Here is a 72,089-nt window from a genome sequence, read left to right as displayed (position 1 = left end):
GAGTCTTGAACAGGTGTTCCTGATCTACCTTGGAGTTTGCCAGACCCCTACCTCAGATGACACAGTACCAAGCGGGTCATCTTGTGCACAAAACTTTTGAGGAAAAACTCAGAAACTGCACTCAACTGTGTACTTGGTGTCTTTTACAACTCGTCTGCTACACACGCTACACTCACCATCACTGTCAACGGCTCGCAAACACCATCTCAACTGCCCTGGGATACAGCTCTGCCCGTGCACAGCTACATCATCTTGGCTGCTTTAACACCATCCCAGAGGATCTGCATTGCAGCATCGGCTACCCTATCCGAGTACCACGGGTGGCGTCATGATCCCTCTTTTCCAAATTAATTATCATACCTTCTTCCCCGTCATCTGAACTGTCTTCTTCTTTATTGGACACCCAGGGCCACGGGCCGGGTCCCAATCACCACTGTGACAGACTTCCCCCTTAAAAGAGCCTGAAAGGCCCGGTACTGAGTAACCCCCGGCCCTGAGTGGCGTTTCATTTTAACACCAAATAACAGGGATATATAGTATAGTTTCAACATTCTAAATCTACGTATACATTTCAGGAGGCAGACACAGACGCTGTCATGGCCAGTATGGATTCGACAACAATCTAAAAAGTAGAAAAAGGGAACAGTATCACCAGATACAAGGTATATATAGTATAGTTTCAACATTCAAAATCTCCGTATTTATTTCAGGAAGCAGACACAGACACTCTGAGGTCCAGTATGGATTACACAACAATATAAAAAACAGTAAAAGGGAATGGATCTCAAGCGTACTGCTGTATACAGTGTTGGGGTCATTTTGCGATCTACATATATATTTCAAGAGTAACACACAGCCTCTCACAGGCTCAGTATTGATCACACCATAATATAAAAAGAATATCCACGAGAAATAATCACACATGTGGGCCAATGTTCCAGGTGTCAATGATGCACTTTGAGTGGTGGGTTGAGGATGATTTTCGGGCACAAAGGGTACTGGATCAACAGATACAAGGTATATATAGCATATTTAAAATAGAAAATATCTCCGTATGTACTTCAGGAGGCAGACACAGATGCTCACCAGCTCAGTATGGGTTAGACAATAATCTAAAAAGTTGAAAAAGGGTACAGTATCACAAGATACAAGGTATATATAGTAGAGTTTAAACATTCTAAATCTCCATAGACATTTCAGGAGGCAGACACAGACGCTCTCAGTCACAGTATGCATTAGCTAAGAATAAAAAAAGTAGAAAAAGGTTACTGTATAACCAGATACAAGGTAGATATAGTATTGTTTAAACATTATAAATCTCATTATTTATTTCAGGAGGCAGACACAGACGCTCTCAGGGTCAGTATGGATTACACAATATAAAAAGCAGTAAAAGGGTAATGGATCAGAAGCATACAGCTGTATACAATGCAGGGATCATTGTAAATCTCAGTATATATTTCCAGAGTCAGAAACAGACTCTCACTGGCTCAGTATGGATTAGACCACTATATAAAAAGCAGTAAATGGGTAAGGTATCACAAGCATACAGCTGTATACAGTGTTGAGGTAATCTTAAATCTACAAATATATTTCTGGAGTTACAGACAGACATTCACAGGCTCAGTATGGATTACACCAGAATCTAAATAGCAAAAAAGGGTACTGTATCATTAGCGTTCAGCTTTTTCCAGTGTTGGGCAAATTTTACATCTTGGGATGTATTTCCGGAATCACCCTCACACGCTCACTCAGTCTGGATTTGAGCATAATGCAAAATGTTGAAAAAAGGTACAGGATAATCAGATAGCAAGTGTATATATATATTATAGGGTACAATTTAAATCTGCGCATATATTTCCATATTCACCCTCAGATGCTCACTCAGTATGGATTTGACGGTAATACAAAATGTCGATCAAAGGTACTGTATCACAAGATAGGAGGTGTATATAGTATAGGGTAAACTTTTTATCTATGTATATATTGAAGGACTAAACCACACATGCTCACTCACTATGGATTATACCGTAGTAAAAAATTTAGAACAAAGGTACTGTATCAGTAGATACCAGGTGGATATAGTATAAGTGAAAATGTAAATCTCCTTATATATTTCCGGAGTCACATACAGATAGTCAGCATGCATTTCTCCATGATACAGCCGGGACACGGTACTGTGTGAGGAGTGTACAGCTCTATACGGTGTGGGAAATAATGAACGTTCGTTCACTGTGCAGAAAAAAAGAATAAAAGTATTAGTGCTGTGTAAAAAGCAGTCTGCACAACAGTGTACACACAGCAATACTGCTATAAGGCAGGCTAATAATCGGCACTGCTGCACACATGAAAATCCTCCCCTGTCACTGCACACTAATTGTACCCAACAAATGCATTCAGCACAAGCACATAAGAACTTCTGTTTACAGGCCTAAGTGTCTCCCTAAAGACAGAGGCCAGAGCGAGCCAAACCCCACCTCCCCAGAGGCGTAAGTGGAGGCCCACATGGGTTGGAGGGAGGGGGTTAACTGTCCCTGGGGGGTGCAGTATGGTAATAAGGGGGGTATTTGAAGTGGGCTTATGGGGCTGTTACCTCAGTTCCCGCTAGGGAGCTGCAGAGACTGTCCCACGCCCAGATGGCATGGAGTCCATATCAGCTGGATTGGAGAGGCTGCGCGCTGCAGCAGAGTTGCAGCCTGCCGGGTGGATCAAGAAGCAGGTTGCGGGGATCATTGGTGGAAGAAGCGGGTCGGCCTCTGGTGTCTCTTCCCGTGCGAGGTGTCGGTCAAGGGCTACGGAGCGTTTATCCACTGATGCAGATCCCAGGACCCAGCGCTGGTGACAGAGCCCCTTCCAGGGACCCTCCGGGTCGGGTGTCTGCTGGTAAGCATGCGGGCAAGCCCCGGGCTGGGAGGAATCCACGAGCCGGGCTGGGTCCAGTGGCGGTTGCAAGTCCTTCTCTCGAGCAGAGCGGGAGGAAGGGCCTGCACTCGCTGGGTCGGCGATGAACAATGATGTCACGGCAGGCCGTCATGTAGCTGGCCAGTCTGCATCCTCTTCTTGGGGCAGCGGTGGGTGTTACCCGGAGGGGGGTCATCGGGCAGCAGCCCCTGTCGCCTGATGCTGTCAGCTATGCCCAGTACCTCGGGCACCCTGACCAGAACAAAGGCGGTGGATCACCATGGATGGTGCATCAGGCAGTCGGTGGGGGTTGCGGGGGGTGGGTGTCCGCAGGCGGAAGCCCCAGTGGCTGTGCAGCCTGTTTGCCTCAGCAGGGGCCGGAGAAACAAAGAGCCCAGAACGGAGTTCCCCTTGAGGGCGTCGTCGTCGAGAAAGCCTGTTTCACAAGGTGGTGGACCTCTAGGGACAGAGGGTCTGAGGGGAAGCTCCGGAGTCGATGCACTGCAGGATACGGGATTGGCAGCTGGAGGCGTCACAGCATCATCGCAGCCCGGTGAGTATGGCTCCATGTCTTGATTGTCCTCATCTCTAGTGAGGTCCCCTGAGGTCGGGAGTGGTTTGGGGGGCCGGCCGGTGGCGTTAGGTCAGGGAGTTGTGGACCAAGTTCCTTCATGGATTGTGGGGCTGGGGGAGATGTTGACTTCCATGCGGGATTTGTTGTCGCGGATGGAGGGATTTGGAGCACCCCGGCGCATTTAACCGCTTGGGTGGGGTCGCAGGAGCGAGGGACCAGTTTGTCGGGGGCGGTTACCGGGGTCTCAGTTGGACGAGCTGACCCTGTGTCTGTTTCGGTTCAGACTGAGAAGGAAAAGGAATGTTGGATCCATGTAGATGACAGGGCGCATGGGGAGGTATATGTATGCTTTGAGGGCCCACTGGGCACTCATTGTAAGAACGAGGTGTGGGAAAAGATATATACCGGGTGAGTCATAAAGGACGGATGTATTTGAAGTGGCTATAACTCACCACCAGGTGGAAGTAGAGATGTGCGGGAGGCAGGGTTATGTTTGTGAGGTGAAAGCATTGTTTTTATTTTAGTTTCAGTTTAAGCTATGGTGCCGTGGACGATAGAACATCGCGTTTTTGCGTACGACAGTTTTGTCAAGAATAATGAGTGTATCACAGCCGTTCAGCGTGAGTTTCGGCGTCATTTCAATATTCACAGAAATCAAGCTGTTCCCGCTCGTAACACTATCCTACGTTGGGTTGAAGCACTCCGTACACGAGGTACACTAATGAACAAACGACCACCGGGGGCTCCACGAACGGCACGTACCCCTGAAAATGTGGAACGCGTCAGGCAAGCCATGCTGCGTAGTCCGAGTCGATCTGCTCGGAAACATTCTTTAGAACTTGCCCTCAGTAATCGTACAGTAAGGCGTATTTTGCATTTAGACCTGCATTTCCACCCCTATAAATTGGCCATTGTGCAACAGTTGGAGCGCGGGGATTACGCAGCGCGACTGAAGTTCGCACATGAGATGGAAGCAATTATTGAGCAAAACGACAACCTTATTTTATTCATGAGTGATGAAGCTCATTTCCATGTCAATGGCATGGTTAATCAGCAGAACTGCCGTTATTGGGCCTATGAAAATCCGAAAGAATGACATGAACGACCGCTGCACAGCCCTAAGGTAATGGTGTGGTGCGCTATGGGCAAATATGGCGTGATTGGTCCGTACTTTTTCGAAGGCGATAATGGCAATACTGTTACCGTGAACTCACAACGTTATATCGCCATGATAAATAACTTCTTTGTTCCTGAGTTACGACGGCAACATATCCCCATCTCTAGTGTGTGGTTTCAACAAGATGGGGCAACGGCCCACACAGCCGGAGCAACAATGAACGTTCTTCGCCCTCTCTTCCCTGGTCGCATCATTTCCAGGTTTGGCGATATTAATTGGCCTCCTAGGTCCCCAGACCTGTCCATGTGCGATTATTACTTATGGGGTCACCTCAAATCACGTGTATACAAGCTTAAGCCTCGATCATTACAAGAACTGAAGGAAGCTATTCGAGTGGAAGTTGCCCAAATCGACAGAGTTGTGTTGGAACGTGTTGATGCCAACTTCCAAGAACGCCTTTGGAAATGCATCACTGATAATGGCCACCACATGGCAGATGTTGTTTTCCACACTTGAATTTGTCAAATATTTGTCAGTATACGTAGCCAAATCTGTGAATACATTTATATTTAATAAATATTTAACGATTTTATGATTAGTTTAAAAACGTCCGTCCTTTATGACTCACCCGGTATAAGGACGGATATGTCGCGATTTTTTTCACTGCTTCCTTTGGAAAAGTTGAACTTGGACAAAGGGAGGAAGGATGATAGCCAAAAAGAAAAGGAGGAAAAATGGAGATGGCGATTCATTCCACACAGATTAGCTAATTGGCTACAGGCATTTGATATTTTGGCTAGCATGGTTGGAGAGAAGGCGCATGAGAATTGTTCTCTTTTTGTTATTTGGATTCGATTGGGGAGGCTTATAGGGTGTAGGGGGTTCAGGCTTGGCTCCATTACAACAAACAGTTTAGGCATAGGAAGGCGGTTCATCCAGCAATTCGGTGGGACAAGAAAGACATACGTCTGTGGCTGAAGCTTATGACGCCGACTAAGTTCGGCCATTCCTTTCCTGGGGGTGCCGGGGAGCCGGTTCGTCAAATGCACAAAGCAGTGGACAAGGGGCAAGGGGGTCAATTGGGGCAATCGGTCAGCCAGAAGCAGGGTCTCTGATGGTAATTGAATGATGGCCAGTGTAAATTTGGGTTAGATTGCTGCAAATCCAAGCACCTTTGATCCCATTGCAAAGGAACCTTGCATGGTGCTTCCTGATGCTTTAGGAAGCAGAAAGGAGAAGCAGAGAGAGAGTGCTAATTCAAAAGGGGTAGACGTCATTGAAACTGGCCGCGATGGTCCCTTATGTAAGTAGGTTTCCGGATGGGGTTAAGTCAGAACTGCTGTTGTCCGTTTTCAGTGATGGGTTTAAAATTCCCGCCCCTCCTTTTGAGATACCACGGGTGATTAACAATCTGAGGTCAGCTGACCAATATGCTGAGGTGGTGTCGTAACAGTTGAGGAAGGAGGTTAAGTTGGGAAGGATGTCTGTGCCGCTTAGGGATCCTCCGTTTGAGGATTTGGTAGTCTCACCCCTGGGTGTAGTGCCTAAGAAACATTAGAATAAGTTCAGGCTCATTCATCATCTGTCTTACCCTCGTGGTAGGTCGGTGACTGATGGATTTGACCCGTAGCTGTGCTCTTTGTTTTATAAGTCATTTGATGAGGCGGCAAAGTTTGTCCAGAAATGTTGGAAGGAGGCACTTTTGCCTAAAATGGATATTGAGTCGGCATTTATGTTGATCCCTGTTAATACGGGTAGTGTTAAGTTGTTGGTGGGTTACTGGGGTGGTGTTTTTTGGGTTGATAGGTGTTTGACAATTGGTTGATCGGCGTCTTGTGCGTTTTTTGAGGCATTCAGTTCTTTTCTCGAATGGGTTGTCCGTGAAGTATCGGCTTTTGATTCCTTGATTCATTACCTGGATGATTGTTTGTGTATCGGTCGGGCAAATTCTAGTTGTTGGGAGAGGTTACTTTGAGCAGTGGAATGGGTGGCAGAGTATTTTGTTGTGCCGCTTGCTCCCGGTAAAACAGAGGGGCCTTGTATGTGCCAATCGTTTTTGTGAATCGTGATTAGTGTTGAGCGATACCATCCGATACCCTAAAATATCGGATCGGATGATATCGGTCCAATACGAAAAAAGTATCGGGTATCGCCGATTCCGATACCGGAAGTCCCATTCAAGTCTATGGGACTTCCGATATCGGAATTATTAAAAACCCTTTTCTGTCCTTGTACAGCCTCTCGTGGGTGTGTACGGACTTTCCGGGGGTCTGTGCCGGCCTGCCGGGGGACTGTACCGGCCTGCCCGGGTGTCTGTGCTGGCCTGCCGGGGGTCTGTGCTGACTGCCCGGGGGTCTGTGCAGGCATCGTCCGATGGGACTACAAGTCCCATCGGGCGATGCCTGCTGCCATGACGGTGATTGACACATTAGCCAATGATGGGACAGTAGTAGTCCCATCATCCGGCTAATGTGCTCAATGTAAAAAAAAAAAAAAATACATACTACATACATACTACATGCTACATACATACTACATACATGCTACATACATGCAACATACATACTACATACATACTACATACATGCTACCTGAGATGGCCGGTGGACACCGCATCTGGAGGCACGTTTGCCCCTCTCCTATATACTGACAAGCTCATTACCTTAGAGAGATCATTCTCCTCAATGCCTGAAGCACCATCGTCCTTTCTGATAGATGCCTATTAGCTCTACACAATCTATATACCACACGCAACTGAAGAAGGTCACATTGACCGAAACGTCTTTTTTCGTGTACTACAATAAACCGCCTTACAAATACCTTTAAGTTGAGTGCTAGGTTCATATTTGTTGCTTTAACGGTTTGGGAACCTAACCTTAGCACCATCTTGAGTTGTGCTCACGGTGTTCTTTCTATAAGTGTTTTTTTGGGTCATAATTTAGGGGCCTGTGGTGTGCAGCTGCGTGGCCTGAGGAGTGGTTTCAGCTGGGCATTGTTAGGAATATTGCTTTGTTGGATATTTTGCCTATACTGGTGGCTGTGAACCTATTGAAGGAGGAGTTTTGGGGCAGAAGGATCTGTTTTAATTGTGACAACATGGGAGTTGTGTGTTCCATTAACAGCTTGACAGCGTCCTCTCCTCCAGTGCTTCGAGTCCTGTGGCAGTTAATTTTGATTTGTTTATCGCTTAATGCTCAAGTGACGGCTTCTCAGGTGGCAGGTATTAGGAATTCCATTGCTGATTCTTTATCTCGTTCACAGTGGTAGCGTTTTCGGTAATTGTCCCCGGATGCGGAAGAAGCAGGTTTCTTTGAGTCCAGCAGGGCTTTGGAAGGTGGTCTCAGGGCTGCAGAACCTTTCATACGGGCATCTCTGTCTTCTATTACTTGGTCGATCGATCAATCAGGATGGATTTAACCGTAATACAAAATGTTAGAAAAAGGTACTGTATCAGCAGATCCCAGGTGTTTCCAGTCTAGGGGTAATTGTAAATCTCCATCTATATTTCAGGATTCAGACAAAGACAATCACAGGCTCAGTATGGATTAGACAAGAATATAAAAATTTGAAAAAGGGTAATGTTTTACAAGCGTTCAGCTGCATACAGTGTTGGTGTCATTTTAAATCTCCTTATATATTACCAGAGTAAGACACAAACTCTCATAGGCTCAGTATGGATTACACCAGAATATAAAAATGAGAAAAAGGGAAATGTATTCGAAGCATACACCAGTATACAGTGTTGGGGTACTTTGAAATCTTGATATTTATTTCAGTCTCAGTAAACCAGTCCAGACTCTCCGCTACAGGAAGCTAGATGGATAAAAGTACAGACAGAAAGTCGAGTGATTTCAGAAATGTTGGAATTACTAATCACGGGAAAACCTCCCAGGAGAATTCACAGAGGCGATGCTGACCCTCAAAAACTTTTACTGTGGATACAGCAAAAACGCAAATTAGTGAAGAAAGCGTTGCTGTATCGCAGTAGTGTCTATCCTATCACCGTTACTCGTCTCCATAAAATTGTGATCACAGGGAGAGCTGTAGACATGGTCCTCACTGCCTATCATGATTTGTCTGGTCACTTTGGAGTGCAAAACACAGAAGCCACATGCCTAGGGGATTCTCTTGGATTGCCATGAGAGTAGACATTGAAAAATGGTGGCAGGAATGTCACACATCTGTGATTTTGAAAACTATGAAAGGTGATCTGTTATGAATGGGTCATCGAGGAGGAAAACAAGACCAAGCTAAGCTACAGAAAACCAGAGAGGTTAGTAACTAAGTGGATTGCAGACCCCTGATCCTATCCACACAACTACCAGTAGCAGTGGAGCGTGCCTACATTGATTCTAGACACCTTGACACAGCTGGAGAACTAAATAAGCCTAAAGCAAGAAAAGGGGAAATCCAAACTGCCCCAGAGCAGACCCCAAAGGAATAGACAGCCAGCAAACATATATTGTCAGTGAGACAAGATGAAAACACAAACACAGGTAGGAAAATAGGCTGAGCAAACGATGGGGCCCACACTAACTAGAAAGGACAGGTAAGGAAAAACACTGTCTGCAATCACGCAAAAAAAACTGCAAAAATGTGCAACACTTCTGATAGCAAAAACTCTGAAGTCACTAGACTTCTCCCACTATATCAGCACTCTGGCATATTCTGAAAGCAGAGCAAAAAGAGGCCAATCCAATAAGGGACTAAAAACAAACTGACACAAACAGTAACATAAGGATGGAAATTCAGCACAGCCCCAGCCGGGGCTGACTGACCACACAAAACTGAATAGACAAAACCAAAACAAATGTGAACAATAGCAAAGAACACTTAGCTTGAGCATGCAGGGACTGAACTGGAAACTAAGACCTCAGGGGGCAGGAAAAATCACCAGGAGGGATATAGGGAGTTGGCTGTCTTAAATCCAGTCAGAGACTCCAGATGTCCAATCGTCGTCCTCATTATCAGGTGGCAGGCCTATGTCAATTAGATCAGCTCCATTACTTCCTGTAACCACCAGAGGGAGCCCGGAAAGAGAACTCGCGACTCCTCTGTCAATACAACCAGCTCCACTACCTTCACTAGCAACCAGAGGCAGGCCAGAAAGTGAATTCACAACAATACCCCCCTTGAGGAGGGGTCACCTAACCCTCATCCATGCCCCCAGGCCGATCAGGATGGGTCCGGTGAAAAGCACGAACCAATCTATCGGCATGAATGTCAGAAGCAGAGACCCAAGAATTATCCTCCTGGCCATAACTCTTCCATTTGACCAAGTACTGGAGTCTCCGTCTAGCCAAACGAGAATCCAATATTTTCTCTACCTCATATTCCACATTGCCTTTAACAATACAGGGTCAGGAGGTGCCGCCATAGGAGCTACTGGCTCAACAAACCTCTTCAACAGAAATTTATGAAACATGTTATGGATCTTAAACGTAGCTGGAAGAGCCAATCAAAAAGAAACAGGATTAAGAATCTCCAAAATCTTATAAGGTCCAATGAATCTTGGCTTGAACTTTGGAGACGCAACCATCATAGAAATATTCTTTGACGACAACCAAACCATATCACCCACTTTAAACCGGGTACCAATGGTCCTATGTCGGTTGGAAAACCGTTGGGCTTTTTCCTGAGAGTGGGACAACTTTTCCACCACTTGGCCCCAAATCTGCTGCATTCTCTCTACCACAGTGTCCACACTTGGGCAGGTCAAAGATTCCACGTGCCCTGAAGAAAATCGAGGATGAAGCCCAAAGTTACAGAAAAAGGGCGACATCAAAGTGGCAGAACTAGCTCTATTGTTTAGCGTGAATTCAGCCAAGGGCAGAAATGAGATCCAGTCATCCTGATCAGCAGATATAAACATCTCAAATAGGACTCCAAAGTCTGGTTTGTTCTCTCAGTCTGCCCATTGGTCTGAGGATGAAACACAGAGGAGAAAGATAACTGAATTCCCAGACTGGAACAAAAAGCTTTAAAAAATCTGGAAAAAACTGGACTCCTCTGTCCGACACAATGTTCTCAGGAATCCCATGCAACTGAACCACCTGTTGTAAAAATAAGGGCACCACTACAGGAGAAGATGGCAACTTTGGGAGTGGTACAAGATGGACCATCTTAGAAAATCTATCACAGATCACCCAGATAACAGTCATTCTCTGAGATACAGGAAGATCAGAAATAAAATCCATTGAGATATGGGTCCATGGCCTCTTGGGCACCGGCAGGGGCATCAACAACCCAATAGAATGAGAACAGGGTTTAGACCGAGAACAAGTCCCACAGAACTGCACAAAATTCCTGACATCACGACATAAGACAGGCCACCAAAAAGACCGACTCACCAAATCTCTGGTACCAAAAATACCTGGATGACCAGCCAATGCGGAGCAATGAACTTCAGACATCACTCTCTTCCTCCACTGGTCAGGAACATGCAATTTTCCCATAGGACAATGCTCAGGTTTGTCCTCCTGAAATTCCTCCAGGGCACGTCTCAAATCGGGCGAGATGGCGGAAACAATTACCCCCTCACCTAGGATGGCAGTTGGCTCGGTCACAATAAGATAATCCGCAAAGAAACTCCTAGAAAGGGCATCCGCCTTAACATTCTTAGTGCCCAGAAAAGAGGCCACAAAATTAAAACGCATGAAAAACAAGGCCCACCTAGCCTGTCTAGGATTCAAGCGCTTGGCAGATTGAAGATAAATCAAATTCTTGTGGTTGGTGAGGACCACAAATTGATGTCTAACTCCCTCCAACCAATGTCTCTACTCTTCAAATGCCCATTTCATGGCCAACAATTCCGGATTCCCCACGTTATAGTTACGTTCAGATGGGGAGAATTTTCGAGAAAAGAAGGCACAGGGATTCATTTTAGAAGTCACCGGATCTTTTTGGGACAAAACAGCTCCTGCACCAATCTCAGAAGCATCTACCTCCACCTGAAATGGAAGTGAGACATCAGGTTGCCGTAGAACCGGAGCAGAAGTGAATCTCCGCTTAAGCTCCTGAAATGCCGAGACAGCCTCTGGAGACCAATTCAGCACATCAGCGCCCTTCTTGGTCAGATCAGTCAGTGGTTTGACAATACCAGAAAAATTACCCATAAATTTACGATAGAAATTAGCAAAACCCAAAAACTTCTGGAGAGCCTTCAAAGAAGTGGACTGTACCTCGGCCGGATCCATTTCAATAGCCGACGGAAACAAAATAAATCCCCAAAATGAAATCCTCTGTACACCAAAGAGGTATTTCGATCCCTTAACATACAGGGAATTTTCCCTCAAAATCAGGAACACAATTCGGACATGTTCCACATGAGAATCCCAATCACTGCAAAATATCAAAATATCATCCAGATAGATGATCAAAAACTTATCCACAAAGTCCCGGAAAATATTGTTCATAAAAGATTGGAAGACAGAAGGGGCATTAGTGGGCCCAAAAGGCATCACCGGTACTCAAAATGTCCCTCCGGAGTATTAAACGCCATTTTCCATTCATCCCCGTGCTTGATGCAAATAAGATTATACGCCCCATGAGGTCAAGCTTGGTAAAGCAGCAGGCACTTTTAACTCTGGAAAATAAATCAGAAATCAGGGGTAATGGGTACTGATATTTAACCGTGATTTTGTTAAGGGAAGGATAGTCAATACAAGGCCTTAATGAACCATCTTTCTTGGTCACAAAAAAACCCAGCACCTAAGGGTGAACAGGTTGTTCTAATATGACTAGAGTTGAGCGATACCATCCGATACTTCAAAGTATCGTATCGGATGGTATCGGCCGATCTTTAAAAAAAGTATCGGTATCGCCGATTCCGATACCGGAAGTCCCATTCAAGTCTATGGGACTTCCGGTATCGGAATAAGAAAAACCCTTTCCTGCCCTTGTACAGCCTCTCTGGGGTCTGTACGGGCCTTTCGGGGGGCTGTGCCGGCCTGCCAGGGGGTCTGTGCAGGCTCCGGTGGTCTGTGCCGGCCTGCCGGTGGTCTGTGCAGGCTCCGGGGGGCTGTGCCGGCCTGCCGGGGGGCTGTGCCGGCCTGCCGGGGGGCTGTGCCGGCCTGCCAGGGGGTCTGTGCAGGCTCCGGTGGTCTGTGCCGGCCTGCCGGTGGTCTGTGCAGGCTCCGGGGGGCTGTGCCGGCCTGCCGGGGGGCTGTGCCGGCCTGCCGGGGGGCTGTGCCGGCCTGCCGGTGGTCTGTGCAGGCTCCGGGGGTCTGTGCAGGCATCGTCCGATGGGACTACAAGTCCCATCTGGCGATGCCTGCTACCATGACAGTGATTGACACATTAGCCAATGATGGGACAGTAGTAGTCCCATCATCCGGCTAATGTGTTAAATGTAAAAAAAAAAAAAAAAAAAAAAAATTACATTCTACATTCATACTACATACTACATACATGCTACATTCATACTACATACTACATACATGCTACATTCATACTACATGCAACATACATACTACATATATACTACATGCATGCTACATATATACTACATGCATGCTACATACATACTACATGATACATACTACATATATACTACATGCATGCTACATACATACTACATATATACTACATGCATGCTACATGCATGCTACATACATACTACATACATACTACATGCTACATACATACCACATATATACTACATACATACAATACATTCATACAATACATACATAGACATACAGTACATATAACATAGAGTAACATACTTACCAATACTTGTCACATTGTTCCCCGAAGCCATTGTCGTCTACGGAATAAATATTAACATAACAAACCACAAAAATACTCACCCACGATCCGAAGCAGTCCACGAGTGTGTCCCACGACGATCTTGGGTAGAGAACTGCAGCATCAGCTGATGCTGCCGTTCTCTACGGGCTGCAGGAATCCAATGACGGAAGGTAGGTATCCTTCCGCACTGTATTCCTCCGCCACTTAAAAAAAAAAAAAAGTCCCTAGTCTCACTTTATGCCATTGCTGTGTGGGAATTTCCCACACAGCAATGGCATAAAGTGAGACTAGGGACTTTTTTTTTTTTTAAGTGGCGGAGGAATACAGTGCGGAAGGATACCTACCTTCCGTCATTGGATTCCTGCAGCCCGTAGAGAACGGCAGCATCATCTGATGCTGCAGTTCTCTACCCAAGATCGTCGTGGGACACACTCGTGGACTGCTTCGGATCGTGGGTGAGTATTTTTGTGGTTTGTTATGTTAATATTTATTCCGGAAAGACAATGGCTTCGGGGAACAATGTGACAAGTATTGGTAAGTATGTTACTCTATGTTATATGTACTGTATGTCTATGTATGTATTGTATGAATGTATTGTATGTATGTAGTATATATGTGGTATGTATGTAGCATGTAGTATGTATGTAGTATGTATGTAGCATGCATGTAGCATGTAGTATGTATGTAGCATGCATGTAGTATATATGTAGTATGTATGTAGCATGCATGTAGTATATATGTAGCATGTATGTAGTATGTATGTGGTATGTATGTAGCATGTAGTATATATGTAGCATGCATGTAGTATATATGTAGTATGTATGTAGTATGTATGTAGCATGTATGTAGTATATATGTAGTATGTATGTAGTATATATGTAGCATGTATGTAGTATATATGTAGTATGTATGTAGTATATATGTAGCATGCATGTAGTATATATGTAGTATGTATGTAGTATATATGTAGCATGTATGTAGTATGTATGTAGCATGCATGTAGCATGTAGTATGTATGTAGCATGCATGTAGTATATATGTAGTATGTATGTAGCATGCATGTAGTATATATGTAGCATGTATGTAGTATGTATGTGGTATGTATGTAGCATGTAGTATATATGTAGCATGCATGTAGTATATATGTAGTATGTATGTAGTATGTATGTAGCATGTATGTAGTATATATGTAGTATGTATGTAGTATATATGTAGCATGTATGTAGTATATATGTAGTATGTATGTAGTATATATGTAGCATGCATGTAGTATATATGTAGTATGTATGTAGTATATATGTAGCATGTATGTAGTATGTATGTAGCATGCATGTAGCATGTAGTATGTATGTAGCATGCATGTAGTATATATGTAGTATGTATGTAGCATGCATGTAGTATATATGTAGCATGCATGTAGTATGTATGTGGTATGTATGTAGCATGTAGTATATATGTAGCATGCATGTAGTATGTATGTAGTATGTATGTAGTATGTATGTAGTATGTATGTAGCATGCATGTAGTATATATGTAGTATATATGTAGCATGCATGTAGTATATATGTAGCATGTATGTAGTATGTATGTGGTATGTATGTAGCATGTAGTATATATGTAGCATGCATGTAGTATATATGTAGTATGTATGTAGTATGTATGTAGCATGTATGTAGTATATATGTAGTATGTATGTAGCATGCATGTAGTATGTATGTAGTATATATGTAGTATGTATGTAGCATGTAGTATGAATGTAGTATGTATGTAGTATGTATGTAGTATATATGTAGTATGTATGTAGCATGTAGTATGTATGTAGCATGTAGTATGTATGTAGTATTTTTTTTTTTTTTTTTTTAACATTTAACACATTAGCCGGATGATGGGACTACTACTGTCCCATCATTGGCTAATGTGTCAATCACTGTCATGGTAGCAGGCATCGCCCGATGGGACTTGTAGTCCCATCGGACGATGCTTGCACAGACCCCCGGACATCAGCACAGCCCCCCGGCAGGCCGGCACAGCCCCCCGGCAGGCCGGCACAGACCCCCACAGGGTGCACAGACCACCGGCAGGCCGGCACAGCCCCCCGGCAGGCCGGTACAGACCCCGGGCAGTCCACACAGCCCCCCGGCAGGCCGGCACAGCCCCCCGGCAGGCCGGCAGAGACCCCCGGAAGGCCCGAAATGACGGCGCATCATGATGCGCACACACCGCGCATCATGATGACGTCAGGCCGTCAATCAACTGAACTTCCGATTCCGATGCCGAATTCCGATATTGAAAAAATATCGGAAGTCGGTATCGGAATTCCGATACAGCAAGTATCGGCCGATACCCGATACTTGCGGTATCGGAATGCTCAACACTAAATATGACGCTTCTCCAATGACTTCTTGATTTAAGATCGCATAGCATCATGTTCATGTACCGAGAAGTTGAAAAGCCGACCCTTGGGAAATTTACACCCGGGCATGAACTCAATTGCATAGTCATAACTCCTATGAGGAGGCAAAGACGCAGACTTACTCTCATCAGAAAAAAAATCAGCTAAATAATCAGGAATATCATGAGACTGGGGAAAGGTAGAGAAAACAGGAGTGTCACTAAGAACACTCTGACAACCCCAAATCACCACAGACACAGATTTCCAATCCAAAACAGGATTATGAGTTTTCAACCAGGGAAATTCCAGAACAGTAGTATCATGCAAATTGTGCAGCACCAAACATTTACAATTTTCTTAGTGGTCCGGGGAGACCCACATTATCACCTGGGTCCAAAACTGGGGTTTATTCTCCGCCAAAGGAGTAGAATCAATACCCCTCAAAGGAATAGGCATCCGCAGGGGTATCATGGGAAAACCACAACGTTTAGCAAAGTCTAAATCCATCAGATTCAAAGCTGCTTCTGAATCCACAAAAGCCTTAGTGGAAAATGTGGATAAGGAGCAGATCAGAGTAATTGCCAAAAGGAACTTAGGTTGTACACTGCCCACAGCAAATGTGTGTGCAAAACGTTTTTCTCATTTAGGGCAGACAGAAATAGTATGAGAGGCGTCTCCATAGAAAAAACACAGCTTATTACGCCTTCTAAACTCCTGACGTTGCGCCCTAGACAAAACCCTATCACATTGCATGGGTTCAGAAGTTTGTTCAACGGGCGGCAACGCCTCTCATGTAGTTTTACGCTCACGTAAATGCCGATCAACTTGAATGGCTAATGACATAGAATCATCAAGACCAGAGGGAACAGGAAATCCCACCATAACATCTTTTACGGTTTCTGATAAACCCTTCCGAAAGAGAGCTGCTAAGGCACCATCATTCCTTGTAGTAAGGACTGCCCACTTTCAGAATTTTTGACAGTATAGCTCTGCAGAATCCTGACCCTGGTTTAATGCCAATAGGGTTTTCTCAGCTTGATCCATAGCATTAGGTTCATCATACAACAACCCCAAAGCTTGAAAAAATGCATCCACATTAGTCAGAATAGGATTTCCAAGTGTCAGAGAAAAAGCCCAATTCTGGGGATCGCCGCGCAGCAAGGAGATGACAATTTAAACCTGCTGCACAGAGTTCCCTGAAGAGTTAGGCTTCAAGGCAAGAAATAGTTTACAATTATTCTTAAAATTCAAAAATTTAGACCGATCCCCAGAAAACACATCAGGAGTAGGGATTTTTGGTTCAACAGCAGGTGATTGAGCGAGATAGGTGGAAATTCCCCGCACTTCAGCAGCAAGCTGCTCAACATGATCAGACAATTGCTTAATCTCCATTAAAGAAAAATTCCTCCTACAGCCCCAGAGAAAAAGAGGAAAAAATACATATAAAAAAACATTCTGACACTTTTTTTTCTTTCAATTTTCTCCTGCTTCTGAGTACCCTAGAATCTGCTGTTTAGGCTGGTGATTCTGTTATGAATGGATCACCAAGGAGGAAAACAAGACCAAGCTAAGCTACAGAAAACCAGAGAGGTTGGTAACTAAGCAGATTGCAGACCCCTGATCCTATCCACACAACTAGCAGTAGCCGTGGAGCATGCCTACGATGATTCTAGACGCCTCGACACAGCTGGAGAACTAAATAAGCCTAAAGCAAGAAAAGGGGAAATCCAAACTGCCCCAGAGCAGACCCCAAAGGAATAGACAGCCCCCAAACATATATTGTCGGTGAGACAAAATGAAAACACAAACACAGGTAGGAAAATAGGCTGAGCAAACGATGGGGCCCACACTAACTAGAAAGGACAGGAAAGGAAAGACACTGTCTGCAATCACGCAAAAAACCCTGCAAAAATATCCAACACTTCTGATAGCAAAAACTCTGAAGTCACTAGACTTCTCCCACTATATCAGCACTCTGGCAGAGGCCAATCTAATAAGGGACAAAAAACAAACTGACACAAACAGTAACATAAGGATGGAAATTCAGCACAGCCCCAGCCACTACCAGAAGATGCACCACCACCATCAGCACCAGCTGGCCTCCCCAAGCCCACGTCCATGGCCTCTTCCACCATACTTCAAAATTTTGGAGAAAATGTACCCAAAATAACATCAGATATATGGTACTGTATCAGAAGTGTAGAGCTCTATACAGTGAAAGGATAATTGTCAATCTCCCTATATATTTCATCAGTCACACAGAGGCTCAGTATGGATTAGACAAGAATATAAAAAGTAGAAAAAGTGTACAGTATCATCAGATAGCTGGTATATATAGTATAGTTTAAACATTCAAAATCTCCGTAGATATTTCAGGAGGCAGACACAGACGCTCTCAGGCTCAGTATGGATTACAACACAATATAAAAAGCTGTAAAACGGTAATGGATCTGAAGAGTACAGCTGTACACAGTGTAGGGGTCATTGTTGTCAATCTCAGTATTTATTTCCACAGTCAGAAAATAACTCTCACTTGGTCAGTTTGGATTAGACCAGAATATAAAAAGCAGGAAATGGGTAATGTACCACAAGCGTAGAGCTGTATACACTAGTGTTGGGGTAATTTTTAAATGTACATCTAAATTGCAGGACTAACCCACAGACAGTCACACGCTCAGGATGGATCACACCACAATATAACAAGAAGATCGGAAGAAATAATCACACATGTGGGACAATGTTCCAGGTGTCAATGATACACTTAGAGTGGTGGGTGGAGGAGGACTTCCTGGCAGAAAGGGTACAGTATCACCAGATACCAGGTATATATAGTATAGTTTAAACATTAAAAATGTACGTCTATATATCATACGTAGTGTTGATCCACCCCGCTAGTGTTCGAGTTCGTTTTGGTTCGTCAAACAGGAGGCAAGTTCGTTGAATGTTCGTCGAACGTTCGACGAACACGTCGAACACCATTGAAAACAATGGCAGGAAAACACAAACACATACTAACACATAGAAAACAATTACAAAACACCTTAAAAGGTGTCCCAAAGCAGACAAAATGCTCAGAATACAAAAATAACATATGGAAAAGTGCAACTACATATAGAAAAGAGGTGGAGGAGTAAAAGGAGGAGGAGGAGACACTGATATAGGAATGTCATGCCCTTAAGAAGTCAAGAAAGGCTGGAATAAAAATGTGAAATACAAAAAAAAAATAAAAATCTGAAATCAAAGACGATCATATACCGTTAGACTTCCCACCATAAATTATGCCAAATGCCGATCATGCGGCATTATTCCCACGAACCTCTGAACAGCATCCATGAAGGCAAAGTGTTTGGTTTCCGGGGCAGGATGGTTGCAAAGCTGAACCTTAAAGGAATGTCCAGAAGGGCACCACCAGGAGTGGAGCCTGTGGCTTAATTCGACTCCACCCGGGAAACCTCAACCATGCCAGCTACAGAAAAGATGAACAGATTGCAAGCTTTGTCGATTCAGTGGGTGGTGGTGGATGTTCGTTTTTAGTTGTGCTAGCGATCTGTCAGCTTAATTCTGTTAATGAACGAGACTCCGGCATGCCCCCGCGGTACGCGTCAAGCTTACTAGAGGGACACGTGAGGCTCTGGCACACGAGATCGAGCAATAACAGGTCTGTCATGCCCTTACATGTCCGGGGCTGCATGCACGCTACACTGAAAGGACCAGCGTGTGTCGCTTACAGGTGCAGATAACTCGCTGAACACCGTTAGTGATGGGGATCTGGGATTCCAATTCTTCCCTGCAAACGAGGATTTCCCAGCAAGTGCAGGTCAACCGGAATTCCGGAATTGGGCCTAACCGGCATTCCAGAAAGAATGGAAAAATTAAGTGTCCAAACCACAGGTGCTGTAGCTTGCTTAACAGCTGGGCTCCTATGCTGAGTAGCATGCAGTTCTTACATAAACAGGTGGCATAGCTTGGTTCACGGGTGGGCAACTCTGCTGAGTAGCAGACAGTGCTTACATAAACAGGTGGCATAGCTAGGTTCACAGGTGGGCTAGCCCCAAAGTATTCACTGGACTAAATGGAGTTAAAAAATGGTTCTTACATAAACAGGCGGCACAGCTTGGTTCACGGGTGGGCTCCTCTGATGAGTAGCAGACACAGTTACTAGGCCCAAAGTATTAACTGTGCTAAATGCAGTCAAAAACTTGTTCTTTCATAAACAGGCGGCATAGCTTGGTTCACTGGTGGGCTCCTCTGCTGAGTAGCAGACAGTGCTACAAGGCCCTAAAGGATTTTCTGGATAAGATGCGGTAAACAATTATTAGAAACACACACGGTGTAGCTCCTTGAGAGGTGTACTACACCGCTTGCTACCACACACCACTACTATGCCATGAAACAGTCTATTAACATTGAAAACCATAATTGATGTGAAAATGAAGTTACGCTTTTGGTGAACAAACCGTTCTCAAACGGAACCTCGAACAGCCGAATTTTAAGCAAAGTGTTCGAGCTCGACGAACGGCTCGAACATTGCCCAAAACAGCTGGAATTTTAACTTGGCAAACAGGTCGACTCGAACACCGCTCATCTCTAATCATGAGGCAGACTCAGACGTTCTCAGGCCCAGTATGGATTCGACAAGATTGTAGAAATTTGAGAAAGAGTACAGTATCACCCGATAACAGGTATATAGCATAGTTTACACATTAAAAATCTATGTCTATATATCAGGAGGCAGTCTCAGATGGTCTCAAGCCCAGTATGGATTCAACGTGATTGTAGAAAGTTGAGAAAGGGTACAGTATCACTGGATAGCAGGTATATATAGCATAGTTTAAACATTAAAAATCTGCTTGAATATTTCCGGAGTCCGACAAAGACACTCACAGCCTCAGTATGGATTAGACAAGAATCTAAAAAGTAGAAAAAGGGTTATGTATTCGAAGCGTACACCAGTGTACACTGTTGGGGTATTTTTCAATTTTCATATAAATTTCAGTCTCAGTAAGACAGTCCAGACTCTCCACAAGAGGAAACGAGATGGATACAAGTACAGACGGAAAGTCGAGTGATTGCAGAAATTTTGGAATTACTAATCGCGGGAAAAACTCCTGGGAGAATTCTCAGAGGCGATGCTGACCCTCAATTACTTTGTCTGTGGAGACAGCGAAAACAGTTCTTGTGAAGAACTGTTTGCTGCATCGCAGTACCGTGGAACCCATCACCGTTACTCATCTCCATCAAATTGTGATCACAGGGAGAGATGTAGACATTGTCCTCACTGCCTATCATGATCTGTCAGGTAACTTTGGAGTGCAAAAGACACAAGCCACAGGCCGTAGGCGTTTCTATTGGATTGGCATGAGAGGACACATTTAAAAATGTGTGCAGGAATGTCAAACGTCTGTGAGTCGGAAAACCGTGAAAGTTGATGATAAACCACCACTGCATCTCATTGTGAGTCGATGTCCATAACAAATGGAAGCCATTGATCATTTGAAGATAGAGCCCAGCAGGACAGGGCATAGCTACGTCTTAAACATCATCTATCATTTCACCAAATTTGTATTGGCAGTCCCAATGAAGTATTTAACAGGCCAGACTACACAGTGGTGGAGCAGGAGAGGAAAGTATTGCAAGTGCTAGTGCCCTGAGCAAGCAGGGGGGCCCACTCGTGGCCGGCGGTACTGACACAGGGCCCCTCATAGTACGCCGGAGTGTCTGATGGCAGGTGTGCACCCCCACCGTCAGAGACACTTGATTATGCTATGAGGGACCCCGTGCCAGTGCCGTTTCCCAAGAGTGGGCCCACCCACCTGTCCAGGGCAACGGCACTCACACGGGTGCATGCGCCAGGTGGTGACCCCGGCCTTGTGGGGGGAGGTAGCCGAGTTAGGGAGGTGGAAAAAATGGCATATGTTGATGTTGGACATTCAGCAGCTGCAAATGGAGTAATTGGAGAAGTCCGCGGAAGAGGAGGACAAAAGCGAGCCATTTTTCTGGCAACCTACGCGTCAGCAGGGGAGGATGGGACAAAATCCTTTGAAACCCCTGCATGGTTCATTTTAATGAAGGTTAGATCATCAACATTTTGGGTCGACAGACGGGACCTTTTTTTCTGTCAGGATTGATCCAGCAGCACTGAAGACTCTTTCAGATAACACACCAGCAGCAGGGCAAGCAAGCTCCTGTAAGGCATATTGTGCCAATTCAGGCCAGGTGTCAAGTTTACTGGCCCAATAGTCAAAGGGGAATGACCGGTGAGAGAGAACATCAATATGGGAGGAGAAGTAGTTTGTAACCATAGTTGATAACTGCTGTCTCCTGTAACTTTCAATCGATGCAGTATTACCGGTTGTGTGAAAAATCAGTCCACAACATGGTCATGAAACCCCTGTGTCCATCGCCACTTCGGCTGTGTGCACCACGAACACCTCTTCCATGTTGCCCCCTACGGCTCGTGGGAGAAACATCACCGCTGTGTGCTGGGAATGCCTCAAACAAACGGTTTACCAGAGTTGCTTGTTTTTTTAGCCAATATTAGCTCTAGGTTCTCCTGTGGCATGATGTTTTGGATTTTGCCTTTATAGCGTGGATGCAAGATGCTGAGCAACCAGTAGTCGTCATCGTTCATCATTTTGGCAATGCGGGGGTCCGTTTTTAAGATCTGCAAGGCATAATCAGACATGTGGGCCAATGTTCCAGGTGTCAAAGATGCACTGCGAGTGCTGGGTGGAGGAGCACTTTCTGGCAAATCAACATCCCTACAGTCACGCACAAACCCTGCACCTGACTTTGCCATGCCAACATTTTCTCTTTCCCCTGAGAAGCATCCTCCTCCCCTAAATAATCATCCCCATCATCCTCCTCCTCCTCCTCTTCCTCTTCTTCCTCCACCTCTTTCACGAGACTTCCCTGAGCAGATAATGGCTGACTGTCATCAAGGCTTCCCTCCTCCTCTTCCTCCTCAGCTGCAGACACCTGCTCCTTAATGTGCGTCAAAGTTTGCATGAGCAGACACATAAGTGGGATGCTCATGCTTATGATGGCGTCGTCTGCGCTTACCAGCCGTGTGCATTCCTCAAAACACTGAAGGGCTTTACAGAGGTCTTTCAGCTTCGACCACTGCACACCTGACTACTCCATGTCTGCCCGCAAACCGCCTGACCGTGTATCCTCCCACAAATGAATTACAGCCTGCCTCTGTTCACACAGCCTCTGAACCATGTGCAGACTGGAGTTTCACCTTGTTGCAACGTCGACAATTAGGCGGTGCTTGGGAAGGTGGAGCAATCGCTGCAGCTTCTGCATACGACTGGAGTGTACGGGCGACCGGCGGATGTGCGAGCACAGTCTTCACACCTTATGAAGCAGGGCTGTTAACTCCGGATAATTATTGAGGAAACACTGCACCACCAGGTTCAAGTTGTGAGCCAGGCAAGGTATGTGTCTGAGTTTTGAAAGGGCTATGACTGCTACAAAATTCCAGCCGTTATCACTATCTACCTTGCCTGCCTCAAGATGTAGACTGCCCAGCCATGACTCAGTTTGTCGCTGCAAGTAGTCGGCCAGTACCTCCGCGGTGTGTCTGTTGTCGCCCAAACACATCATCTTCAACACAGCCTGCTAACGCTTACCACTAACTGTTCGATAGTGGGACACATCGTGTGCAACACTGGCAGCTGCGGATGGAGTGCGCATGCGACTGCACTTTGTGGACAAGCTTTCGCTTCTGGAGGAGGAGGAGGGTCGAGCACCTACAGCCAACTGTTTCCTATACCGTAGGCTAGGCAGCACTGTCCCACCGCCGCTGTCCCCTGTGGAGCCTGCATCCACCACATTAACCCAGTGCACAGTGATGGACACATAACGGCCATGTCCATGCCTACTGGACCATGCATCTGTTGTGAGGTGCACCTTTCCACTCACTGATTGCTTGAGTGCATGGACAATGCGGTCTTTCACATGCACATGGAGGGCTGGGATGGCTTTTCGCGAAAAGAAGTGCCGACTAGGTAGGTCATAGCGTGGTACTGCGTAGGCTATGAGCTCGTGGAAAGCTTTGCTTTCAACCAACCGGTAGGGCATCATCTCTAGCAAGATTAGTTTGGCAATGTGGGTGTTCAAAGCCAGTGTACGCGGATGAGAGATTGAGTACTTTCTTGTTCTTCTCAGAGTCTCTGGTAGGGTGAGCTGGACTTGAGAGCTGCATATGGTGGAACTAGCGGTGGACATGGCGGATTGAGAGAGGGTTGGTGATGGTGATGGTGTTGGTGGTGTTGCTGATGGCCTAGATTCAGGCTTTCGTAGCAATAACATTGTGATTCCATGACTGATTTGCCCTTGCGACGACACCTCGACATTTGCTGCTGGTGGTGTGCTAACCGGTGGGCTTACAGTGGGGGAAGCGATGTAGCGTTGCTGACTACCTTCATTCGGAGCAGGTGCACATGTGGTACATGAGGTTTGGTAGTCTGTCCACACTTGCAAGTGCATGGTGGTTAAATGTCTAAGCATGCAACTGATATTCAAATTTCTCAGATTTTTCCCTCGGCTAAAGGTCTTTGCACACTTCTTACAGATAACGTTTTCCTGATCATTAGGATTTTGTTCAAAAAAGTGCCACACTGCACTCTTCCTACTATGGAAGACATTCAAAAAAGTGCCACACTGCACTCTTCCTACTATGGAAGACATTTTGAGGCCTTGCACGCTGTGCTAATTTGACCGTCTGGCCAAGCTGTCCTGCAACTCTTTTGGTTTTTGTAACCCGTTTTTGGACTGCTAATGTCCTGCCAGATAACAGCTGTTGCGATGTCGTTGCCTGCTGCGGATCCTCCTCCTCCTCTTCTGAGCTATTGGCAGCAGCACCCTCTTCCCCCAATGGATGCCAATCTGGGTCAACAACTGGGTCATCCATCACCTCCTCTTCAATTTCATGTGCACCTTCCTCTGTGTCACCGTGTAAGGAGGTATAGTATGCGTGAAGGGGTACCTGAGTTTCATCAGGGTCTGATTCTGCCTCAGTACACTGCGAGGACAATGTAGTGCTCTGAGTGAATGTACCAGCAGAAAAATCTACCAGAGGCTGTGCATCAGTGCACTCCATGTCAGATTCATCTTAGACTGGGGAATTCAGGATTTGACTTGATAACCCAGGAATGGTATGTGAAAAGAGCTCCATGGAGTAATCTGAAGTGTGTGCTGCGGCATCCTTCATTTTTGGTGTGGGTGAAGGACACAAGGAAAGGTGTTGTTCCTGACCTGAAGCCTGCACTGGCGACTATGTGCTTGCAGTTTTTGTAACTTCAGAAGAGGAGGCAATAGATCTGGAAGCTGTTTCAGCAATGTAAGCCAAAACCTCTGTGTATTTTTTTATGGAGTCACACACATATAGCATGTATTTGTCCGTGATACCAGCCGGTACATGGTAGTGTGTGAGGAGCGTACACCTCTATACGGTGTGTGCAAAAATTTACGCTCACTAACTTCTGTGCAGAAAAAAAGGAATAAAAGTATTTTTGCTTTGAAAAAAGCAGTCTGCACAGCAGTGTGCACACAGCAGTGCAGCTGTCAGGTAGCCTTATAAGGCAGCCTAATAACCATCAGCGCTGCTGCACACAAAAGTGTGAAAAAATGAACGCTTGGTAACTGTGCAGAGAAAAGGAATAAAAGTTTTATTGCTTTTAAAAAAAAACACTCTGTACAGCAGTGTGCAAACAGCAATGCAGCTATCAGGGAGCCTTATAAGGCAGCCTAATCACCAACAGAGCTGCTGCACACAAATATAGCCTCCCCTGTCACTGCACACTGTACTGTTGTGTTGTACAGTGAAAATCACTATCAGCAGAAGCACTTTTTTTTTCCTGCCTAAACACTCTCCCTACTGAGAACCAGCAGCACCAACCTCTCTCTATGCTAAGATTGACAGAAGTAAGATGGCGGTCGGCGGTCACGGCCTTTTATAGCCACTGTGACGCCACACTAAGCCAGCCAATCACTTGGATGCCCTTCTCTAAGATGGTGGGGGCCGCTGCCTATGTAATCGCGTTGCCCACAGTGTGCGTCCTTGATGATTGGCTGAGAAAAGGCGCAGGAAGCATTGTCGGAAACGCGACTTTGGCGCTCAAGTCAGCGACCTCACGGCCGACCTCACGCAATGGTCGGGTTTCGATAGGCGAAACCCGACTTTAGCCAAAGTCGGCGACTTCTGAATTTGGACGACCTGTTTCGCTCAACTCTATTCATGACATCACGAGATAAGGCAGGCCACCAAAAAGACCGGCTCACCAAAGATACCTAGATGACCAGCCAGCGTGGAGCAATGAATTTCAGACATTACTCTTCTCCTCCACTGGTCAGGGACATACAATTTTCCCATAGGGCATCGTTCAGGTTTATCCTCCTGAAACTCCACTAGGGCACGTCTCAAATCGGGAGAGATGGCGGAAAGAACTACACCCTCATTTAGAATGGTAGAAGGCTCGGTCACATCAAGAGAATCCGCAAAGAAACTCCTAGAAAGGGTGTCCGCCTTAACATTCTTAACATTCTTAGTGTCCGGAAGAAAGGAGACCACAAAATTAAAACGCATGAAAAGCAAGGCCCACCTAGCCTGTCTAGGATTCAAGCGCTTGGCTGATTCAAGATAAATCAAATTCTTGTGATCGGTGAGGACTACAACTTGATGTCTAGCTCCCTCCAACCAATGTCTCCACTCTTCAAATGCCCACTTCATGGCCAACAATTCCCGATTCCTCATGTCATAGTTACGTTCAGATGGAGAACATTTTCGAAAAAAGAAGGCACAGGGATTCACCTTAGAGGTTACCGGATGTCTTTAAGACAAAACGGCTCCCGCATCAATCTCAGAAGCATCTATCTCCATCTAAAATGGGAGTGAAACATCAGGTTTGCAGTAGAACCAGAGCAGAAGTGAATCTCTGCTTAAGCTCCTGAAATGCCGAGACTGCCTCTGGAGACCAATTCACCACATCAGCGTCCTTTTTGGTCAAATCTGTCAGAGGTTTAACAATACCAGAAAAATTACTTTTAAATTTACGGTAGAAATTAGCAAAACCCAAAAGCCTTTAGAGAAATGGGCTGAACCCAATCATAAATGGCCTGTACCTTGGTCGGGTCCATTCCAATAGCAGACGGGGACAAAATGAATCCCAAAAACGAAATCCTTTGTACGCCAAAAAGTCATTTCGATCCCTTAACATACAGAACTTTTTCTCTAAAAATTCAGAACACAGTCCGGACATGTTCCACATGAGAATCCCAATCACTGTAAAAAAAATCCAAGCATCATCCAGATAAATGATCAAAAACTTATCTACAAGGTCCCGTAAAATATCTTTCATAAAAGATTGGAAGGCGGAAGGGGCATTAGTGAGTCCAAAAGGCATCACCAGGTACTCAAAATGTCGCTCCGGAGTATTCAACGCCGTCTTCAATTAATCCCTATACTTGATGCAAATAAGATTATACGCCCCCTGAGGTCAAGTTTGGTAAACAAACAAGCACTTTTAACTCTGGAAAATAAATCAGAAATCAGGGGTAATGGGTACTGATATTTAACAGTGATTTTGTTTAGGGAACGATAGTCAATACATGGCCTTAATGAGCCATCTTTTTTGGCCCCCATAAAACCAGCACTCAAAGGCGAAGAGGATGGTCTGATATGACCCTTCTCCAATGATTCCTTGATATAAGATTGCACAGCATCACGTTCAGGTACCGATAAGTTGAAAAGCCGACCCTTGGGAAATTTACAACCGGGCATTAGCTCACTTGCGCAGTCATAACTCCTATGATGAGGCAAAGACACGGACTTACTCTCACTAAATACATCAGAATAATCAGCCAAATAGTCAGGAACATCTTGAGACTGGGGAGAGGTGGAGAAAACAGGAGTGTCACTAAGAACACATTGACAACCCCAACTCACCACAGACACAGATTTCTAATCCAAAACAGGATTATGGGTTTGCAACCAAGGAAAACACAGTACAATAATATCACGTAAATTGTGCAACACCAAAAATTTACAATTCCCTTGATGGTCTCTGGTGACCCGCATAATCTCCTGGGTCCAAAACAGGTAGCATCAATCCCACTCAAGGGAATAGGGGTCCGCAGGGGCACCATGGGGAAATCACAACATTTGGCAAAGTCAAGATTCATCAGATTCAAAGCTGCTCCTGAATCAACAAAGGCCTTAGCAGAAAATGTAGACAAGGAGCAGATCAAGGTAACCGCCAACAGCAACTTAGGCTGTACACTGCCCACAGCAAATGAGTGAGCAAAATGTTTTTCTCGTTTAGGGCAGACAGAAATAACATGAGAGGCGTCCCCACAAAAGAAGCATAACTTATTACGCCTTCTAAACTCTTGACATTGCACCCTAGACAAAACCCTATCACATTGCATGGGTTCAGAAATTTGTTCAAAAGGCAGCACCGCCTCTCTCGTACTTTTATGTTCACGTAAACGTCAATCAGTTTGAATGGCTAATGACATGAAGTCGTTAAGACCAGAGGGGACAGGAAATCCCACCATAACATCTTTTACAGTTTCTGCCAGACCTTTCCGAAAGAGGGCTGCTAGGGCATCATCATTCCATTTAGTAAGGACCGCCCACTTTCGGAACTTCTGGCAATATAACTCCGCAGCATCCTGACGCTGGTTCAATTCCAATAAGGTTTTCTTAGCTTGATCAATAGCATTAGGTTCATCATGCATCAACCCTAGGGCCTGAAAAAAAGCATCTACATTAGCCAGAATAAGATCTCCAGGTGTCAGAGAAAAAACCCAATCCTGGGAATCGGCACGCAGCAGGGAGATGACAATTTTATCCTGCTGCACCTTTCTCCCCGATTAACTAGGTTTCAAAGCAAGAAATTGTTTACAGTTATTCTTAAAATTCAAAAATTTTGACTGATTCCCCGAAAACACATCAGGAATAGGGATCTTTGGTTCTGCAGCAGATAATTGAGCGAGATAGGCAGAAATTCCCCGCACTTCAGCAGCAAGCTGCTCATCACGATTGGACAATTGCTTAGTCTACGGCCCCAGAGAAAAAAAGGAAAAGATATATACAAAGATTCTGACACCATTTTTTTATTTTACAATTCTTTCCTCCTTTTGAGTAAAGCCAAAAAGGTGAAATCTAAACTGCCCTGGAGCAGATCCCGAAAGGAATAGACAGCCCCCAAACATATATTGTCGGTGAGACAAGATGAGACACAAACATAGGCAGAAAATAGACTGAGCAAATGATGGGGTCCAAACTGTCTAGATAGTGTCTTTTCTGTCCTGTCCTGTCTGCAATCATGCAAAAACCCTAAAAAATCTAGCACATCTGATATACAAAAACCTGAGGCCACACAACCTCACCCCCGCTAGATCAGCACTCTGGGGTGAACTGGAAGCAAATCAAAAGATACTAATATAACAGGGGACTGAACAAACTAACACAAGCTGTAACATATGGAGTGGGGCCCAGTGCTGCCCCCAGCAGGGAGTACGCTGAACCCTCGCAACAAAGCAGAAAGCAAAAAAAAGGCACAACCAGATTAGTTGCAAAGGATTAGCAAAAGAATCACTTAACTGAACCATGCAGATCAGGCAGTAGACAAAACAACTCAAACTGCACAAGGAGGAAATCTCCAGCAACCACCAAGGGAAGCCTGCTCACTTATATGCTCCCAGCCAGTAATCCCAGATTCCCAATCATCATTCTCAGGTGGCAAACTTCCATCAAACTAGCCAGCTCCACTACTCCCAGTAACCACCGGAGGGAGGTCTGGCTCAGAAGTCCGAGCAAGGGAATTCACAACAGTGAAGATTCCTGGTTGGGTGTCCATCTGCTGCATTGTGTATAGTGAAAGACTTGTCGGTCCCTATTATACTTTTTCTACTGTGATGAAATTGATATAACTTCTGTGGTTTAAGCGACTCATTTCTTTAAATGTGAACACTTCTGGTTGGGTGTCCATCTGCTGTATTTGGTGTAGTGAAAGACCTGTCGGTCCCTATTATGCTACAGTATGTCTACTAATATTAAATTGATGCCATTGTGGTGGTGTCTGCCAATAATTTTTGGAAATGTGAGCACTCCTGGTTGGGTGTCCATCTGATATATTGGGATAAAATATATTTTTTGTGGGGAAAATGTGATTTTTTTATTTTCACAACTCAACATGATAAACTTCTATGAAGCACCTGGAGGTTCTAGATATGTTCCCTAAGGTGTCTTGTTTCCAAAATGGGGTCACTTCTGGGGAGCTTCCTTTGATTAGGCACATCAGTGACTCTCCAAATGAGACACAGCATCCTCTAATGATTCCAGCAAAGTTTGCATTTAAAAGTTCAAATGGTGCGCCCTCCCTTCTGAGCCCTGCTGTGCACCCAAACAGTAATTTCCCCCTCACAAAAAGGGTATCGATAAATTCAGGAGAAATTTCCCAACAAATTGTATGGTGTAATTTTTCCTGTTACCCTTGTTAAAATGCAAAATTTGGGTCTATACATTATTTTTGTGTGAAAAATGTGATGTTTTATTTTCACGTCTCAACGTTATAATTTTCTTTTAAGCACCTGGTCTCCACACATCTAAATAAGCTCCATGAAGGGTCTAGTTTCCAAAATGGTGTCACTTGTTAGTAGTTTCCACTGGTTAGGCACATCACATCATGTGTCTCCTAACACAACAAGAATTTTGATTAGTTTTCCCGCAAATTTAACAATCAAAAAGTGAAATGGCGCTCTGTTCCTTCCCAGCTCTGCTGTGTGCCCAAATAGTAATTATCCCCCACATATGGTGTATCGATGTATTCAGGAGAAATTGCCCACCAAATTTAGTGGTACAATTTTCCTGTTACCATTGCATAAATAAAAAAATGGGTCCAAATTAAAATTTTTGTTACAAAAGTTAAATGTTAATTTTTTTCCTTCCACATTCTATTAATTCCTGTGAAGCATATTAAGGGCTAATAAACTTTGTGATTGTGGTTTTTAACACCTTGAGGGGTGCAGTTTTTAGAATGGTGTCACTTTTGGGTATTTTCTGTCATATAAGACCCTCAAAGTCACTTCAAATATGGTTTTGTAATTTTTTTTTGAAAAATGAGAAATGTCTGTTCAACTTTTAACCCTTGTAACTAAGTTCCTAACAAAAAATTATGTTCAAAAATTGTGCTGATATAAAATAGGCATATGGGAAATGTTATTTATGAAATATTTTGTGTGACATAAGTCTCTGATTTAAGGGAACAAAAATTAAAAGTTTGAAAATGGCAAAATTCACATTTTTGTCAAATTTCCGATTTTCCACAAATAACTACAAGTCATTTCGAACAAAATATCCCACTATCTTAAATTACAATAGGACCAAAGAAAACATTGTCAGAATCAGTGGGATCTGTTTGAGCATTCTAGAGTTATAGCCATATAAAATGACACTGGTCAGAATTTTAAAATTTAGCCTGGTCAGGAAGATGGAAAAAGGTTTCAAGGTGATTTGGTTAAAGAGATTTTGAGATAATTGTCCAGTTTCTTTTTGTACCTTCAAAAAGAGTCAGCTATTGTTACCATGTCACCACTCTCAGTGGATTATTGTTTTGTTCTGTTCCCCTTTCATTCCATTGTTTTATCCCTAATTTCCCATTTGTCCTACCAAATCTAAGTTCACTTCCTTCCCTTCCCCTCTTTTATTTACCTTTTTTCTTTCCTTTTTCCCTATTATCCTGTCTTAATTTGCATTATTATCCTTCATATAGTTTCTATTGTATTTTTCATCACACTCCAATAATATTATATATGTTAAATTTCATCTCATGTTTTATTGTCACATATAACCTGTTCCCCTACCTTGATATTGTAAAATTTCCCCAAATAAAAATTATTGAAACATAAAGAGGCAGCTCCATAATAAAGAGCTCTAGTTTCTAAACCATGACTCCAAATAGGATGTGAATATCAAATTAATAGTGTGAGTCTGCACTTTAAGCCTACATTGATTATATAACTGTATGTTGATTATGTTTTGGTAAACAGTTAACATGACATTTGTGTCACTGTTCAAATATTTCTGGACTATATCTAACATAGACAAAGCAGATTTGAATCCCATCAATATATTTAATAGTGCGCAAAAGTTATTTCTTTTTTAATTTTGATCTGAGACACTCGTATTGATTTAATATGGCCAAATAACTTCAAATAAAAATTTTCAGACAAATGTTTTATAAACCAAATTTATTATGTTACTTTCAATAAATTATTGAATAATTACAAATTACTTGAAATATTAATTACATTTTCTAAATTTAAAATGTATTTGGCTCATTTGCTAATCTTTGTCACTGACGCAATTATCATATTTGATAAATGTAAACTGAAGTAGGATGTCTTGTAGCCTAAGGCAGTGCTAGAATACTTGATACAATCTTCAATAGTGCAGATTTGAGCATGCACTTTTCCTTTTAATTCAGTAACCTTAGCTATAACCTTCAGAAAATAGACTTGTACACAATAAAAGTATTAGCAAGCAATTGAAATATATACTGTACATATATACTGAATGCCAAAACCAAGTTGCGGGAATTGTACACAGAAACATCTGCACCGAATATGGGCTAAGTACCCCTAAGTCTAGGTGGGAGATGCCAGAGAACAACTAAGATCCTGCAGAGAAGGCTCAAATTCCCAGGCCTCTGCTGGAGGACCCGAGAATGAGGAAAGACAAAAAAAAGACAAACCCCATTGGAGGTGAGTACGAAGGTAGTATAACCAGAAGTTTTACATACACTATATATTGACTTTGTTATCCTTAAGCCACCATGTTACCATTTTGGCAGTAGGCTTCAGGCCATTTCAGACCAAGTTTTAACTACCTGGATGATATCTTGAGATGTTGCTTCAGTATTGCCACATAATCTTATTTTTTTATGATGCCATCTATTTTATTACTTACTACAAAGTCAAAAGTTTACATATACTAAGATAACTATGCCTTTAAACAATTCTGGACTGCCCATATGTTGATGTCATTTGTTTGGAAGTTTTTGATTTTTTGGCAACATCTGAGTTAATTAGAGACACACCTGTGGATGTATTTTAATGTACACCTGAAACACACTGCTTCTTTGTATAGCACCATGGGAAAGTATCAAGAAAGCAGACAATATATCAAGAAGAGACTTGTGGACTTTCACAAGTCTGTCTCATCTTTGGGTACAATTTCAAGATACCTAAAGGTGCCTTGTTTATCTGTACAAACAATTATACGCAATTACAAACAAGATGGGAATGTCCAGCCATCACATTGCTCATGAAGGTGACGGGATCTGTGTCCCAGAGATGAATGTGAATTGGTCTAACATATGCATATTTACCCAAGGAAAAAAGCAAAAGACCTTGTTAAGATGATGGAAGCTGGTAGGATTGTGTCAATATCCACAGTGAAATGAGTACTGTAACAACATGGGCTGAAAGGCACTCTGCCAGGAATAAGTCATTAGTCCAAAAGAAACACAAACAAGTCAGATTAATGTTTGCATCTGCACACAGAAGCAAAGACCTTAATTTTTGGAGACATGTCCTGTGATCTGATGAAACTAAAATTGAACTTTTTGAGCATAATGACCATCATTACATTTGGGGAAAAATGGGAGAAGCTTGCAAACCTAAGAACACCATCCCAACTGTGAAACATGGGGGTGGCAGCATCATGTTGTTGGGTTGTTTTGCTGCAGGAGGGACTGGTGCACTTCACAAAATAGATGGCATCATGAGAAAAGTAGATTATGTGGCAATACTGAAGAAACATCTCAAGACATCAGCCAGGAAGTTAAAGCTTGGGCTGAAATGGGTCTTTCAAATGGACAATGACTCAAAGCATAATCCCAAAATGGTAACAAAGTGGCCTAACGATAACAAAGTCAATGTTTTGGATTGGCCGTCACAAAGCCATGATCTCAATTTTGTTGAAAATTTATGGACAAAGCTGAAAAGGCAGGTGCAAGCAAGGCGACCCACAAATTTGGATCAGTTACACCAGTTTTGTCAGTAGGAATGGGCCCAAATTCCGACCAACAATTGTGACAAAATGGAAATTATGGTAACTCTTAAATGGACCCCATGTAGAAAAATAATCAAAGAAGAAATAGACAGAGCATGTGAAGGAGACTTAGTGAGAGAGATGAGTCCCTGCTGCTTTCAAACTTTAATATATTGGATGAAAAGAAAGGGGGAATGGGGATAATCAAGTAAAAGGAACAAATGATATGATGTCATGCAGGCCAGATTGTTTAATGCCATTTATCAAAAATATCTATTGAACCTTCCTCCATAACTCCCTGTTATCACAGTCACCTTTTAAAGGAAATGGTCGTGCAATCTCAATACCTTGAAAATGGAGGCATCTAGCTTCTCCTCCATGGTGTAACCACATATGTTTGGAGATAAATGTATCTTCTTTCCTGTTGATGTCACCAATGTGTTAAAAAATTCATCTATTAAACAGACATAGCTTCTTGCCCACATAGTTTGTATGACTGGGGTAGGTGATTAAATGTAAAAGGTCTTGCAATTTGCATTTGATAAAGTTTGCAGTGATATCTCCGGTTAGTGGATGCACTTACACCTATGATTACAGCCTTTAAATTCACAGGGCTTCCAGAGTTGATTTGCAAGGCTGTTTATATACATCCCTGGTAGAAAGGGACTTATGGCAACAAGCAAAAAACTGTTTTGTGGGATTTTGAAATAGTTATGTGTCTGGTTTGATCCAGAATCTCATGGACTTGTAATGTGTAGGGGAGAGGTTTCTGTGTAAAAGTTTTGCGTGACAAATTTAGAGGATAAATTGGAGACTGAGAAAACAAAATGGATCCTGATTTCCCACAATTCCCTCCTTTTATGACTCTTGAAGCCCAAAAAATGTTCCTGTGCCTGTTCTTCAGGGGCTAATCCATGCTGCCAGACTATCTGACTCTTCACCGCATTCCAGACATCAAATAATTTCGGGCTTCTTTTGAACTCAAAACACTCTTTCCTCTTTCAGTGAGGATGTTCTTGAAAATACAGTCTTTCTTTTGCAAAACAGAACACATTTAGAACTATCATAAGAATAAAAGAAATAAACAGCAATAGTAATGATTGGAAAAGGTATTGACTATCTGATTTCCAGAAGAGCTAAATTTCATAAAATTATCATACCTGTGATGTTCAGTAAGGTGACCTATAGATGAAACAAATACACTAGATCATTTTTAACAAAGCTGCATCTACCAAAGCTTCTTGTAAAGATAGATTATGATCCTTTGTATGCAAATTGTAATCATGTGCTTTCTACTAATATCATCTTATGAAAATCTACTTCTAAATTCTCAGGAAAAATTTAATGTTTCATTATACCACTTCAAACATGCTAGATTTGTCAACAGATTATTTTCAATGCTTACAAAACCATTTAGCCATTTACCCATACATTTTTATCAAAAGCATACATAAGAGGATATACAGATCTCCTTCTCTACTCCCCTCTTATCTCCTCTTCCCACAATCGCATACAAGATTTCTCTCGTGCATCACCCCTACTCTGGAACTCTCTACCACAACATATCAGACTCTCACCTACCATCGAAACCTTCAAAAAGAGCCTGAAGACCCACCTCTTCCGACAAGCCTACAACCTGCAGTAACCACCGATCGACCAAACCGCTGCATGACCAGCTCTACCCTCGCCTACTGTATTATCACCCATCCCTTGAAGATTGTGAGCCCTCGCGGGCAGGGTCCTCTCTCCTCCTGTACCAGTTATGACTTGTATTGTTTAAGATTATTGTACTTGTTTTTATGTATACTCCTCCTTACATGTAAAGCGCCATGGAATAAATGGCGCTATAACAATAAATAATAATAATAATAATAATAATAATAATACAGTATATTCTCATTTTTGAGGAATGTATCTTTTACAGAGACTGGCGTGAATCCAATTGGCTCATCCTTTTAACTTCACAAACGTGGATGTGGTCAGCAGGACTTAAATGGACCATCGTAGCCAATATATATCAGGTAATTGGTAAATTTGGCCTACCAACAAAGAATCATTACATCAAAAAGGGATAAAAATTATCCAAAAGACATCAATTCACGAAGAGATATTATTTAAAAACATCAATCTTTATTAGAAATATAAATATACAAATATAAAGATAGCATGAATCGTCTGTACCACGAGACATGTATGAGGTATAGAAAAAATAGGGAACCAAGTCCGTACATATAGTGGAAAAGACCAAATTGCAGGCTGCAAAACAGTAAATGATCATGGTAGGAACCAAATGGAACAGTAATTCATCAATTGATCTCACCCATGTTGCTGTAAGCCTCTGTCTGTGATGCGACTAAACACCCCGATGCACTGTTCGCAGATGTGAATTCTCAAGGGGAGTATGTCTGCCCATCCCTAATGGCACCCACATATACCACTCAGAGTTTGTGAAAGGCGAATCTGATCACAGCGCATGTCTATACTGCCTCTTCATAACAGCTGCATTGTTTTAGGGCATTCAATTCTGGCCAGTGTGTGGAGGAAAACCATCCATGACTTCATAAAAACTTGCCGACACTTGTTAGAGGGTGTAATACTATGCGTCGACAGAAAGTGCAAGTGTGCATGCATATTAGAATCACCATTTTCTAGAAGTTCCATGTATGAATCCATTTTATTGAAGTTGCACAGAAACTACTTAAAATCCCACCCATGATGTCATAAACACTCACAAAAAACTGAGAGAAGTCTTCACACTATGTGCCGACAGGAAAAGTAAGTGAACATGTGCAGTGGAGTCACCATTCTTTAGAAGTCCCATGTAGGTGGCCATTTTGAAGAAGTCACATATAAGATGGAAATGTGTGCAGCTTGTAAGTGTGGATATGTCATAACCTTACAATATAGGAATAAAATAATAATTGATAATTTACTTTCCAAAGTTACATACACCCACCACACTATAACGCAGCAAAAGGTGCAGTCCACATACACAATAAGGTCGCCATAAGATTCAGTATAAGCAGCCATTTTGGTGGTGTCACACGAAAACTGCATGAAAAACATTTATATGTCACATCTATCAATTATAAAAATAATCAGAGCAGCAATATCTCCATAATAGTCAGAAATTTTTATATATGTCACATTGGTAAAAATATTCAATGCATATATGTATGCGTACCACATAATATGTCGGAAATAAAACCTCTTCATAACCATGGATAATAATCATAACTAAAATGGAGAAATTGTATGTAATACAGAACTAGACAGCCCACATATAGTAAAGGTGCATAGTGCATCAAAATAAGGTGCAAAGTCACATAACATACAAAAGCCGTAAGTCATCAAAAAAGGTCCACATACTAGAACCAAGAATTCCATTTCTTCATTCACGTTGACCTTATATGGTATATCTCATCACATCATTTTGGAATATTCCGGTTCTGTTACTTATGTCAATATGCCTCATCCAGGCAGCAGATATGGAATCACATCAGGAAGGGTGAGCATGGAATAACTACTAGAATAAATAAAAATAAAAAAATAAAATATGACAAAGACACACAAAAAATAAGATTAAAAAGCTAGGGATTCAAACTGAAAGCTATAAAAAGCAAGCGAAGCACAGTTTTTCATTGAGTCCCTTGGGGAACCATGGTGCCCAAATCCATAATCCACCTGGATTCGCCTTGTGTAAGGATTTGCTTGAGATTACCTCCTCTGATACCACCATATACCCTATTGATACCCCTAACATGAAAACCACGAGGATCAGAATTATGAAATGTTTCGGGATGGTTTTTAGCTGTGAAGGATGATCCACCTCTTCCGCCGCAATAATGTCCCGGACATGCTCCCTTGTCCTGATGTGTAACTCCCTCAAAGTGATGCCGACATAGATCTTCCCACAAGGACATTGAGCATAATAAATTAAAAAAGATGTACTACAAAAAATGTAATGAGTGATAGTACTCTCACGGACACCATCAGCTGACCTGAATGAACCGGCCCATTGAATGTTCTTCTGATTACATGCCAAACAGTTACCACAGGGGAAACACCTCCATTTTTGTTTGCTGTTACCAAAGAAGTTATTTGGTATAGCCACGTAGTGGCTTCTTACCAAATGAACTTTGAGATTTTTGCCTCTCTTTGCTGTCATCAGTGGAGTATCGGAGATTAACTTGCAGAGCAGAAGATAAGTTTTTAAAACCTACCAATGCTTGTTCAAAATTATACCCATAGCGTCCCATTTACAATTAAAGGTGGAAATGAATCTTTTTTTAACCATCTTATTGTTTTCTCTTATTTTAAGGTCTGAGCAATTTCTCATGTGGGGTATGTTTAGCCCTGTGGTAACCATTCTTGATGGTTCTGTGACTATAGCCTTTATCTACAAACCGATCACTAAGATCTTTGGTCTGTTGTTCAAACTTATCCACAGTTGAACAGGTAAGTTTCGCCCTCAAAAATTGGCCTATAGGGATAGCCTTAATAGTAGAGTACGTATGTGCTGATGAAGAGTGCAATACTGAATTCACAGAAGTTTCTTTACGATGAATGTCAGTCTGAACAGACCCCTGCCTGTCCACAGAAAATGCAATATCCAGAAAATCAATACAATCTTTATGCCATTTATGAACCAGCTTAATACCATATGGGTTCTAGTTGACCTTAGTCATGAATTGATCCAAGACAACATCCGACCACTGGCAAATGATAAACAGATCGTCCATATAGTGGAGCCAGCACTGCATATGGTCGGCGGCGCATGCCCCCTCATCACGGAAAACCTCCCTCTCCCAAAACCCAAGAAAGAAGATTGTGTAAGCGGTCGCACATGCTGCGTCCATGGCAGTGCCGCGCCTCTGCACATAGAACCGATCCTTGAAAGTAAAAAAATTATGATTCAAAACGAAATGCAATTCCTCAAGTATAAGCGTCGGACAGGGGTCCATTCAGACTGCTCATCTCTAGAAAATAGCGAACCACTCGCATACCATCATCATTTCCAATGCACATGTAAAGAGATTCTATGTTCGCCGTGACAAGGAGCATGTCAGGTTCCAAATGAATACCAGCAACCCTCACCAGAACGTCCATAGAGTCTCTGACATAAGAGGACAAAGTCTCCACCAAGGGTTTCAAATAATAATCAATAAATTTACATATTGGGTCACAAAGCCCTCCCATGCTAGAGACTATAGGATGCCCTGGCGGATCGACCCGGTCGTTGCGATCTTCGGGAGTAGGTAAAAAGTGGGGATTTTAGGAGATGTAACAATTAAAACATCTAAATTTTTTTAGGGGTAATCCCTTTATCCAAGGCCTGGTTCAGCACCTGAGAAAGCTGCTGGGATAAACCACCCATTGGGTTATGAGATAATCATGTATAAAATTCTTTGTTATTAAGTTGTTTAAATGCTTCTCTCTCATATTTATCCAAAGGCCAGATCAGAATGTTGCCTCCCTTGTCGACTGCCTTGATGACGACATCCTTGAGGGATTTAAGTTCTTTGAGAGCCCATCTCTGTATAGAACTAATGTTACCTCTCATAATTTTAGGGCATATTTGTTTAAACTCATCTGTAACTAGTTTAGCAAAGATGTCTACTTGCGAGCAGATTGACAAGGGAGGAAAAGTCATTGATCAGGGTGTGATAGATTTTGGAAAACTATCCATACCCTGTGAATCCTGTTCACCCAGCAGCTCCTCAAGTACCTTTAGTGCCTCTTGTTCCGCTACACTTCCGAAGTTCACATTGTCACCCGGTCGATGATGAAGTTTTTGAAGACTTGTGGCTTTTGTATGTTATGTGACTTTGCACCTTATTTTAATACACTATGCGCCTTGACTATATATGGGCTGCCTAGTTCTGTATTACATACAATTTCTCCATTTTAGATATAATTATTATCCATGGTTTTGGAGAGTTTTTTTTCCTTCGATATATTATGTGGTATTTGTACTTATATGCATATTTTTACCAATGTGACATATATCAAATTTTTGGACTATTATGGAGATATTGGTGGTCTGATTATTTTTATAAAAGATAGGTGTCATGATCCCTGCTGGATCAGGACTGATAAAAAGCACAGGTAACCTTTTTTTTTTCTTAAGCTGTGCTTAAGTTTGGTTTTTGCCCCAGGTGGGCATTAGGGTCATTGCACTCTGGTTTCTTTAGTTAAGTGCACATGATTATAATGCAGGTGTGATTGCTCTGGCTGCTATAAAAGAGTCACAGGTGTTGCAATCAGTGTTGGTGATAGTGTTCATTTCAACCATCCTTGGTGGAGGAAGGAGCTGGAGAGCGTTCCTTGCAGCACTGTCTTAGCCCTGGTGTGGAAGGAGTCATAGGAGATTTCCTTGTAGCTCTGACAGAGCTTGGTGGCAGCGATTCAGGAGGAGAGCTGCATTCTGGTGGTGGACTCTGTTGCCAGGAGCAAGTGCAACAGTGTAAAGCTAAGTGGTGTTTCCCTGTTTGTGTTTTTCCTTAGTGTGTATTAGTGCAGTGGTGGGGCCAGTGCCTGCGCCACCAAGCTCCCTAGCAAGGGATAGCGGTAGGGTGTGCTAGGGCGACAGGTTCCTGATCGGCGCCCAGTGCGGAACCGGCATAGGGAACATTAGGAGCGTTGGGGACACTGACTCAGGGGAGTGCAGGAGGTCTCCACGTCCCCTTTCCCTATCGCAGGGCCCACCATTGTATGTGTTTCCCCTTTCCCCGTGTCTTGTCATTTTAGTTACCGGCCTGCGGGCCATGTCACACAGGACAGTATCACGTGCCGCGTCTTGTTGTTTTAGTTACCGGCCTGCTGGTCGCGTCACACAGGACGGGTCATCGTGACAATAAGTATGACATATATGTGTTTTTGATGCAGTTTTTGTGTGATACCATCAAAATGGCCACTTATACTGAACCTTTTGGCGACCTTATTGCATATGTGCTGCTCTGATTATTTTTATACCAGATAGATATGACTTATATGTATTTGATACAGCATTTTGGGAAGTTTTCGTGTGGCACCACCAAATTGGCTGCTTATATTGAAACTTTTGGTAACCTTATTACATATGTGGACTGCACCTTTAGCCGGGTTATAGCGTGGTGGGTGTATGTAACTTTGGGAAGTAAATTATCAATGATTGTTTTATTCTTATATTGTAAGGTTATGACATATCCATACTTACAAGCTGCATACAATGCCATCTTATATGTGACTTCTTCAAAAGGGCCACGTACATGAGACTTCTAAAAAATGGTGACTCCACTGCACATGTGCACTTGCTTTTCCTAGTGTGACAACAGTTTTTGGCTGGTAATTATGATATAATGGGTGGGATTTTAAGTAGTTTCTGTGTGACTTCGATAAAATGGCTTCATACATGGAACTTCTAGAAAATGTTGATTCTAATGCGCATGCACACTTGCACTTCCTGTCAGCGCATAGTATGACCGCCTCTTACAAGTTCCAGCAACTGTTTACGACATCATGGATGGTTTTCCTCCTCACACTGGCTGGAATTGAGTGCCCTAACACAATGCAGCTGCTATGGAGAGGCAGTGTTGACATGCGCTGTGATCTGATTTGCCTTTCACAAACTCTGAGTGGTATATATGGGTGCCATTAGGGATGGGCAGAAACACTCCCCTTAATAATGCACTTCTGAGAAATGTCTGCATGGGAATTACAAAAATAGGAGACCCGCTCCTTTCGAATGGGAACATTTTTCATGAGGCTCTCCTCCACGTCTCATCAAAGGGGGTATTGAGGTGTGCCCACTTTTTTGTCAGTCATTGCATTCACTGCTTAGGAAAACAGTATGGGAGACCCACTTCCTAATAATGGTAACATTGTTTTCATTAGGCCCTCCTGTACGTCTCTTCAAAGTGGCATTTTGGTGCTTCCAAATTTTTGGCAGCTTTTGCATTCACTGCATAGGCAAACAGTATGGGCACCCCACCCCCTTTTTGGACTGTGGCCCCTGTTGGGACCCCAGTATGGAGTCAGCTGCTTTCCTAAGGAACCTTCTATCCCCTGGTATCTCACAACCAGTCCAACCAATTCTTCTGCATTCCTAGGATCACCCTGGGCAACCCAAGTCTGTACAGGCCTTGGCAGGGATTGCACACACCTGTCCATCACCACCCATTCTACCATCCATGCAGGCGTAGAGGACTCTGGATGCAGCCACTTCAGGACCAGGTGCAACAGGTCAAACATTTGGGAGCGAGGTGGTTTGTCCCAGTGATACGCCAAATGGTGAACCCACTGTTCCCTGAGAGTCATTGTTAAAATCAAGTGTGCAAGAATCTCCATTTTTAGCTTGCAATACTCATTAGCATCCTGCAAAGCTAAATCATAGTATGCTTTCTGGGGTTCCCCCATCAAGTATGGCCTCAGTACCTCTGCCCACTGCTCTGGCAGGAGTTTCTCCCTTTCGGCAACCCTTTCAAGCACTGTCAGGAAAGCTTCAACAATGTAATTCTACACTGCAGTTTCTTCATTCTCAACACTGCATTTCTCCACAGCATGTTCTTCAGCCTCAACACTGCAATTCTGCACTGCAGTTTCTTCAGGCTCAACACTGCACTTCTCCAATGCAGGTTCTTCAGCCTCAACACTGCAATTCTGCACTGCAGTTTCTTCAGCCTCAACAATGCACTTGTCCAATGCAGGTTTTTCAGCCTCAAAAATGCAATTCTCCACTGCCAGTTCCTCAGCCTCAACACTGCAATTTTCCAATGCAGGTTCTTCAGCCTCAACACTGCAATTCTCCACTGCTGGTTTTTCAGCCTCAACACTGAATTTCTTCACTGCAGGTTCCTCAGCCTCAACAATGCAATTGTCTAATGCAGGTTCCTTAGCCTCAACATTGCAATTCTCCACTGCCAGTTCTTCAGTCTCAGCACTGCAATACTCCACTGCAGGTTTTTCAGGCTCAACACTGCAATTCTCCTCTGCTGGTTCTTCAGCCTCAACACTGCAATTCTCCACTTCAGGTTCTTCAGGCTTAACACTGCAATTCACTGCATAAGCAAACAGTATGGGAGTTCAAACCTCCTAATACTGGGAACATTGCTTTCAGGTGGCCCTCCTGTATGTTTCTTCAAATGGGTATTGGGGTGTGTCTAAATTTGGTGCAGGTCAGGCCTTGCATTCAATGATTAGGCAAACAGTATGGGAGTACCAAATTCCTAATAATGGGAACATTGCTTTCAGTTGGCCCTCCTGTATGGCACTTCAAAGGGGTATTGGGTTGCATCCAAATTTGGGGCAGGCCTTGCATTCACTGCATAGGTAAAGAGGATGGGAGTACCAACTGCCTAACAATGGAAGCATTGCTTTCAGGTAGCCCTCCTGTACGTCTCTTCAAAGGGTTATTTGGTGGGTTTAATTTTTTGGCAGGTGTTGCATTCACTGCATAGGCAAGCAGTATGGGAGCACCAACTCCCTAATAATGGGAACATTGCTTTCAGGTGTTCCTCCTGTATGTCTCTTCAAAGGGGCATTGGGGTGTGTCTAAATTTTGGTGCAGGGCAGGCCTTGCATTCAATGAATAGGCAAACAGTATGGGAGTACCAACTTCCTAATAATGAGAACATTGCTTTCAGTTGGCCCACCTGTGCGACTCTTCAAAGGGGTATTGGGGTGCATCCAAATTTGGAGCAGGCTTTGCATTCACTGCATAGGCAAACAGTATGGGAGTACCAATTTCCTAATAATGAAAGCATTGCTTTCTGGTGGCCCTCCTGTACGGCTCTTCAAAGGGTTATTGGGGTGCATCTAAATTTTGGGAAGATGTTGAATTCACTGCATAGGCAAACAGTTTGGGAATACCAACTTCCTAATAATGGGAAGATTGCTTTCAGGTGGCCCTCCTGTATGGCTTTTCAAAGGGGTAAGCGGTATTGGGGTGCATCTAAATTTGGTGCAGCCATGCCACTCACTGCTTAGGCAATAACAGTATAGGAGACTCATTGTTTTATTATGGGAACAACAAAGCATAGCCAGCTGATGGATTTCTAAGCTGCCTGATGGCCCTATAAAAATAAGATTTGTGACTTTCAGAGTCCATTCTTTATAAGTAAAACAGGATGTGTCTGATGATGTGTCACACACCACATGGCAAGCTAAGGTTGCTAAATTTTAATATGACAATTCCCAGTGAATGCATTTGTTTTGGTTGAAAGCAATGCTAATGTTCAAAAATGCATCAAAAACGGTACGTATGAACATAGCCCAAGGCGTGGAAAAGCATTTTTGTTTTTGGTTATTTATTTTGCCTTATATACAAGTCATTACATTGGAAAGTATGTTCCTTAGCATATTTCCAAGGAAAATCCATTTTGTTTTTGTTTTTGTATGTTTTATTTTAAGTCTGTAAAAGTGGCGTAAGACTATGACAACATTGTTCACAGCAGTGACCTGGGAGTTAGAAGTGCTTCCAGCAGTCTTCCCCATGATGTTTCCATGTCATTTTAGCACTGTTTCCATCGATTTCTGCAATTTGTAGACCCTCTAAAGACTGCTGGAGGGCTACTGCAAACATACTTGAGTTTCCCAATATGCTCAACCCAAGCAACGAGCACCCAAGCATTTTAGTTCTCACCCATCACTACTTATTAGCTATAATCTATCACTGTCAGCTATTATTAGCTATAATTTCCACAGTCTTTATTTATTAGCTACAACCATCACTCTGTTCGACTTTATTAGCTGTAACCACTTCATTATCCACCCTGTAGTTATTACTATGACACTGTCTTTATCTTAAGATGCTGCCATTTTTAAATACTGTGTCCCATCTTCACATTGTCCCGTCACATTGAGACCCCTATATTGTGCATGTACAATATTGTGCCCCCTCCTCACAATTTCCCCTCTGCATATTATACCCTTCTTTCTGTGCCATTGCATTGTCCCTCAACACTGTCACTAGCTAGTTTCTTTTCTTTGCCCTCTTGCACTTTTTCCCATCATACTGTCCCCTCACACTGCCTCCATACTGTCCCCTTACATCCCCAACCCCAGTGTGTCCCTATTTTGTCCCCTCACACTTATCCATCATATCGTCCCTCATAGTCCCCTCAATTTGTCACTTAACCTTTTCTTCCCCCATACTGTCCTCTCATACTTTTCTCCCCATACATCCCCTCATACTTTCCTCCAATACTGTCCACTTAAAATTTCCTCCCATACTGTCTGCTAACACTTTTCTTTCTCCAAATTGTCTCACCATACTGCCCCTCAAACTTTTCCCATACTATCCCCTCACACATTTCTTACCCCATACTGTTCTTTTACCCTGTTTTCCCCATGCTGTCCCCTCACATTTTTCTTACCCCATTTTGCCCCTTTTCACTTTCACCCCATTCGTTCCTTCCCACTTCCCTATTTCTGTCAACTCACACTTATTTTATGCCACACTTTTGACTCACAATTTCTCATACTGTTCCCTCAAACTTTCCCCCATATGGTCCCCTCACACTTTCCACACTGTGCTCCCACATTTCCTCCAATATATTCTCTTCACACTCTCCAAAACAGCCTTCTCACCCTTTCTTTCACCCATTCCATCTCTTCACACTCCAATTCCATACTGAAATGAAACATTTGAAAACAGGGAGTCAGTCTTTTACATGTTCTCTGAGCAGGCTGTCAGTTTAACAGCTGGTTCGGAGAATGGCTGAATCCCAATTCTGGGGAGTGGCAGAATACAGCTGTCTGGGAGACACATCAGACTGCAGCATTTGAAGGCCCAATTTCACCCCCCTTGCAACCTGCATCTGTTGCAAATGCATGTCCCCCCACATACGAAATTGGTTTATTGAAGGGTTATTTTAAATTACCATACTCTGATTTCAAGTTTAACTCTGAATAAGAAAAAAACTTTTACTTTTAGTAGCACGGTAATTCATTTATTTTAAATAACCAATGGGGGTAAAAGCTATCAATGATTGACTTTAATAATATGTGTTTCCTAAACAGAGGAAAAATATTTTATTCCACTTGCAAATACAATAAAGGAGTCTGAAGAAATAAGTCTGTCTGGCAGCTGTTGATGTTAGATTAATTATTCCCTTCTACTTTGACAGATGAGTATAAAATGATTGGAACTTTTGACACAGGGATTCTCTCATACAGACACATTATATTAATATTGATACATTGTCAACATTTCAGCATCACAATGCAAAAATAGGTGTCTTTTCATAGCAGAGAAGTGTTTATTCCACATGGAAAATTAGATTTACAAACTTTTCTGGCTGACATTAGTAATTTCGATTGTGAGAAGCAATTGTTAGCATTCATGAAATAAAGTTATGCCTTTTTATTTTATGTGCGGGTAGGTGTATCCATGTTAAGGGATGAGTGAAATGACTTGGAATTGCAAAATTGCTGCACTTTTCTTCAAAGTCCCAGTGGACAATTTCATGACCCTGAGTCTCTGAAATACCTTATTCCCAGAAGATTAAGATATCATATTATTGATGATAATGCTGTTAAAAAAGGCTTTGTGGAAACTCCACTGAATGGTTTCATCAAAAAAGCTATTGATTGCAATGAAAGACTGAGAATTATTGAACAAGAATTCAAAGTGCAACCAATATGCTAAAGGAACATGAATGCAATGTTTTTTCATTCTGATACTTACCTTCCGGCAGTTTCACCTTCAACCAAGAAGGTCTCGGTACTCACATATTAGTTAATGCTCTTTATTGAAAATCCACACAAGACTTTTCAGCGCATCCCAGGCTTTTGTCGATTTGACAATCGACAAAAGCCTGACATGGGCTGAAACATCTTGTGTGTGGATTTTCATTAAAGAGCAATAACTAACATGAGTGCCGGGATCTTCTATTTTCATATGCTGTTTTCCACTTGCTCCACAGCTTGAGTACGGAATGCCGACCTACTGTACTGAAATCACCTTTAACCCCTTTCTGCCATTAGACGTACTATCCCGTCCATGTGCCCTGGGACTTAATTCCCAAGGACGGGATAGTACGTCTAATGCGATCAGCGGCGCCCACGTGGTGAGCGCCGCTGATCGCGGCCAGATGTCACTGATTATCACAGCTGACACCCGGCACAATGTGTCAGGGGCGGTCACGGACTGCCCCCAACACGTTAACCCCTTGTACACCGCGATCAAACACAATCGCGGTGTACCGGGAGTTAAAGGGAAGCTTCGGCAGGGAGGGGGCTCCCTCCGTGCTTCCCTGAGCCCCCCACGGCAGCACAATGTGCAGCGCTGCTGCTGGGGACTCTTTCCCTACAGGCCCCCGGATCCAAGATGGCGACGGGGGCCTTCGGGGGCCTGTAGGGAGCTGACTTCCTCACTGCCTGCAAAGCGCAGGCATGAGGAAGTCTGCAGAACTACCTGTGACAGATTGCTGATCTGTCACAGTGATCTGTGATGTGACAGATCAGCGATCTGTCACAGGACAGTGATGTCCCACCTGGGACTTTGTAATAAAGTAAAAAAAATAAAAAAAATGTAAAAATAATTTTAAAAAAAATCGCTAAATAAATTAGTAAAAAAAAAATAAAATATTCCCCAATAAATTCATTTTTTGAAAATAAAAAAAAACAATAAAAGTACACATATTTGGTATCGCCGCGTCCTTAGTGACCCGCCCTATAAAACTGTCCCATTAGTTAACCCCTTTAGCGAACCCCTTAAAAAATAAAAATAAAAAACGAAGCAAAAAATAATGATTTATTATCATACCACCGAACAAAAAGTGCAATAACGCGCGATCAAAAAGACGCATATAAATATCCATGGTACCGCTGAAAATGTCATCTTGTCCCGCAAAAAACGAGCCATGAAACAGCATCATCAGCAAAAAAATAAAAAAGTTATAGCTCGCAGAATAAAGCGATGCAAAAATAATTATTTTCTATATAAAATTGTTTTCATTGCAAAAAACCGACAAAACATAAAAAAAACGACCTAAATGAGGTATCGCTATAACCATACTGACGCAAAGAATAAAAGCGCTTTATCAATTTTACCGCATGCGGAACGGTGTAAACACACCCCCCAAAAGAAATTCATGAAACGCTGGTTTTTGTTAATTCTGCGTCCCAAAAATCAGAATAAAAAGCGATCAAAAAATGTCACATGCCCAAAAATGGTACCGATAAAAACGTCAACTCGTCCCGCAAAGAATAAGACCTAACATGACTCGGTGGGTCAAAATACGGAAAAATTATAGCTCTCAATATGTGGTGATGCAAAAACTATTATTACAATAAAAAGCGTCTTTTAGCGTGCGACAGCCGCCAAACATAAAAACTGCCATAAATAGTAAATCAAACCACTCGTTATCACCCCCTTAGTTAGGGAAAAATAATAAAATAAAAAAAAGTATTTATTTCCATTTTCCCATTAGGGTTAGGGTTAGGGCTAGGGTTAGGGTTAGGGTTAGGGCTAGGGTTAGGGTTAGGGCTAGGGTTAGGGTTAGGGCTAGGGTTAGGGCTAGGGTTAGGGCTAGGGTTAGGGCTCAGATTAGGGTTAGGGGTGTGTTGGGGTTAGGGTTGGAGTTATAATTGGGGGGTTTCCACTGTTTGGGCACAACAGGTGCTCTCCAAATGCAACATGGTGTCTGATCTCAATTCCAGCCAATTCTGCGTTGAAAAAGTCAAATGGTGCTCCTTCCCTTCCAAGCTCTGCCATGCGCCCAAACAGTGTTTTACCCCCACATATAGGGTATCAGCATACTCAGGACAAATTGCAAAACAACTTTTGGGGTCCAATTTCTCCTGTTACCCTTAGGAAAATAAAAAATTGGGGGCAAAAATATCATTTTTGTGGAAAAAAATGATTTTTTTATTTTCACGCCCAGGCGTTAGAAACTTCTGTGAAGCACTTGGGGGTTCAAAGTGCTCACCACACATCTAGATAAGTTCCGTGGGGGGTCTAGTTTCCAAAATGGGGTCACTTGTGGGGAGTTTCAATAGTTTAGGTACATCAGGGGCTCTCCAAACGCACATGACACTCACAGATCATTCCATCAAAGTCTGCATTCCAAAACGTCACTACTTCCCTTCCAAGCCCCGACGTGTGCCCATACAGTAGTTTTCTCCCACATATGGGGTATCAGCATACTCAGGACAAATTGGACAACAACTTTTGGGGTCCAATTTCTCCTGTTACCCTTGGGAAAATAAAAAAATTGGGTACTAAAAGATGATGTTTGTGGAAAAAACACGATATTTTTATTTTCACGCCGGTCGTTATAAACTTCTATGAAGCACTGGGGGGTTCAATGTGCTCACCACACATCTAGATAAGTTCCTTGGGGGGTCTAGTTTCCAAAATGACATCACTTGTGGGGGGTTTCCACTGTTTAGGTACATCAGGGGCTCTCCAAAAGCAACATGACACCCGCAGACCATTCCATCAAAGTCTGCATTCCAAAACGTCACTACTTCCCTTCCGAGCCCCGACGTGTGACCATACAATAGTTTTTTCCAACATATGAGGTATCAGCGTACTCAGGACAAATTGGACAACAACTTTTGGGGTCCAATTTCTCCTTGCACCCTTGGGAAAATGAAAAAAATTGGTGACTAAAAGATCATGTTTGTGGAAAAAATACGATTTTTGTATTTTCACACACGGGCGTGAAGCACTGGGGGGTTCAAAGTGCTCACCACACATCTAGATAAGTTCCTTGGGGGGTCTAGTTTCCAAAATGGTGTCATTTATGGGGGGTTTCTACTGTTTTGGTACATCAGGGGCTTTCCAAACGCGACATGGTGTCCGATCTCAATTCCAGCCAAAAACGTCAAATGGTGCTGCTTCCCTTCCGAGCTCTGCCATGTGCCCAAATAGTGGTTTACCCCCACATGTGGGGTATCAGTGTACTCAGGACAAATTGCACAATAACTTTTAGGGACCTATTACCCTTGGATAATAAAAATTGGGGGTGAAAAGATCATTTTTGTGGAAAAAGTGTGATTTTTTAATTGTACCGCTGTACGTTATAAACTCCTGTGAAGCCCTTGTGGGTTCAAAGTTCTCACCACATATCTAGATAAGGTCCTTGGGGGGTCTAGTTTCCAAAATGGGGTCACTTGGGGGGGTTTCCACTGTTTAGGTACATCAGGGGCTCTCCAAACACGACATGGCGTCCGATCTGAATTCCAGCCAATTTTGCATTGAAAAAGTCAAATGGCGCTCTTTCCCTGCTGAGGTCTGCCATGCGCCGAAACAGTGGTTCCCCCCCACATATCAGGTATCGGCATACTCAGGACAAATTGCACAATAACTTTTGCAGTCCAATTTCTTCTGCTACCCTTGGTAAATTAAAAAAAATTGAACCTGAAGTATTTTTTTTGTGAAAAAAAGTTAAATGTTCATTTTTTTTAAAATATTCAAAAAATTCCTGTGACGCACCTAAAGGGTTAATAAACTTCTTGAATGTGGTTTTGAGCACCTTAAGGGGTGCAGTTTTTAGAATGGTGTCACTTTTGGGTATTTTCTATCATATAGACCCCTCAAAGTGGCTTCAAATGTGATGTGGTCCGTAAAAATAAAATGGTGTTGCAAAAATGAGAAATCGCTGGTCAACTTTTAACCCTTATAACTTCCTAACAAAAAAAAATTTTGGTTTCAAAATTGTGCTGATGTAAAGTAAACATGTGGGAAATGTTACTTATTCAGTTTTTTGTGTGCTATATCTCTGTGATTTAAGGGCATAAAAATTCAAATTTGGAAAATTGCGAAATTTTCAAAATTTTCGCAAAATTTCCATTTTTTTCACAAATAAACGCAAATTATTTGAATGAAATTTTACCACTAACATGAAGTACAATATGTCACGAGAAAACCATGTCAGAATCACCGGTATCCATGGAAGCGTTTCAGAGTTATTACCTCATAAAGGGACAGTGGTCAGAATTGTAAAAATTGGCCTGGTCATTAACGTGCAAACCACCCTTGGGGCTTAAGGGGATAACCAACACCACTCCAGTGTAAAATAATAGCGAAAAAACACCACAAAAAACTATGCCAACACTAGTGATGAGCAAATTTGTTTGAAAAACAATCGCCAAGCACAAAATCATCATGAATATGGCACATTCGGATTCTTGATCGGAAACAAGAGTAAAATTTTAAAAAATAGGAAAAAATTGGAACCATTCAGTAAAAAGTGCGTGCAAATATTTGTGTTGCCACTAAAGTATTTTGGCTATGATTATGGTGGTGTATGATGAGCGTGGGGCACGTGTTTGATGATGATAAGGGGTGGGAGAGCTCAGAGGAGCGGCATGCTTGTAAACTTGTTTTTCTTTCTAACTTTATGCATGCACATTGTGGCTAGCCAATAAGGGCACAGGAAAAATCCTCATTGTCCTGACAAAACGGCTTGTGTCATTGGCTGCTGAAATCACCTGTCCCTCTCCATATAAAGAGTGAAAATCTTGTTTTAGCACCATTTTGACACTGTAACAGTGTAGAGAGGCTGCTCCTGATGCTGGGATTGTTTGCTGATAGATTTTAGCTAGTTAGCTAGGCAGTTGTTTCTTACTCAGATAGTTTAGATAGCTAGTGTACGGTGTGGCTGGGAAATCAACCTCCCAGCTGATTTTTTTTGTTTCTGTGGCATTATTAAGATCCACAGATAAAGACAGCAGAGCACGGTTCATAGAAGTGTGTTGTGCACTGTTTCTGTTGTGCTTCATGCATGAGTAGACCATCCTAAATCTTATTCTTTCACTTGCTAAATGAGATACAGCAAGGCATATGTCACCTTGTCAATGTGGTGTGGTGACATTGTTCTGTGATTTGAGCTGCTGGCCATGAAAAAATATATATTTTTGGCAGTTGCTACCATGATTCAGCAAGCCATATCTCACCTTTTTATTTAGTGGCGGTGAAATTCAACTGTCTGCATAGCTCATGCAGTTTAAAAAAAAATCAGTTGCTAAACATTATATACCGTATATACTCGAATATAAGCCGAGATTTTCAGCCCAAAAAATTGGGCTGAATGTCCCCCTCTCGTCTTATATTCGAGTCATATACAAAGGGGGTCGGAGGGGGAGGATGTGTCAGGTCATACTTACCCGTCCTGACGCTGTGTCTTGAGCCCCCAGCTTCTCCCCGTGCTCTCTCTTCCTGCCTTCAGCGGTCACGTGGTGCCGCTCATTAAAACTCATGAATATGCGCATATTCATGAGTTTTACTGAGCGGTACCACATGACCGCTGAAGGCAGGAAGAGAGAGCGCGGAGAAGCTGGGGGCTCAAGAGACAGCGTCAGGATGGGTAAGTACAGCGATGCTCACCTGTCCTGCGTCCATGGCTGCTTGCTGCTGTCTGTCATCGGTCAGTGACTTCAGACAGCAGAGGGCGCGGTGACGTGGTTAGTGCGCGCCGTGCCCCCTGCAGTCTGAACGTCACTGACTGATGACGTGGCAGATAGCGGTGAGCAGCCATAGACGCAGGACAGGTGAGAATCTGACACCCAGCGATGGAGAGGTGAGTATGTCTTTTTTTATTTTTACATGCAGCAGCAGCATGGGGGCAGCATATGAGGGAACAATCTATGGAACTTCTTATGGGGGCAGCATATGAGGGAAAAATCTATGGAGCTTCTTGTGGGGGCAGCATATGGGGGAACAATCTATGGAGCTTCTTATGGGGGCAGCATATGGGGGAATAATCTATGGAGCTTCTTCTGAGGACACCATATGGGGGAATAATCTATGGAGCATTTCCCACCCTAGACTTATACTCGAGTCAATAAGTTCTCCCAGTTTTTTGTGGCAAAATTAGGGGGGTCGACTTATACTCGGATCGACTTATACTCGAGTATATACGGTAGTCTACCATATCCTATATTGAAACTTTATGGCAGTGAAATGAAGCTGTCTGCAGAGCTCAAGCACATTAAAAAAAAAATTCTGTTGCTAAATGTGATACAGCCCACCATATCCCACATTGTAATTTTGTGTCAAAGAAATTAAGCTTATCTGCAGAACTCATGCACATTTAATAAAAAAATGTTGTTGCTTAATGTGATACAGCCCGCCATATCCCACATTGTATTTTTGTGGTGGTGAAATTGTTCTGTACGTGAAGCTGTTGTATGGTAAAAAATAATTTTTTTGGCAGTTGGTAACGTGATTCAGCACTCCATATATCACCTTGTCATTTAGTGGTGGTGAAATTGAATTGTCTGCATAGCTCATGCAGAATTGCAAATTTAAAAAAATATCTGTTGCTAAACGTGATACAGCCCACCATGTCCTGCATTGTAATTTTGTGGCGGGGAAACAAAACTGTCTGCAGAGCTCATGCACATAAAAAAATTTCTGTTGCTTAACGTAATACAGCCTGCCATATCCTAAATTGGCAATTTTGGGCGGTGAAATGTGTGTGCAGAGAAGTTACACATAAAAAATATATATATATATTTTTTTACAAACGTGATACAGCAGGTTAAATCTGAGTTTGAAATTGTTTGGAGCATATCTTGTAGGTTATGTGCATCTTTGGTATCCAATTTCTCACAGGCATCTTTTATGCCTAGATTGAGACACGCATCTGTTACACCTATCTTCTGACGAGCATCAAATGCTCTCTGGTAATTGGTGTTGGTGCGTTATAGCTGTAGGCTGGATCCAGGATCACATACTTACCATACTGTTATTTATCCCGTTGTACATTCCCATTCCCACCATTGTTATTGCCCTTTTCCTCCTCAGTTCATGTAACGACACAGCGGCCACTTTACTCCAGCAAACCAGCACCTTACCAGCAGCAACTGTAGGAAATAGGGCGCTTCAACGCCACAAACAATCTTCTAGATTATACAGGCCTCATCCACAATAAAAAAAATTATTTTATGTTACTAACTGAATACAGAGGGGGAGATCTCAGATTGAATTTTGTTTTAAGCATCTAGTCAATGTTATGCAGACCTCATCGACAGGATGAAAATAATTCTTCTTTTACTATTATTCTTCGGTGGGGGAGATCTCACTTTGAAATTGTCTGGATCATCTAGTCTATTTTATATAGGCCTCATCCACAAAAAAAATTCTTCTGTTACTAACATCAAACACTAGGGGAGATCTCACTATGAAATTGTTTGCAATATCTTGTCTATGTTATACAGGCCTCATCCACATGCCAGAAAAATGTATTCTCTTACTACCTTTCTACAGTAGGGGAGATCTCACTTTGAAATTGTTTGGATCATCTAGTCTATTTTATACAGGCTTCATCCACACACACAAAAATTTTTTTTTACAGTTACTAACGTTCTATAGTAGGGAAGATCTCACTTTGAAATTGTTTGGAGCATTTAGTGTATGTTAACCCCTTTACCCCCATGGGTGGTTTGCATGTTAATGACCGGGCTAATTTTTACAATTCTGACCACTGTTCCTTTATGAGGTAATAACTATGGAACGCTTCAATGAAACTTGGCGATTCTGAAAATTTTTTTCAAGACATATTGTAATTCAATTTAATGGCAAAATTTCTTTGAAATAACTTGTGTTTATTTGTTTAAAAAAATGGAAATTCAGCAAAAATTTGGAAAATGTTGCTATTTTCAAATTTTTAATGTTTGTTCCCTTAAATCAAAGAAATGTGTAACATGAAATAGATAATAAATAACATTTCTCACATGCCTACTTTACATCAGCACAATTATGGAAACCATTTTTTTTGCTAGGAAGTTATGAGGGCTAAAAGTTGACCAGCGATTTCTCATTTTTACAATAAAATTTACAAAACCATTTTTATAGCGACCACCTCACATTTGAAGTCACTTTGAGGGGTCTATATGGCAGAAAATACCCAAAAGTGACACCATTCTAAAAACTGCACCCCTCAAGCTGATCAAAACCACATTCAAGAAGTTTATTAACCCTTCAGGTGTTTCACAGAAGCAGAAGCAATGTGGAAGGAAAAAATTAACATTTAACTTTTTAGTCACAAAAATGATATTTTAGCAACATTTTTTTTATTTTTCCTAGGGTAAAAGGAGAAAATGGACCCCAAAGGTTGTTGTCCAATTTGTCCTGAGTATGCTGATACTCCATGTGTGTGGGGGACCACTGTTTGGGTGTACTGCAGGGCTCAGAACGGAAGGAGCACCGTTTGACTTTTTTAAATTAAAGTTGGCTGGAATTGAGATCGAATGCCATGTCATGTTTGGTGAGGCCCTGATGTGCCTAAACAGTGGAAACCCCCCACAAGTGAGCCTATTTTGGAAACTAGACCCCCTAAGGAACTTATGTAGATGTGTGGTGAGCACTTTGAACCCCTAAGTGTTTTACTAAAGTTTATAACACCAGGGCGTGAAAATTTTTTTCACAAAAATGATTTTTTAGTCCCCAATTTTTTATTTTCCCAAGGGTAACAGGAGAAATTAGACAACAAAAGTTGTTGTCCAATTTGTCCTGAGTACACTTATACTCCATATGTGGGGGGAATCACTGTTTTGGTGCATGGCAGGGCTCGGAAGGAAAGGAACGCCGTTTAAGTTTTTCAAACTAAAATGGGCTGGAATTGAGATCGGCCACCATGTCGAATTTGCAGAGCCCCTGAGGTACCTAAACAGTGGAAACCCCCACCAAGTGACCCCACTTTAGAAACTAGAACCCATAAGGAACTTATCTAGATGTGTGGTGAGAACTTTGAGCCCCCAAGTGTTTCACAAAAGTTTATAATGCCAGGGCATGACAACAAAAAATCCAATTTTTTGCCCACAAAAATGATCTTTTAGTCCCCAATTTTTTATTTTTCCAAGAGTAACAGGAGAAATTGGACCCCAAAAGTTGTCCAATTTGTCCTGAGTATGCTGGTACCTCATATGTGGGAGAAAACTACTGTTTGGGCACACATCGGGGCTTGGAAGGGAAGTAGTGACATTTTGAAATGCAGACTTTGATGGAATCGTCTGCGGGCGTCATGTTCTGTTTGCAGAGCTCTTGATGTGCCTAAACGGTAAAAGAACCCACAAGTGAGAGCACTTTGGAAACTAGACCCCCAAGAAACTTATCTAGATGTGCCCCTTTTTGAAACTAATATAGTTTCCTATAAATTAGTAGTGCATGGAGGTGTGGTATAATTTGAAGCAATCCTCCATACACAGGCTAGATTTTTTGGGGCAGATGTCACATTGATAAGTGGTGTCCTTGCATATTCCCCTTTTGTAAACACAATCGGCACCTTTTTGGAGGCTTACCTTTACTTCCAGTTGGCGGGACCACCTCTGGGAAATGCTGACCTGGTACGATGCGAGCACCTTCAGTTCCGGAATTACTGGGGCCTGCTCCTTCCTGAGTGCTGAATATCAGGGCCTTAACCACTACCTGGAACTAAAGGTATGACATATTGGTGTGGCGTGCACATCGTGACAGCAGTAAAGCATTGAGCATTGCCATTTGTATGATGTGCACAGCCAGCTGTTTGTACCACACCCTGGCCTTTCTCAAAGCATAGTACGGTTGGAGGAGTTGATCAGAGAGATCAATGCCCCTCATGTTTATGTTGTACGCCAGTACATGGTCCAGTTTGCAGACCTGAGTAAAGGTACCTCATACAATGCTGAGGGCACTGCCATAACCGTGTATGGTGGTCAAGAGAAGGACATCCCTCTTGTCCTTGTACTTGACCACCAGCAGATGTTCACTACATTGGGCTCTGTTGTCACCCCTTCTGAGCATCTGCCCAGGTAACATCTTCAGGATGCCTCTCTGATTTTTGCAGACAATACTGCAGGCTGCAGTACCTCACACAGAGAGGGATTTGAAGAGTGGGATGCTGGTATAAAAGTTATCGATGTAGAGGTGATAACCTTTATCCAGCAGTGGGTGCACCAAATCCCACACAATTTTTCCACTCACTCCCAGGACAGGAGGACCCTTAAGGGGTCCAATCCTGATGTCCTTCCCTTCATAAACTCTAAACCTGTGGATGTACCCTGAGGTACTCTCACACAGCTTTTATAGTTTTATTCCATACCTGGCCCTCCTGCTGGTCAGGTACTGACAGAATCTGAGCCTTCCCTTAAAATGAACCAAGGACTCATCCACGCAGATGTCCCTTTGGGGCATGTACACTTCAGCAAACTTTTTGTTGAAGTGTTCGATGACCGGCCGAACTTTGAAGAGATGGTCAAAGTTGGGGTTATCTCATGGGGGACACTGTGCATTATCAGTATAATGCAGCAATTTGTGGATGGCATTAAAACGAGTCCGGGCCATGACCAATCGAAACACTGGAGTGTTGTATAAAATGTCAACACTCCAATATTGCCGAAGTTCTGGCTTCTTTAGGATCCCCATATGAAGGACCAGATGAAGAGAGCTCTGGCAGGGATCAGGGATCAACACTTCCGGTTGTAGTCTCTCTTCTTTCTTTTTTCTTCTGTCTTCTTTCTTCTTTATTCAGCAGGGATTGTGATGTCACAGGCTGCTGTGGCACCACAAATGCCAGCAAAGGAGGAGCTCTGGCAGTGTGACCGCTCTGCAGGAATCCTCAGCTAGTGTGAGGACCCCTGTAGAGCAGGTCACATACAGGTGACAGACAGGTGACCTGTCATTGGTGAGATCGATCATAATATCGATCCCACCAATCAGAGCTTTTCTGGTGACCCTGGCAATTGCCCTAGGATCGCTCTGATCCTAGCCAGGTCACAGCGAGGTCACCAGCAGGGAACAGCGCGGTCACACCGCAGCTGTTCCCTGTGATTGGCACGATGGATAATGACATTGATTGCACCAATCAGCTCCTGCAGGCCCTGCCAGGCCTGTTTTAGGCACCAGCTTAGGATTGATGCTAGTAAAGCACTGATCCAGGCCGATACCGTCAGTGTTAATACCGTTTCTGTGTCCTGTGATTGGCACGATCGATACAATCGTCGATCGTGCCAATCTGGTGGGTTTTCGCTGGTGCTTGGCATTGCCAGGCACCAGCCTAGGATCGAGTACATCGGTACTTGATCCTAGCCTGGGACCTCGTTGTTTCAGCTAATTTGATTGGTTAAAACAATGAGAAAGGCTGTGATTGGCTGTTCAGAATTGAACAGCCAATCACAGCGATCGTGAGGCCGGGGAGGCGGGGATAGCAGCTGGGATGCCGACACATCTTCCCTGAGGTAAGATGGCGTCAGAATTTTTATGCGATCACCGCATTAAATGCCATGACCTACTATCCCGTCCATGGGTATTAAATCTCAGGTCACATGGATGGGATAGTAAGTCTAATTGCAGAGAGGGGTTAAACAGGCCTCATCTGCATGCCTCAAAAATATTCTGTTACTAATGTACTACAGTAGGGGAGATCTCAGCTTGAAATTGTTTGTATCATGTAATCCATTTTATACAGGCCTAATCCACACAAAAATAAAAAATTCTTCTGTTACTAATGTCATACAGTAGGGTAGATCTAATTTTGAAATTGTTAGTAGCATATCCTTGTCATACAGGCCTCATCCCCACTCAAACAATTCTTTCCTCTGTTACTAACATCATACCAGTAAGGGAAATCTCATTTTGAATTTGTTTGGAGCATATCTTCTTTGTCATACAGGCCTCATCCCCACTCAAAAATTATTTTTTCTATTACTAACATCATACAGTAGGGGAGATCTGACTTTGAAATTGTTTGAATCAGCTAGTCTATTTTATACAGGCCTCATTCAGGCACACAAAAAAATTTTGGTTACTAATGTTCTACAGTAGGGGAGAGCTCACTTTGAAATTGTTTGGAGGATATATTTTTTGTCATACAGGCCTCATCCCCACTCAAACAATTATTTCCGCTGTTACTAACATCATATAGTAAGGGAGATCTCATATTGAAATTGTTTGGAGCATATCTTCTTTGTCATACAGGCCTCATCCACACTGAAGCAATTCATTCTTCTGTTACTAACGTAATACAGTAGGGAAGATATCTCATGGAAAGTGTTTGGAGCATCTAGTCTAAAATTTACAGGCCTCATTGACACACACACAAAAATCCTCTTTTTCTAATGTTCTACAGTAGAGGAGAACTCACTTTGCAATTGTTTAACGCACCTAGTCTATGTAAAAAAGGCTTCATCCACATGAAAAAAAAAATTCTTCTGTTACTAATGTTGTACAGTAAGGGAGATCACAATTTGAAATTGTTTGTAGCATCTAGTCTATGTTATATAGGCCTCATCCACACACACAAAAAAACTCTTCACTTACTATCGTCATATAGTAGGGGAGATCTCACTTTGAAATTGTATGTCGTATTTAGTCAACTTTATAAGGGCTTCGTCTGCACACACAAAAAAAAATTGTTACTAGCATCATACATTAGGGCATTAGGTGAGATCTCATTTTAAATTTGTTCAGAGTATATCTTCTTTGTCATACAGATCTCATCCCTACTCAAACAGTTCTTTCTTCTGTTATTGATGTCATACAGTTGTAGAGTTCTAATTTTGAAATTGTTTGGAGCATGTCTTCTTTGTCATACAGACCTCTGCCTTAATCAAACAATCAGCCTTAATCAAGCAAACCTTTCTTTCTTTTTTCTGTTACTAATGTCATACAGTAGATGAGATCTCACTTTAAAATTGTTTGGATCAGCTAGTCTATTTTATAGCGGCCTCACCCACACACACAAAAAATTCTTAGGTTACTAATGTTCTACAGTAGGTGGAGATCTCAGTTTGAAATTTTGTGGATCATCTAGTCTATTTCATACAGACCTCATCCACACAAAAATAAAAAAAAATCTTCTGTTACTAATGTCATACAGTAGGGGAGATCTAAGTTTGAAATTGTTGGGAGTATATATTTTTGTCAAACAGGCCTCATCCCCACTCAAAAATTTATTTCTTCTGCTACTAACATCATACAGTAAGAGAGATCTCATTTTGAAATTGTTAGGAGCATATTTTTGTCATACAGGCCTCATCCACACTGAAACAATTCACTCTTCTGTTACTAACGTAATAAAGTAGGGAAGATCTCACATGGAAATTGATTGGAGCATCTAGTCTATTTTTTACAGGCCTCGTCCACACACAAAAAAAAACTTCTTTTCCTAATGTTCCACAGTAGGGGAGATCTTACTTTGGAATTGTTTGGCGCACCTAGTCTTTGCTAAAAAGTCTTCATCGACATGCCAACAAAATTTTTCTGTTACTAACATTGTACAGTAGGTGAGATTGCACCTTGAAATTGTTTGGAGCTTCTAATCTATGTTATGTAGGCCTCATCCACACACACAAAAAAATTCTTCGGTTACTAACGTGATACAGTAGGCGAGATCTCACTTTGAAATTATATGGTGCATCTATTCAATTTTATAAGGGCCTCATCTGCACACACAGAAAAATTGTTACTAGAATCATACATTAGGGCACTAGGGGAGATCTCATTTTAAATTTGTTTGGAGTATATCTTCTTTGTCATACAGGTCTCATCCCTACTCAAACAGTTCTTTCTTCTGTTATTGATGTCATACAGTTGCAGAGTTCTAATTTTGAAATTGCTTGGCGCATATCTTCTTTGTCATTCAGACCTCAGCCTTCTTCAAACAGTTCTGTTACTAATGTCATACAGTAGGGAAGATCTCACTTTGAAATTGTTTGAAACAAATCTTCTTTATCATACAGGCCTCATCCACACTCAAACAACTCTTTCTATCTGCTACTAACGTTATTCAATAGAGGATATCTCATTTTAAAATTGTTTAGTGGAAATCATTTTTGTCATACAGGCCTCATACACACTCAAACTATTCATTCTTCTGTTACTAACGTGAATCAGCATGCCATATTTCACCTTGTCAATTAGTGCTACTTAATTTCAGCTGTTTCAGCTGTTTTCAGAGCTGGTTCACAGTAAAAAATCAAATTTTTTGTTGCTAATACTGTTCTTCTTCCACACTATCTGAGCAACAGGACTGGTAAAGTGAGGTCATGGTGGAAGGGGGATTAGGCTTGGTGTTCAAGATGTATGTGGGGTAGGTACTCATGTTTTTAAAAGAACTAGTGGACCAACAACAGTACGTACTATACAAAGACAACTGACAACTCTAGTTACTGGATGGGCTACTTCACTACCTTTCATTGGCAGATGCACTGCGGTTCACCTTGTTGATGAGGTCCAAAAAGAGCCTGTGGTCGAGTGGATGGCAAGTGCAGCTTCAAGGGCCTCTCTTTCTCCACCTTAATATCACATCCAGTACAGTCCACAGAGGTTGCACCACAATTACCCTTGCTTCTCCCCCATGTCACAACTTTCCAACTGCCCTACTGGCTGTAGGGAATCACAGATGGGTGAGTCTGAAGAGCTGTATACGCATTCTATGCCATAGGAAGTGTAGTCAAAAGTTCACAGAGTCAAGAGGAGGAAATTATCTGCACCGATGCCCCAAATTTTTTTAGCTTTGATCCGGTGGAGGTAGAAGTAGGGTCAAAGGAGGATTCTGACCCTCATCACCAGACTTTAACCTCTGCAGAAGAAGTTGATCCTGATGAGACTAAGATATCTGAGGCTCACACGCACTGAACTTTGCTATCAGTGCAGGAATTGGAGGAGGGTGACTCTCAGGGTGAGGAATGTGATAACACGGAGGATGATGATGAGATGGTAGATCCCAGCTGACGTCAACACAGAGGCACACAGCTAAGTGGGTCATCTGAGGAGGTGGGGAGGAGGAGGAAGAGGATGAGGTTACATTGCAATGTAAGGCACAAACATGTAGTAATGAAGCTGTCAGGTACACCGCACTGCACTTGCTCACTGAGCCAGAGCACGTGTCTTGAGTACAAAGACTATGCACAAAGATACCTGCGGAACGGGCAGCAGTGGTGACAATGCATGCTCCAGGACCTGAATCTCGTGACTGCTGGGGGCGTGAACTAAGCTCCACGGAGCTAGGAGCTGCAGGGAAACTCCTAGAAAGGTAACTGCAGGACAATGTTACCAAGGGGCATAGACAGAGACAGAAACCAGATCAAGCCGAGGTCAAAGCACGAGATAGCAATACAGTAAAAAAGGATTAGACAGAATGGATAGTCAGGACGTAGCAATAGATCAGAAAACCAGAACGGGCATTAGACGGTACAATAGGGGTAAACTGTAACGGAGTAACGATAGCCAAGCCAGGAGGTCAGAACCAGAAAAGACAATGGTAGCAAAACGAGAGACGGAGTACAGAGTGAAGGAACAAGCCGGGTCATACACGGGAAGGAAACAAACAGCGCAGAGTACACGCACACCAGGGGTCAGACACACCAGAACAGCAGTATAACTGACAGAGAATGCTAGTTTGGAGTGAGTATAAATACCCCTCCCAGATCCAAAGAGAGGCCGGCAAAAGTTAACCCTGTGAGAACAGGACATTACCCATTTCCTAACCATGACAGTACCCCCCTCTTAATGGGGGGCCACTGGACCCCCAGGTTTCTCAGGGTACCTGGCATGAAAAGCCCATACCAGTCGATCAGCGTGCACCGAACTGGCCGGAACCCATGATCGATCCTCAACGGAATATCCCTTCTAATGGATAAGGTACTGAAGTCTCCGGCGCACCCACCGCGAATCAATGATGTGCCCTACCTCATACTCCAGTTGACCCTCTACCAACAGTGGTGGAGCTACAGATGAGGGATCTTCTCTAACTGTCCCCACAGGTTTTAATAGGGACCTGTGGAAGATGTTAGAGATTTTGAAGGAGGTGGGCAACTGTATTCTGTATGCCACCGGGTTGATCACCTCTACAATCTTGTATGGGCCAATAAATTTGGGGCTCAACTTCATAGAGGGTATTTTAAGTTTGATGTTACGGGTGGACAACCAGACTTTTTCCCCAACTGTCAACGCAGGAACCACCCTCCTCCTCCTGTCTGCAAAATGTTTGAACTTCTTCTGGGCTTTGGAGATCTTCCCCTGTACCTCCTTCCAGAGGATTTTTAATTGTTGTACCATCCCCTCGGCACCAGGGCAATCCGAATCCATACGGGAAAATTCCCCAAACTGCGGAACAAACACATAATTGACCAGAAAGGGAGACTTTCCGGTAGACTGATTAATCCGACAGTTGAATGCAAATTTTGCCATGGGTAATACCTCACACCAGTCTTCCTGTCAGGAGAAGGCCAGGCACCTCAGAATCTGCTCCAATGACTGGTTGGTGCATTCCATCTGTCCGTTTGATTCCGGGTGATAGGCAGAGGAGAATGACAAAGTGACCCCCAACTTCATACAAAACGCTCTCCAAAACCTGGCCACAAATTGCACACCCCTGTCCGACACCATGTTCACAGGCACTCCATGTAGTCGAACAATGTGCTGTATAAACAAGCGGGCCAAGGTTTCAGCGGATGGTAATGCAGGTAATGGCACAAAGTGGGTTTGCTTCGAAAATCTATCAACCACTACCCATACCACTGAGTTGCCCTTGGAAGGTGGAAGGTTAGTGATAAAGTCCATGGACAGGTGTGTCCATGGTTTATCTGGAATTGGCAAAGGCACCAATTCCCCGGCCAGCCGGACCTGAGAGTTTTTAGAGCACGCGCACACCCCACAAGTATTCACAAACCTTTTTATATCAGTACCCATAGAGGGCCACCAAAAACCCCTAGCTACTGCCCCCAGGTAGCTGCAATACCAGGCTGTGCACTTAACACAGAGTCATGAAATTCTTGAAGGAGTGTGGGATGGAATTGGTCGGGTACAAACAATTTATCTGGGGGTTTATTCCTGGGAGCTTGTGCTTCCAGAATCTCTCTCTGTATCTCAGAGGAGATTTCGGCTACAACCACTCCCGGTTGAAGAATGGAGGAAGGAGGTTCTGGAGGTGACACAGAATCAAAACTTCGGGATAAGGCATCTGCCTTTACATTTTTAGACCCTGGTCGGAACGTGATGGTAAAATGAAATTGAGAAAAAAAAGTGCCCACCGAGCCTGTCTGGGGGTCAATCTCTAAGCAGACTCGATATAGGCCAGGTTTTTATGATCAGTGATTACCGTAATGGGATGAGCGGCCCCCTCTAAAAAATGCCTCCATACTTCAAAGGCCAATTTAACTGCTAACAATTCCCTGTTACCGACATCATAGTTTCTCTCGGCCGAAGAGAACTTCTTAGAGAAAAAGGCACAGGGTTTGAGGTTGGTCAGGGTAGAGGGGCCCTGTGTCAATATTGCCCCCACCTCCGAAGTGTCGACCTCGACGATAAAAGTTCTTGACGAATCGGGTTGTACCAACACAGGGGCTGTAGTAAAACACTTCTTTAATGCCAGGAAGGAAATTTTTGCGGCCACGGACCAATTTTTTACATCTGCCCCTTTATGAGTGAGGTCCGTCAAGGGTTTTACCATGTGCGAGAACCCTTTAATGAACTTCCTATAATAATTAGCGAAGCCCAGAAATCGCTGCAACCCCTTCAGGTCATGAGGCTGCACCCAATCTGTAATGGCCTGAACCTTCCCTGGATCCATGCGGAATCCCTCCCCGGATACATTTACACCCAGAAAAGACAGTTCTTGCATAAAAAATGAGCACTTCTCCAGCTTAGCATACAAATGGTTCTCCCGGAGTCTCATAAGCACCGTACGCAGATGATGCAAGTGTGACTGACTGTCCTCAGAGTAAATCAAGATGTCATCGAGGTAAATGACTACGTAACGTCCAATCAAGTCAGAAAAAACAACATTAATAAAGTTCTGAAAAACCGCAGGCGTGTTAGTGAGGCCAAAGGGCATAACCAGGTTTTCAAACAGCCCCTCAGTTGTCAGGAATGCTGTTTTCCATTCGTCCCCCTCCCGGATCCTTATAAGGTTATAAGCCCCTCATAGATCGAGCTTAGAAAACCATTTGGCCCCCGTGAGTTGATTGCATAGATCAGGAATCAACGGGAGAGGGTACTTGTTCTTAACAGTAATTTTGTTCAGTTCTCGAAAGTCGAGGCACGGTCGCAACCCACCATCTGCCACGGGTGAGACCGAGGGCCGAATATGCTGCTTGCGAAGGCTTTCTTTAATGTACTCTTTCATAGCTTGGCGCTCAGGCCCGGACAAATTAAACAAACGAGCCTTGGGTAATTTGGCTCCAGGTACTAAATCGATAGCACAATCATATGGTCTATGTGGTGGGAGCTCCTCAGCCTCGCTTTCGGAAAACACATCTTTAAAGTCTCTCAGGTACTCCGGAATACCCTCCAGACTGACAGATGACACAGATACGGATTTTATCAGATTAACAAAAGGAACCGGGTTATAACACATACCATTATCATTACATCCCCATCGGGTGATCTCCCCCTTCACCCAATCAATAAGAGGATTGTGGCGTTGCAACCAGGGCATTCCCAATACCAGTCCTGTAGGCAGATTATTCATAATGAAACAACTTAAATTTTCCACATGAGTTGAACCCACTTTCATAGAAAAAACTTCAGACATAAAACAAATTCCATCCCGGGTAAGAGGGGATGAATCCACAGCCACAATTTTAACAGGGTCTTTTATCCGGACTGTCCCTATCTTATTAAGAGTCACAACTTGGGCATCAATCAGATTAATGGAGGAACCACAGTCAACAAAGGCGGTGGTCATAACAGGACCGCCAGCAATTTCCAATTCAACCTGGAGCACCATTTTTGTACGTGAGAAAAAAATGTACCTGGGAGTCTGGACAACCTCCTCGATTGTTGCCCAGACTCAGTAATTTCTCTGATGGTTTCTCTGAAGAAGGGCAGGAGGGGCAATTCCTTTTCCAATGTCCAGAGGCTCCACAGTAAAAGCATAGTAGGTTGTCTCTACGGTGCCTTCTCTCTTTCTCCTTAACTGAGACTGACCCAACCTTCATGGGCTCAGATACAGGTGCAGTTTCACACAATTTGGGGTTCAAGGGAGACTCTTGTTGCATCATTCCTCTAGCACGGAGTCTCCGATCCATACGGACCGCCTGCATCACGGCGTCCTCCAGGATCATGGCGTCAAGACGGTCAGTAAGGCACCTGCGAAACAACCCCCTCAGGGCGGTGTCGTTCCAGGATACTTAGGCAGTCCGTCTAAACTCTGAGCAGAACTATTCAGCAGAGTGCCTCCCCTGTGTCACACTCATTACCATATCCTCAGCCAGACGCACTCTATCAGGCTTGTCATAGATGTGCCCCAGAGCCTCAAAGAACAAGTTCACTAACATACGTTCAGGAGCAGAGGAAGACAGAGAGAAAGCCCATGCTTGCGGAGCCCCCTGAAGTAGGGAAAAAATGACCCCCACCCTCTGGAACTCATCCCCGGAGGAGAGGGTCCTTAGAGAAAAAAAAAGCTTGCATCCTTCTCTGAAAGACCTGAACTCCTTTTTATCCCCTGAGAAAGGGTCGGGCAATTTGACCGGAGATTTGGGGGACGCTAATGACACACCCTACCCCCAGAACTAGAAGCCCCTGCATCGACAGTCCCCTGCACAGTAACCACCAACTGTTGCTGGGTATGGGCCATCGTGCGCTGTTCCACATTGAGTTTATGGAACATTTGGGTCAGGTGCTTGACCTGATCAGCCAAGGCTTGTATGGGATCCATGAGGATAACACACACTTTTTTTTTCTTCAGAAGAAAAAAAAAATGAAAAGGTCAGTTATAATGTCAGGAACACTGCACTGCACTTGCTCACTGAGCCAGAGCGCGTGTCCTGAGTGCAAAGACTGTGCACAAAGATACCTGCAGAGCGGGCAGCAGTGGTGACAATGCATGCTTCAGGACCTGAATCACGTGACTGCTGGGGGCGTAGCCTAAGCTCCACGGAGCTAGGAGCTGCAGGGAAACTACTAGAAAGGTAACTACAGGGCAATGTTACCAAGGGGCATAGACAGAGACAGAAACCAGATCAAGCTGAGGTCAAAGCACGAGATCGCAATACAGTACCTAAGGATTAGACAGAATGGATAGTCAGGACGTAGCAATAGATCAGAAAACCAGAATGGGCATTAGACGGTACAATAGTGGTAAACTGTAACGGAGTAACGATAGCCAAGCCAGGAGGTCAGAACCAGAAAAGACAATGGTACCAAAGCGAGAGACGGAGTACAGAGTGAAGGAACAAGCCGGGTCATACACAGGAAGCAAACAAACAACACAGAGTACACGCACACCAGGGGTCAGACACACCAGAACAGCAGTATAACTGACAGAGAATGCTAGTTTGGAGTGAGTATAAATACCCCTCCCAGATCCAAAGAAAGGCCGGCAAAAGTTAACCCTGTGAGAACAGGACATTAACCATTTCCTAACCATGACAGCAGCCATGATGAGCAATGCATCCTCAGCCACAACTGTAGCGGGTCTGCAGCTCGCAGGGGCAGCAAGGTGTGATGACTCCTGGAGTGGACCCTCTGGGTCGTGATACCAACCTACCCAGGGCGAGCTGACCTAGTGAGGACCACCCCTATGCAGAGAGTGTCAGGGGCAGACCCAGGGGGGTAAAGTACCATGACTACTGGAACCAGGTGGCTGGCTCACAGAAGACACAAGAGAGTGTGTCTAGCAAGGTGCAGAAGAGAACACGCAGGATACAGGAGTGTGCAAAGCATGGACACAGGGACACGCTGGTTATAGGATCGTGCAGGGTGAGTACACGGATGTAAGCAGGGTTCAGGACAGTACAGGGTGTGCATACGGGGGCAGCCAGGGTGTTGGATAGTGCAGGGCGAGTACACAGAGGTACGCAGGGTTCTGGACAGTACAGGGTGTGTATGCGGGGGCATGCTGGGTACAGAAGTACATATAGTGTGCACTGAGAAGCACACCCGGGTATGAGGCAGAGAAAGGCATGTGCTGGGAAGCACACCTGAGTACAAGGTAAAGCAGAGCGTCTGCTAGGCAGCACCACAGAGCATAGGACAGAAGAAGAGCGTGTGCTAAGAAGCACGACAGAGCACAGAGCAGAAGCAGAGCGTGTGCTAAGAAGCACGACAGAGCACAAGGCAGAGGACGCAAGTACTGAGAGCGGCCAAGCAGAGACCAAGCAGGCCAGGCAAGGAAGCACAACAATAATCAGGCCCCTTCCATAGGAAGAGGCAGCCTGATATAGGGCAAGAGCACTGGGACTTCCAGGTCAGGTCCTCCAGGACCATAGAGACGCTGGAGATGGCACAGCTGCAGTCAGGCTATGGGGAAGCACATGCACGCTAGACAAAGTCATGGAGTTGAGTGAACAGCCACAGAGTCAAACTCAGGAGGTGCGCATGCGCACTCGACGGGGCACCCGGAACGGCCGCGATACCGGAAGTGATGACATCGGGCGCTGAGCCCCGGCTCCGGCGGAATACAGTGAGAGCGGCATGACATAAGGTTTGCCTAGCCTGTGCCTTTTTTGACATCGCAAAGGTTGAGCCAGCACATGTAGTCTTCCAACTTTGCAAAAAAACAACTGAGTAGAGGGGAAAAGTGCAATAATTTAACTACTAAATGTATGAACCTTCACATGTGCAATCAGCATGCAATACTCTGGGAATCCCACTGCACTAAAATGCAGACCAGTGGACCTCAACAACCATCAGCGACTCTATCAATCACATGTGCTGCTTCTTCCTCCTCTTCTGTTCTTGTGCCAAATATTATGACGCATGTCTTCAACCACAGAACTTCGGGTTCTTTACCCACTCCAGTCAGGCTGAGTGAGAGCTCATCAGCTGTAACGTAAGGGGGCGTGCCTGCTGAGCTGCTAGAACGAGAACAGCACAACTTTCTCAATCCACCATAACATCTCTACCTGCACTTCCTTCACGGTCCAGCAGATTGTCTGCTTCACCATACTTCACCATTTCCTAGCACTGCGCCAGCCCACGGTCCTGCAGCTATGGTCACATAAAAGATTGCTTTCTCCTACACATGACAAAGCTAAGAGGCTAAACTTCCACATCTCCAATCTGTTGGCTATGGAAATGCTGCCTTTCCTTCTGGCAGATGCAGACTGTTTCTGAAAGCCAATAGCCATCGCAGTGCATCAGTACCAATTGCCCAGTTGCCATTACTTTTCTAAGAAAGCTGAGCATGCAATACACCAGCATGTTGAAGACAACATAACCCGTTCCATGACTAAATCTATGTCTGCCAGGATGCATTTCTCCACAGACTCTTGGATGAGTATGGCCAAGGGCGTTACATCTCACTGACTGGGCACTGGGTGACTCTGGTGGCTGTGGGGGCAGGTGGGGAAGGTGCTAATTTACAAGTCTAGGTTCCCCCAGGCTTGCAGGCCAAACCTCTATATTTCACATTTCCTCCACTACCTCCTCTAGGGCCTCTACCGGAAATAATCTTTGTCTTATTTAATGATACATGCGTTCTAACAGTGCAGAGCGAATCCTCATCACCTCTGTACTGAGCAGCAAAGGCTCACTGCAATCAGCAAGTATTAAAGTAGATATGCTTTGGAGCAGTCAAATAGCTTTTTCTCCATCCCTATCATGGCCTGAGTGACCTGCTGCACAAAGAATGGAAGCTGTGTGCTCACTTTGTACCCCTCAAGTCATTGGTTTGCATCAATATATAGGTCTTTGTCCATGCCATTTAACAGGATGATATGCAATGTGCCGACAGGGTGAAATTCCACTTTGCACATGTTGCTGCGACTGTGGCAGGAGCAACAAGCCCTGACATAGAATGTCATGATGTATATCCTGGGCCAAGGCAGTATGAGCGTGAAGCCTATCATGTTTATGGAATGGGAACAGATTAAGGGCCTCTGCACAGTTTCAAAATGGCTGCTATGATAATTAGCGCTGATGATGCCGTCATCAGCATCACTATTCTGATCATCTATATGCTGGAGTAGACTTTGAATTGCCTATGGTAGGTGGTGGTGGTCCCAGAGGAAGAAGAGGAAGCAGAGGAGGATGCTGAAGGGATAAGATTCTCTCAAAGTTCCACACTGCTGTCATACAGGCGGGTGCTAAGGGAGGGTGGATTACTGCGACCGAGGGGGACATGTGATAACAGACAAACTGTTAGTGATGGTGCAAGATCTGAGAAAATAATGGCGGAGGAAGCGGTGATTGTTGTGAGTTCATTTTCCCCTTCACCGTCGATGTCTGATGAACTCCCTCCTCTGGTGAAGGAAGGTAGTGAGGCTGATTACCAAACACCTGATCTGGTAGATGATGACTGGGTAACAGGAAATTCTGACTGGATATAAGGCAGCCGACGCCCTTCTGAGTCGCTGGTGATTTCTCTGCTGGATTCTTGGAGACCAGTCTGATTCCTGCTTCCCAAAGATAAGTTTTTGCTCTGCTATTGAACTTATTAGTTTTGTTTTGTTTACCTTTTTTTGGAGTTCAGCCATCCTCGGTCGTGGGTGTGCTGAGTTCCATTTTTGTATCTGATCAGTTTGTCTCTTTGCTCTGTCTTCAAAATTTACCTGAGTGCTGCTATAGTCTTTTTGAAGTCCTAGCGACTTCAAGGCCTGTTTTTCCTATCAGACGGTTGGGACATTTTTTGGTAGGGTTTTTTACGGATTGCAGACAGCAGCTTTTCTTTCCTGTCCTTTTTAGTTAACTTGGGCCCCATCGTTTGCTCAACCTATCTTTCTATCTGTGTTAGTGTTTTCATCTTGCTTCATCGTCATTATTTGTTGGGGGCTGCCTATTGCTTTGGGGTCTGCTCTGGGGCAGTTTAGATTTCCCCTTTCTTTCTTTAGGCCTATTTAGTTCTCCGGCTGTGATCGAGGGGTCTAGGGCATCGTAGGAACCCCCAACGGCTACTGTTAGCTGTTGTGGATAGGATCAGGGGTCTGCAATCCAATAGCTACCAACCTCTCCGGTTTTCTGGACTTAGCTTGTATTTTTGTTTTTTCCTCCTTCGGTGACTTATTCATTACAGGTGATGGGCAAGCAACTGTAGGAATATAAAGAGGATAATCATTCCCCATCTGTTGTTCATGGTTGGTGGGAGGGGACGGAGGAAACAAGCATCAGTGCTACCCTCTCACCAACACAGCATGTGCTTGGACCTCATGGAAGATCACGACTAGTGTTGAGCGATACCTTCCGATATCGGGAAATATCGGATCGGATTGGTTCGATACCCCAAAAATATCGGATATCGCCGATTCCGATACCGGAAACCAATGCAAATCAAAGGGACACAAATATCGGAATGAAAAAAAAACCTTACTTTCCTTGTAGGTTAATTCTACATGAAGGAAAACAACTAAGAATAATGTAGAATGTATTGGGGGAGGTGGAGGAGACATTAAAGGCATAGAGGTTTAGCCCAATCAAATGGAATAGCAGGAATTATTTTTTTTTAAGACGTTCGGAATTACAAAGATATTGACTATGTTAAACGAGTTGTCCGGGCTTTTCACATAATCTCAGTGCATATCTGGGCTGCAGAATGCTGACAATAAGTAATTTACCTTCTGTGGCTCCCTCACTAGTTTCATTTTCCATAGATCACTGTTCAGCGTGTGTCTGGGGGAGGAGCAGCTGGGTGGTCTGCTCGCAGCCAATCACAGCCATGCCATTAGTTAACATGCCTAACATACATAACAGGATGTGCCCACACTTCTTAGGATTCCTCATTGGCTGAATAAAATGGCTCATTGCATTATGGGAACTTCCGATTCCGGTATTAGATATTCTAAAAGTATCGGAACTCAGTATCGGAACTCCGATAGAGCGAATATCGGTTAATACCCGATATTGCAGTATTTGAATGCTCAACACTAATCACGACATATGAATGACTTCTTGCTGCACTATTTGCAGCATAATTCCCATGTAGTTTTGATTCAAAATAGTGCTGGCTCCCATATTGCCACTTTGTTGGATCCATATTATATGACAACATTTGTCCAGGTGCTTCCCACCCTGGAAAGGGACCAGCAAATTCTGGAGTATCGAAACACACTTTTACACAACATTAAGAGAGGTTTTCCCTTAGCTCCGGAGGCTATGTGCACATGTAGATTTTGGTCCTGCGGATTTTTCTGCGCGGATTTGGAAAAATCCACAGGTAAAATCTCAGGTCAAAAGACCTGCGGTTTACCTGCGGATTAGCACCTCTAGAATGGAGAAGGTGTGAAACCGCAGTGGAATCCGCACAAAGAATTGACATGTTGCGGATTTGAACCCGCAGCAAATCTGCGCGGAAAAATCCGCAGCATGTGCACAGCGTTTTTCAGTTTACCATTGAAAACAATGGTACTGTACAACGCACCTAAATCTGCTGCGGACCTGCAGAGCCTGAAACGCTGCGGATCCAAAGCAGAATATGCACCGTGTGCACTGTGCACATAGCCA

The sequence above is a fragment of the Dendrobates tinctorius genome, unplaced genomic scaffold (assembly GCF_039654945.1).
Source record: "Dendrobates tinctorius isolate UK_male_01 unplaced genomic scaffold, ASM3965494v1 ptg000115l, whole genome shotgun sequence".
Taxonomy (NCBI): domain Eukaryota; kingdom Metazoa; phylum Chordata; class Amphibia; order Anura; family Dendrobatidae; genus Dendrobates; species Dendrobates tinctorius.
This window is presented reverse-complemented; position numbering follows the sequence as displayed.